The 72,089-nt window shown below is 46.2% G+C and overlaps 1 protein-coding gene across 1 annotated transcript; it reads left to right on the top strand.

Moving 5' to 3' along the window:
- The first annotated feature begins 42,547 nt into the window (after positions 1-42,547).
- LOC116980282 (E3 ubiquitin/ISG15 ligase TRIM25-like) lies at positions 42,548-63,310 on the top strand. The gene is made up of 8 exons (XM_033032349.1): positions 42,548-43,417; positions 46,694-46,789; positions 53,421-53,651; positions 54,836-54,858; positions 55,886-56,008; positions 57,473-57,544; positions 61,824-61,950; positions 63,257-63,310. The coding sequence occupies exons 1-8, from the start codon at positions 42,848-42,850 to the stop codon at positions 63,278-63,280; spliced, it is 1,266 nt and encodes a 421-aa protein (XP_032888240.1). The 5' UTR covers positions 42,548-42,847; the 3' UTR covers positions 63,281-63,310.
- The last annotated feature ends 8,779 nt before the right edge of the window (positions 63,311-72,089 follow it).

The raw sequence follows: 72,089 nt of genomic DNA, 5'->3' as shown, positions 1-72,089 counted from the left end.
TTGGTAAAATTACAAGTTGTGCCTAGTGTGTGTAGGACAGTGCTGGTGTGGGGATCACTGGCCGGCACAGACTCGGTAGAGGAAGGGCCTGTTTCCGTGTTGCATCTTGACAGGCTAAAGTAGGAGCAGGAATAGCTACTTAGACCCATCATCCTGGTGAACTGCCTTCCCATACCAGAGACAATCTGGCATGGACATATGTATTCTGGCATTGAAAATATGATCCGAATTCCATGAAGGTGCGAATGCACAAAGAACTGAAATGTCCTGGACTTTCTCATTCGTCGTCTGAAGAAGGGTCTTAACCTGAAACGTCACCTGTTCCTTGTCTCCAGAGATGCTGCCTGTCCTGCTGATATACTCCATCATTTTGTGTCTATCTTCGGTATAAGCCAGCATCTGCAGCTCTTTCCTGCACATGCAGTTAATTAGTCGGGAGCATAATGTTTCATGGTATTTGGGGTTTCTTAATCTCAATGTTTTCATGAATAATACTACGGTTCACCTTTTTATTACAGCACCTCACAGCGAAAGTGTCATACCATGAATCTGTCCAATATTGCCTCCATTGTCCAGAAGAACTTCAACGAATATCAGAAGTACCAGACAACTATATTGAACATGCTAAGTAAGGCAATTCAGCCCCTTAACCTGATCCACTCACTCTCTCCGGCTGTGAATGTACATGTCTGTGATGTGTTGCACCTGCAAATAACTACATTTATTTACCAAAGCTTTAAAATGAATGGTTTAGTTTAGTTTAGAGATACAGCGCGGAAACAAGATTGAGTACGCGCGGACCAGCATCCCCACACACTAACACTATCCTACACACACTAGGGACAATTTACAATGATACCGAAGCTAATTAATATACAAACCTGTACGTCTTTGGACTGTGGGAGGAAACCGGAGGTCGCGGAGGAAATCCCATGCAGATCACGGGGAGAACGTACAAACTCCGTACAGACAGCACCCGTAGACAACATCGAACCCGGGTCCCTGGTGCCATAAGGCAGCGACTCTACCTCAGCACCACCATGCCACCTCCTAGTTCCATGTTACCTTCAAGAACACCAGTTCCATGTTATCCCACTTTCTCATCCACTCCCTGCACACTAGGGGAAATTTTACAGAGGGACAATTAGCCTACAAATCTGTATGTCTTTCCGATGGGGGAGGAAACCGGAGATCACGGAGAAAACCCATGCAGGTCACCGGGAGAATGTACATACTCCATACAAACAGCACCCAACGTCAGGATCAAACCCGGGTCTCTGGCGCTGTGAGGTAGCTACCCCCGATAGCCATGTGTTATTTTCAGCTTGTATTTTGTCCTAACTCACTGATGGCAGAGTGGAGATAAATTTATTTTGTGTTTTTGTTTTTCAGGACGATCCTGCTGAATAACCCGATCTCAGACTAAGGCGACTTCCTTCAAAAGATGATCATGGAGAAACTGTATCAGCGTTGAAACTCACTAAAAACACTTTGCATTCAAGGCACTGAACAACAAGCCTCATATTTGTGTCAATTGTTTTTCTTCATCAATGGGAAGCATGAAGTTCGGGAGGTTTACTCATTCTGAAGATAGACCCAAAGTGCTGGAGGAACTCAGCGGGTCAGGCAGCATCTCTGGAGAAAAATGATGGGTGACGTTTCGAGTCGGGGCCCTTCTTCAAACTGAAAGTTGGGGGTGGGAGGTGAGGGGAGCGGGTGTGGGGGCGGGGATGAAGAGATGGAGATGAGAAAAGACTCCTTTCTCTCCAGAGATGCTGCATGACCCGCTGAGTTCCACCAGCACTCTAAGTCTATCTTTGGCATAAACCAGCATCTGCAGTTCCTTGTTTCTGCATTTACTCATTCCCATGTGTTTGAGTATTGATGGACACAAAGTGTTGGAGTAACTCAGTGGGCCAGGCAGTGTCTCTGGAGACAAAGAATAGGTGACGTTGCGGGTCAGGACCCTTCTTTCATACCGCTAGTTTAGTTTAGAGATACAGACTCAGACTGAAGAAGTGTTCCGACCTGAAACATCACCTATTGCTTTTCCCAGAGACGCTGCCTGACCTGCTGAGTTACTCCAGCACTTTGTGTCTAACTTTGGTATCAACCAGCATCTGCTGTTCCTTCCTACACATTTTGTTTGACCATTATGTTCTGATATGTCAATTTAGTGAAATTGAGGGTAAACACAGTCCAATCAGAGGGATTAATCATTCATAGTGTGGGTATAATAATCTTGGATATAAAAGGTTTTTGACATTGGTTTCAGGTGGAAGGTTTGTGGGTCATTGGTGAGGGAGCTTTTGTGGTCATCTACGTGTGGAGCCACAGGAGATGGTGTCAATGAGGCTGCCAGAGGAGGTTGGTGAGGCAATTACCACAACAGATAAAAGTGTTGATTGGTTATTTCCTACTAATTGTAGTGCTTGTTAGTAGTTGCTCCACCTAATATGCGATTCATATTACTAAGAGCTTGCCTACGCCATTCAGTATGCTAGGAACTGTAATGTCCTGTAATGACCAATGCTGTAAGTGAACTTTAATAAACATGTGTTTTATCTTGATGTGTGTTCGACTCGACTCATTATATAATGTCTTACCTACTACATTCACGTTTATCGGGTTTTGTTTTTTTTATATTTGTTTTATGTGCCACTTATCTGTATTATGGCAAACTCGTCTCGCCGTCCTAGTCAATAGACAATAGGTGCAGGAGTAGGCCATTTGGCCCTTCGAGCCAGCACCGCCATTCAATGTGATCATGGCTGATCATCCCCAATCAGTACCCCGTTCCTGCCCCCTCCCCTTATCCCCTGACTCCGCTATCTTTAAGAGCCCTATCTAGCTCTCTCTTGAAAGCATCCAGAGAACCTGCCTCCACTGCCCTCTGAGGCAGAGAATTCCAGACTCACCACTCTCTGTGAGAAAAAGTTTCCTCGTCTACGTTCTAAATGGCTTACTCCTTATTCTTAAATTGTGGCCCCTGGTTCTGGACCCCCAACATCGGGAACATGTTTCCTGCCTCTAGCGTGTCCAAGCCCTTAACAATCTTATATGTTTCAATGTGATCACCTCTCATTCTTCTAAACTCCAGGGTGTACAAGCCCAACTGCTCCATTCTCTCAGCATATGACAGTCCCGCCATCCCGGGAATTAACCTTGTAAACCTACACTGCACTCCCTCAATAACAAGAATGTCCTTCCTCCAATTAGTGGACCGAAACTGCACACAATACTCCAGGTGTGCTCTCAGTAGGGCTCTCTACAACTGCAGAAATACCTCTTTGCTCCTATATTTGATTCCTCTTATTATTAAGGCAAACATGCCATTCGCTTTTTTCACTGCCTGCTGTACCTGCATGTTTACTTTCATAGACTGATGTACAAGGACCCCCAGATCCCGTTGTACTCCCCTTTTCCCAACTTGACGCCATTTAGATAGTAATCTGCCTTCCTGTTTTTGCTACCAAAGTGGATAACCTCACATTTATCCGCATTAAACTTTATCTGCCCACTCCCCCAACCTGTCCAAGTCACCCTGCATTCAAGTTCAAGTGAGTTTATTGTCATGTGTCCCTGTATAGGACAATGAAATTCTTGCTTTGCTTAAGCACACAGAAAATAGTAGGCATTTACTACAAAATAGATAAATGTGTCCATATACCGTGATATAAATATATACACACATGAATAAACTGGTAGTGCAAATAACAGAAAGTGGTTGCTAATAATCAGAGTTTTGTCCGAGCCAGGTTTAATAGCCTGATGGCTGAGGGGAAGTAGCTATTCCTGAACCTGGTTGTTGCAGTCTTCAGGCTCCTGTACCTTCTACCTGAAGGTAGCAGGGAGATGAGTGTGTGGCCAGGATGGTGTGGGTCTTTGATGATACTGCCAGCCTTTTTGAGGCAGCGACTGCGATAAATCCCCTCGATGGAAGGAAGGTCAGAGCCGATGATGGACTGGGCAGTGTTTACTACTTTTTGTAGTCTTTTCCTCTCCAAGGCGCTCAAATTGCCGAACCAAGCCACGATGCAACCGGTCAGCGTGCTCTCGACTGTGCACCTGTAGAAGTTAGAGAGAGTCTTCCTTGACAATCCGACTCTCCGTAATCTTCTCAGGAAGTAGAGGCGCTGATGAGCTTATTCTCATAGCATCCTCCTCACAGTTCACACTGCCACGCAGCTTTGTGTCATCTGCAAATTTGCTAATGTTACTTTGAATCCCTTCATCCAAATCATTGATGTATATTGTAAATAGCTGCGGTCCCAGCACCGAGCCTTGCGGTACCCCACTAGTCACTGCCTGCCATTCTGAAAGGGACCCGTTAATCCCTACTCTTTGTTTCCTGTCTGCCAACCACTAACCACTTCTCTATCCATGTCAGCACTTTACCCCCAATACCATGTGCCATAATTTTGCCCACTAATCTCCTATGTGGGACCTTATCAAATGCTTTCTGAAAGTCCAGGTACACTACATCCACTGGCTCTCCCTTGTCCATTTTCCTAGTTACATCTTCAAAAAATTCCAGAAGATTAATCAAGCATTAATCAAGCCTTCATAAATCCATGCTGACTCGGACCGATCCTGTTACTGCTATCCAAATGTGCGGCTATCTCATCTTTTATAATTGACTCCAGCATCTTCCCCACCACCGATGTCAGGTTAACTGGTCTATAATTGCCCGTTTTCTATCTCCCGCCTTTCTTAAAAAGTGGGATAACATTAGCTACCCTCTAATCCACAGGAACTGATCCTGAGTCTATAGAACATTGGAAAATTATCACCAATGCATCCACGATTTCAAGAGCCACTTCCTTAAGTACCCTGGGATGCAGACCATCAGGCCCTGGGGATTTATCAGCCTTCAGTCCCATCAGTCTAACCAACACCATTTCCTGCCTAATGTGGAGTTCCTTCAGTTCCTCTGTCACCCCAGATCCTCTGGCCACTACTATATCAGGAAGATTGTTTGTGTCCTCCTTGGTCCTCTGATCTTTGACTCTGACATTGCTGAACGCTGGCACCTTTTCGAGTGCCACGACTCACTAAGTACGAATCGTTCATCGCAACGATCCTCCAGATGTACGTCTGTGCTTCTGTGTTACTTAACCTAGCTGGCCCAGAGGCAATGATATATGCAGACAGTTTCACATTTGAGCCTGCTGTTTTAGATGCGAATGGACAGATCCAAATGCCTGCAGAGACGATTGATGACCCTGCTGTCCTACTTGCAAAATTCAGACAGTTGTGTGACCTCCCCTCGAACTACATTATCGAACGTACCAAGTTTTATGCTCGTATGCAACAGATTGATGAGCCGATAGAATGTTTTATTAGTGACTTGAAACACATGGCTGCACTCTGCCAATTTCATGACTTGTGCGATGAACTCATTCTTAACAAGATTGTTGGAGATATGCTTAACAACAAGTTCAGAGATGAATTGCACCGTAACACTGACCTGACCTTAATCAAGCCGAGGAAGCCTGTTGGATTGCTGAGATATCATCTTCTCACTCTATGTCTGTGATCTCTGGCCAGCGTTCACATATCTCTGGCCTCGGTCACGCTTCGGGCCTACGGGGGATATGTTCTACACCCGCTTGGACAGACTAATTTAAAATGCACCATCGCAGCCTCATACCCTAAAGTTTTATATCGTCAAGGGGGATTCTGAGACTCTGCTCGGTATCAATGCATGCCACGATCTAGGCCTAGTATACTTTGGCCGCGCTGTCCATCAACTCTTTCTCGCTGAGGACCCCACTCAGCAAATACTCTCTCAATACAGAGAACTATTTAACGGCGAGCTTGGCAAATTGCCCCTCAAGTACCACATTGCCATTGATCTCAACGTCACTCTTCTGGTTCGAGCACCACATAGTGTTCCGCATGCCATGCGTGACAGAGGAGACAATGAATTCAAGCGGATGATCTCCATGGATGTCATTGTTGAAGTTACTGACCCATCTGACTGGGTTTCCACCATGGTGGTCGCAACAAAGAAAAACAAGGAGGAGATCCGTATCTGCATAAATCCCAGAGATCTCAACGCTGCTATCAAACGCCCGCCCTACCCTATGCGAACAGTAGAGGAAGTTGCTGCTCAAATAGGCAACGCACCAGCGTTCTCCGTTCTGGATGCCAAAAGCTAGTTTTGGCAGATTCCGTTGGACCCAGACTCGTCCTACCTTATTACGTTCGGCATCCCCTTCGGCCGCTACAAATTCCTGAGAATGCCCTTTGGCATCAACTCTGCCAGCGAAGATTTCCAGCGCGTGATGGAACAATTGTTTGCTGAGTATCCATGCGCCATCATTGCTGATGATATTCTCGTCTACGGGCGCGACTTGGCTGAACATGATGCTAATCTGAAGAAAGTACTGGATCGTGCCAAAGACATTCAGCTCAAACTCAATCCCCTGAAGTGCAAGTTTTGAGTCCCGGAAGTTACCTACGTCAGACATGTCTTCACAAGTGATTGTCTCAAACCAGACCCATCAAAAACTGCAACTGTCAACAAGATGCCGGTTCTTACTGACGTGCAAGTCTACAAAGGTTCCTTGGATTGGTCAACTACCTGGGGAGATGTATTCCCAACCTCAGCGACATATCTGCCCCCCTGCGGGAACTGACACACAAAGACGCTGCATGGTCCTGGTATCCGCAACACCAAAGAGCTTTTGATACCCTCAAGTTGCAGCTGGCTAGCGCACCTACACTCGCATACTTTGCTTTGGAGTTACCTGTAACGCTCACAATGCGTCTCAGTACGGACTTGGCGCTGCTTGTCTGCAGACCACTACCGATGGCGAGTGCAAATCTTTTTCTTATGCCTCTCGCACACTGACACTGAACAACGTTACGCCCAGATTGAAAAACAAAAATGCTAGCAGTGGTTTTCGCCTGCACAAAATTCAAGGAATTTATTTTTAGAAAGTCTGTGACTATAGACAGACCACCAGCCGCTGATCACTATTTTGAATAAACCCATTCACGCTGCACCGGCCCGTTTACAACGGATGATGATGCAGCTGCAGCGGTTTGATTTAAACATTGTCTATAAAAAAGGCAAGGACATGCACATAGCTGATACGCTCTCAAGGACCCCGCTCAAAACCAGCTCTCTGAACAGGACCAGTTCTCAGTAATGAAGATATCGTATGTTCCTACTGATTGCTTAAGCAGCCTGGCAGAGCACACGGCTGCTGATGAGACTTTACAATTGCAGCGTGGCTGGCCGGATAAATAACACAACACCCCGCTCGCAATCCGCCCATACTTCCTGGTTCGCGACGAACTGGTGTTACAGGACGAGATTATAGTCAAGGGCCACAAGGCAGTTGTCCCAGCTGTACTCCGGAACAAGTACTTCGACGCCATCCACAGGGGCCACCCAGGCGTTGAAGTACATACAACGGGCACAAAGTATGTTTTACTGGCCTGGTATGACCAAGTACAAACATGACGGAACATTGCAAGGAATCCCATACTGGGTACCCAGCCCAGTGACTGATGTCTCGCCAAACCCGTGCTTCTCTGCCTGTGTCCCAGCAGATTTTGCAGCCACAAGTTCATTCTCCCTCTGCGGTCCAGCAACAACTATAATTCGAAAGCGATACACAAAAATGTTTTTTCGGCAAATCCAGTAAGCCACTTAAACCTCTCACCAATGGACAGGTGGTTCGCCTCCAGACCAACAAGGGCTATGGCCATCTGTGTCACATCCTCAGCCCTGCCAAAGAAACACGCTCCTACCTGGTTGACACGGACGGAGCCATTTACAGAAGCAACTGTTAACATCTCTTTCCAGTGAAGGAACCTCGTCCTGCGACTCCACATCCAGATGTTTCGCGTTTGTATACCCTTCCACTACCGGACCTGCTGTTCCACTATCAGAGACCGTTCCCCCCCGGCCTCCACGCGGCGTTTGGGGCCTAGCTCATCTATCTCAACACCTCCGCTCCCCGGTCACATCCCCAGTTCCCTCACTAGTAACTTCTCCGGTGAAGGAAGAAGCGGATTTGTACCGCACATGTGCTGGACAGGTTAGCAGGCCACCCAGTAGATACGGTAATTTTGTGTAACTATCTATACTTCCTCATATGCATTATTAACGTTCCGGTTCCTATATTGTTTAGCCACCATGTTCCCACGTATCTACGTTTTATTTTGTTTCCACAAGGAAAGATGTAGTGCTTGGTAGTAGTTGCTCTGCCTAATATGCGATTCATATTACCTACGCCATTCAGTATTAGTAGCTGTTAGAAACTGTAATGTCCTGCAGACCGATGCTGTAAGTGAACTTTAATAAACATGTGTTGTATCTTGATGTGTGTTCGACTCATTACAAAAAGACACTTGGAGACGGGTTGAAGGGATACAAAAGCAATGGTGCTCATTTTGGAAAATGTAAAAGTCATTCGGGCAGGTACATGGATAGGAAATGTTTAGAAAGATATGGACCAAATATGGGCAATTCCTCTGAGTTACTTTGTGTCTTTTTCTGTATACCAGTGTTAAAGTTCGAAATCTTAAAGCAGACAACACCAAAAGGGTTAAAGGCATATCAAGCCAATCTTTAATCGATCGTCACGAGTGGCGGGAATTACAAAAAGCACAAACGTTGCTCAGTCTGTCCCCGGGTTCCACTCACTCGAACAAAGAGGAATTAGTGCAGTTATACATTTTTCTTATCAGTAAAACACTCCGTCTGAATATGGCACGATTGAAATATTCTATAGCCTTTCAGAATATAGGAAAAGCTGGGTCCAAACCAGGCTCCTCCAATAACAAGTTATTGCTTATCTCTGCAACGTCAGCTATACTTTTTCAATCTTGACTTTTTTATGGCCTAGAAAGAAGCACATTAGTTCTGCAGGATTTAATCTTAATTTTTTTATTAAAAAGACAACCTGTCCTCCATATTGTGTTCCATATAATTTGCAAAGTCATTCAGACTTGGCACAGAGTAATTCTAATATATTATCTGTAAGGTCAGCCGCTCCATGCTGAGAGAATGCTTGTACACTCTGGAGTTCAGAAGGATGAGAGGAGATCTTATTGAAACATATAACATTGTTAAGCGTTTGGACACGCTAGCGGCAGGAAACATGTTCCCGATGTTGGGGGAGTCCAGAACCAATGGCCACAGTTTAAGAATAAGTGGTAAGCCATTTAGAATGGAGACGAGGAAACACTTTTTCTCAGAGTTGTGAGTCTGAAATTCTCTGCCTCAGAGGGCGGTGGAGATCGGTTCTCTGGATACTTTCAAGAGAGAGCTAAATAGAGCTCTTAAAGATAGCGGAGTCAGGGGATGTGGGGAGAAGGCAGGAACAGGATACTGATTGGGGATGATCAGCCATGATCACATTGAGTGGTGGTGCTGGCTCAAAGGGCCGAATGGCCAACTCCTGCACCTATTGTCTATTATTAAAACTTGACCCGAGTCATTCTTTTTGTTCTACTGGACCAAGTTTCTGAATTAGAAGAACAACTCCATTTTGTAAACTATATTAGATTTGATGTTTAACGCTTTCACCAGCATATACAGTTCCCTCGTCCGTACCACTCTCACCAATTTCTAAAGATGCACCATAGAAAGCATTTTATCAGGATGCATCACAGCTTGGTTTGGGAACAGCTCCATCCAAGTTCGCAATAAATTGCAGCGAATTGTGGACACAGCCCAGGCCATCACTTGATGGGCCGAATGGCCTAATTCTACTCTTTTTCTTTACGACCTTATGACGTGACAATAAACTAAACTAGCTAACTAATTAACCTTCGTGCTGTGGACAACTGGGACCCTATTAGATGGGGCGCCTTGGTCGGCAGGGACTAATTGGGCTGTGGGGCCTGTTTCTGTGCTGTATGACTCCACCATTAAGTTATGGAGGTTTGTGCAAGAGTATGTAAGCTGACATTCCTGTCCACTGCTGATGAAATACAACCCTGCCAGCAATGTTAAATATTGATTGAAGCTCTATCTTTTCCAAAATGAGCATGGAATACAGGAACATCAAAGCTGAACCTTCTTAAGTTTGATCCCTTCGCTAAAATAAAAAGCGTTAAAGTCCTACAGCACGGAAACAGGCCTTTGGCTCAACTGGACAATACTGCCCAAGAGGTTGGGAAAGCTAGAACTTTATTCCTTGAAGCGCAAGAGGCTGAGGGGTGATCTTATAGGGTGGGAGGCGCGACTCACATCGCAGCGGCCTCTGCAGTCCGTCTTTCTTTTTTAAATTTTTTGTCTCGTTTGAATGTAGTTTTTTTTTTTTTAAACTGGGTATGTGTGTGGGGGGCGGAGGGTGGGGAAACTTTTAAAATCTTTCCCCTGCACGGAGAACCCAACCTTTTCTCTGTCGGGTCTCCGTTGTCGTTGGGGCCTAGCACTGTGGAGCGGCCTCCAACCGGAACGACCTGGGGCTCCAGTCGTGGAGCTGTGGACTTACCCACCATCGCGGAGCTGGCCGAGTTCGGAGCGGGAGGAGCTGTGGTGGCGAGCTGCTGCGGCCCGACCCTGGAGGTTCGGAGGCTCCAACCGCCGGCCCGATGGACGGTGAAACAGGGAGCCCGCGGGTCCATGCTGGGAGACCGCTTTTCGGGGCTTCCGCAACGGCGACTTCTCCCGCCCGAGTTGCGGGGTTGAGGATGACCTGGAGTGAGGCCTTACATCGCCAGGCGCGGCTTTAAATGGCCGCGGGATTTGTTAGCGCACGCCGGGGGCTCCAACACCAAGACCCGGAGCAGGGCCGTGCATCACCCGGCGCGGCTTTATAGTTGCCGCGGGACTTATTTACCATCGCCCGCTGGGGGCTTTGACTCTGACATCGGGAGGAGAACGAGGAGTGCAGGGGAGAGATAAGACTTTGCCTTCCATCACAGTGAGGAGGAGATTCACTGTGATGGATGTTCGTGTAAATTGTGTCGTGTCTTGGTTCTTCTTGTGTGTATGACTGCAGAAACCAAATTTCGTTTGAACCTCTGGGTTCAAATGACAACAAATAAATTATATTGTATTGTATTACAGAGGTTTATAAATTCATGGGGGTTAATAGATAAGGTGAATGCATAGAATCTTCTACCTACAGTGCGAGAATCAAGAGCCCATCTAAACTAGTCCCATTTGGCTGTGATGCCCCATATTCATCTAAACCAGGGGTGTCAAACACATTTTAGGTCACGGGCCGGATTAGGCAAAATGAAACTTCATGCGGGCTGGATCAGTTGTGCACAAGCGAACATACGCGCTCGTGCTCCCACAGCTTTCGTTGCCTTTGTTTTTTCAACCTGCTCTCATGTATCTGGCTCTGCTATAACTACAAAGTGTTTCACTTTACAAATTTTGTTTCTTATGAACAAAATTGCCTAGCAAGCATTACTTTTATGATTGGTATTAACTTACAGTTGTAGGCTACAAGAAAGTTGTGATGAGAGAAAAAACAATGCTATTTTGGCTAAGATTGGTGTGTGGTCTGGGGAGGGGGGCTGTCTGTTCTGGGGAGGTGTCTGGTCTGGGGGAAGGGCTGTCTAGTCTGGGGAGGTGTCTGGTCTGGGGGAGGGGCTGTCTGGTCTGCGGGAGGGGATGTGTAATCTGGCGAGAGGGGGATGTCTGGTCTGGGGGGGGGGGGGGAGGTGGTGTCTGGTCCGGGGGGTGGTGGTGTCTGGTCTGGGGGGAGGGGGATGTCTAGTCTGGGGGGAGGGGGATATCTAGTCTGGGGGGGAGGGGGATGTCTAGTCTGGGGGGAGAGGGATGTCTAGTCTGGGGGGAGGGAGGTGTCTAGTCTGGGGGGAGGGGGATGTCTAGTCTGGGGAGAGGGGGTGTCTAGTCTGGGGGAGGGGGTGTCTAGTCTGGGGGGAGAGGGATGTCTAGTCTGGGGGGAGGGGGTGTCTAGTCTGGGGGGAGAGGGATGTCTAGTCTGGGGGGAGGGAGGTGCCTAGTCTGGGGGGAGGGGGATGTCTAGTCTGGGGAGAGGGGGTGTCTAGTCTGGGGGGAGAGGGATGTCTAGTCTGGGGGGAGGGAGGTGTCTAGTCTGGGGGGAGTGGGATGTCTAGTCTGGGGAGAGGGGGTGTTTAGTCTGGGGGGAGGGGGGTGTCTAGTCTGGGGGGAGGGGGATGTCTAGTCTGGGGGGAGGGGGTGTCTAGTCTGGGGGGAGAGGGATGTCTAGTCTGGGGGGAGGGGGTGTCTAGTCTGGGGGGAGAGGGATGTCTAGTCTGGGGGGAGGGAGGTGTCTAGTCTGGGGGGAGGGGGATGTCTAGTCTGGGGAGAGGGGGTGTCTAGTCTGGGGGGAGGGGTGTCTGGAATGGGGGGAGGGGGTGTCTAGTCTGGGGGGAGGCGGTGTTTAGTCTGGGGGAGGGGCATGTCTAATCCGGGGGTGAGGGGATGTCTGGAGAGGTGTCTGGAATGGGGAAGGGGGGTGTCTGGAATGGGGGTGTCTGGTCTGGGGAAGGGGGGTGTCTGGAATGGGGGGGAGGGGGTGTCTGGAATGGGGGGGAGGGGGTGTCTGGTCTGAAGCAAAGATTATCGAGCTCCTCTAGTATCTTTGGTCTGAAGGGCGGCGCGTCGGGTGGTCGCCAAACTCAGGCGATGTCTCACCTGCCGGCAGGTGGTGTCCGGGCCCGGAGGGGACACTGCGCTCCGCCCTGAGGGTGGGGAGCGGCCGCTGTCTGTCAGCGCCATCAGTGAGGATACAGGCCGGCAGCCGCCGATGGCGATGATGAATGAGCCGGGCGCCGGGAGCGTCCCCATGGTGACGCGTGGGGGGGAGGGGCCGCGCGACCAACCACCGGCGAGATTCAAATCCAAACCGCGGCGGCGCGCTCCTCCCAACGCCGCGCGCACGCGCAGTGGTCCCGGCCCGCGGGGAGCGCGCATGCGCAGTGGTTGCCGCCCCGGGACCGCTCGAGACGCCGCCGCCGCCCGCATCAAGTGAACGGTTTAATTATTTGTCAAATGTCCAATCTCACCTCTGTACAGATACATAGTGGATAATGTTCGTCAAGAAACTTTTGCTTCCACAAATCATCCCACGGGCCGGATTGGACCCATTCACGGGCCGGTAGTTTAATACCCCTGATCTAAACATTTCTAACCATGCACATGCACAAGTTTCGGTTGAGGTTGTTATAGTAGCAATGTTACAAAATTTTGAGATTTTAAAAATCAAGTCTGTAATTTATCCCATCAGATAAAGCATAAAAATAAGTTTAATTTGACACCTAATTCACTTTCATATCTCAAGTATTTAAAAAGTTATGGCCATTTTCATACTGGGAAATGAGCATCTTGTTCCCTATTGATTTTCTATGGACATAACAAAAAAGCTGTGATCGTGAACAGTCAAAAGCCCATAACTTTCTTAAAAATTAAGAGAACTGAATGAAATTTTCAGTTATCATAGATTGAAGCATTCTGAAACAAATATAAAATAATCTTACTTGGATTACCTGAAATTAAAGCATATAATTAGTTAGTTACCTAATTGTAGCTAATTTCAGACTTCAATTACTAGATCTAAACATCTATCCATTTCTTAATAAATGATTAACATTTTTAAATAGCCTAAATGTCCAAATAATATTCACAAATAATTCACAATAAAACATGATTTTTAAATCTCATTTACATTAATTTATAGGCCAAATGGAAGGAATTTAGTGTTTAATTGCTGTAAATAAATGCCCATTTAAATCAGCTTTCCAGTGGGTCCCTGTGGAGCGCGCTGGTTTAGAACGTTCACATTGCGGTAGATTTGTGCCCCAAATGCCCAGAAAAATACTGCGGTATATAATGGGGCCAAATTGAGCTACTCGCAATATTAAACTTTGTATAAAGGGATCTTTAGAAGCCCTTTTTAATGTAAAAATATACAACCTAACTTCAGTTGTTTGCTTTATGAGACCCTGCGGTTGCTGGCGGTCGCGGGTTTAGAGATTGATTTTTAAACTACTATAACTATTATTCAAGGCCTTTAAACCTAACAATAGCTTTTGCGACGGGGTCTTCCAGCGATTTTTCGTTAATAATTAACTAGGCTGAACATTTTCGATTGGAACAGCTTAGAGAAAATCGCGTTTTAAACCCGCCCCCTCTAAACGGCGCCAAAATCGCGCACACGGGCAGCGACAGATTTTCAACGACGCTTCAGGTAGGCTTTGCAACATGTTGTTCAAAAGGGAACTGCAGATGCTGGAATATCGAAGGTACACAAAATTGCTGGAGGAACTCAGCGGGTGCAGCAGCATCTATGGAGCGAAGGAAATAGGCGACGTTTCGGGCCGAAACCCTTCTTCAGACTGATAGGGGGTGGGGAAAGAAAGAAGGACAAAGGGAGGAGGAGGAGGAGCCCGAGGGCGGGCGGATGGGAGGAGACAGCTAGAGGGTGAAGGAAGGGGAGGGGGGGAGGGGACAGCACGGGCTAGCCAAATTGGGAGAATTCAATGTTGATGCCAAGGGGACGCAAGGACCCCAGACGGAATATGAGGTGCTGTTCCTCCAATTTCCGCTGTTGCTCACTCTGGCAATGGAGGAGACCCAGGACAGAGAGGTCGGATTGGGAATGGGAGGGGGAGTTGAAGTGCTGAGCCACCGGGAGGTCAGGTAGGTTATTGCGGACTGAGCGGAGGTGTTCGGCGAAACGGTCGCCCAACCTACGCTTGGTCTCACCGATGTAAATCAGCTGACATCTAGAGCAGCGGATGCAGTAGATGAGGTTGGAGGAGATACAGGTGAACCTTTGTCGCACCTGGAACGACTGCTTGGGACCTTGAATGGAGTCGAGGGGGGAGGTGAAGGGACAGGTGTTGCATTTCTTGCGGTTGCAACGGAAAGTGCCCGGGGAGGGGGTGGTGCGGGAGGGAAGTGAAGAATTGACGAGGGAGTTGCGGAGGGAGCGGTCTTTGCGGAAGGCAGACATGGGGGGAGATGGGAAGATGTGGCGAGTGGTGGGGTCACTTGGAGGTGGCGGAAATGGCGGAGGATTATGTGTTGTATTTGCCGGCTGGTGGGGTGAAAGGTGAGGACCAGAGGGACTCTGCCCTTGTTGCGTGTGCGGGGATGGGGAGAGAGAGCAGTGTTACGGGGTATGGATGAGACCCTGGTGTGAGCCTCATCTATGGTGGCGGAGGGGAATCCCCGTTCCCTGAAGAACGAGGACATTTCCGATGCCCTGGTATGAAATGTCTCATCCTGGGAACAGATGCGGCGTAGGCGGAGGAATTGGGAGTAGGGGATGGAGTCTTTGCAGGGGGCAGGGTGGGAAGACGTGTAGTCCAGATAGCCATGTGAGTCAGTGGGTTTATAATGTATGTCGGTCAGGAGTCTGTCCCCTGCGATGGAGATGGTGAGGTCAAGGAATGGTAGGGAAGTGTCTGAAATCGTCCAGGTGTATTGGAGTGCCGGATGGAAGTTGGTGGTGAAGTGGATGAAGTCAGTCAGTTGTGTGTGGGTGCAGGAGGTGGCACCAAAGCAGTCGTCAATGTAGCGGAGGTAGAGGTCGGGGATGGGGCCCTGGTACGCATTGAACAAGGATTGTTCAACGTACCCGACAAAGAGGCAGGCGTAGCTGGGGCCCATGCGTGTGCCCATAGCTACGCCTTGTGTTTGGAGGAAATGGGAGGAGTCAAATGTAAAGTTATTGAGGGTGAGGACCAACTCCGCTAAGCGGAGGAGAGTGTCAGTGGCTGGGTATAGGTTGCTCCTCTGGTCGAGGAAGAACCGGAGGGCTCTGAGGCCATCCTGGTGGGGGATGGAGGTGTAGAGTGACCGGACATCCATGGTGAAGATGAGGGGGTGAGGGCCCAGAGAGTGGAATGCGTGGAGGCGGCGGAGAGTGTCTGAGGTGTCTAGAACATAGGTGGGGAGGGATTTGACCAAGGGGGATAGGATGGAGTCAAGGTATGTGGAGATGAGTTCGGTGGGGCACGAACACGCAGAGACAATGGGTCTGCCGGGAGAGCCGGGTTTGTGGATTTTGGGGAGAAGGTAAAAACGGGCCGTGCGGGGCTGGGGAACGATGAGTTTGGAGGCTTGGTCAGGTAGGGCGTGGGAATTGATGAAGTCGGTGATGGTGCTAGAAATGGTGGCCTGGTGCTCGTCAGTGGGGTCATGGTCCAAGGGTAAGTAGGAGGAGGTGTCCGAGAGTTGGCGCGTGGCCTCAGCTTTGTAGAGATCGACGCGCCAGACTACCACGGCACCTCCCTTGTCGGCTGGTTTGATGACCCAGTCTGGGTTTGTGCGGAGTGATTCGATGGCAGTGCGTTCAGAGGGGGAAAGATTGGAGTGAGAAAGGGGAGTGGAGAAGTTGAGGCGGTTGACGTCGCGGCGGCAGTTCTGAATGAAGAGTTCCAGAGCCGGGACTTTCTGAGGGGGGTTCCACGAGGAGGGGGTGCGTTGGAGACGGGAAAAGGGGTCATCATTAGGGGGCGAGGACTCCTTCCCATGGAAGTGCGCTGTGAGGCGGAGACGACGGTAGAAGCTCTCCAAGTCATGGTGGGCGCGGAACTCATTGAGATGGGGACGGAGGGGGACAAAGGTGAGACCTCTGCTGAGGACAGACCGTTGGGTGGGGGAGAGGGGGAGGTCGGGGGGGATGGTGAACACCCGGCAGGGGTGGGAGTTGGGGCCAGAGGAAGGCAGGTGGGTAGACTGGGGACGGGGCGATGTGTGGGGGGGGGGTTGTGGGTGTTGGAGGGGTGGTGGGTGGTCAGGGGGTGGTGGGTGGTCAGGGGGTGGGGGGGAGAGAGGGCTGTAAGGTGGGTGGGGAAGAGCGGGTGTGACATGGTTGGGGGGGGATGGGGGAGGGTCAGTGGAGCAGCCACTGAGGTTAGCACGGCTGGGCAGACGGGCGCTAGGACCCGGTGGAATTAAATCGAGGAGAGTGGGAGTAAGCAGCGTGAAGGCTGCAGGCCCAGTGCAGAGTCCAGGCTCCAGGTAAGGCGACGGCTGTGGGTTGCTGGAGGGGGGTGGAGTGGCGCGGGTCAACGGACCCGATGGTCGGAGTCCAGTGGTGGTTGAGTCGGGGTCCGCGGGCGATGCGTGGGTGGTCCCGGTGGGCGGATGGTCGGCGGGTCGGCGGCGAGATGAATCGGGTGCGTAGCGGCGGCCATGTTGAGATGCAACATACCTAGTTATAGCACCTGCATTAACTATCTCCTCTGGCAGCTTGTTCCATCGCCCAATGGGTGAAAAAGCTGCCCCTCAGGTTCCTATTAAATGATAGAAACATAGACAATAGATGCAGGAGTCGGCCATTCGTCCCTTCGAGCCTGCACCGCCATTCAATGTGATCATGGATGATCATCCAAAATCAGAGCTAAATCTAATGGGCCTGTCCCACTGTACGAGCTAATTCAAGAGTTCTCCCGAGTTTCAGCCCGATTCGAACTCGGAGATTTACGGTAATAGCCGCTCGTGGGTACTAGGGGCTCTCGTGGACATTTTTCAACCTGTTGAAAAATCTTCACCAGTCTTCATGAGCTTACCGCATTTCACGATTACCTGCCGTTAGCGATACGAGCCGCTAAAAGACGTCCCGAGCTCCGACGTACCCACAACGTACATTGTACATGCTTACCACAAGTTTGATTTTTTTAACCTCTGGAGAGCTCTTGAATTAGCTCGTACAGTGGGACATCCCTGTGAGGAAAGAGTTAATAGACATGGTTGATTTAGACTAGGGATAGAAAAAATATAACTTAGAAAGAAATAAGGTGTCAGCAGAAGCCAGACTGCTAGTAGCAGCAATGTTACAATATTTTGAGATTTAAAAAATCAAGTCTGCAATTTATCCCATCAGATAAAGCATAAAAATAAGTTTAATTTGACACCTAATTCACTTTCATATCTCAAGTATTTAAAAAGTTATGGCCATTTTCATACTCGGAAATTAGCATCTTGTTCCCTATTGATTTGCTATGGACATAGCAAAAAAGCTGTGATCGTGGACAGTCAAAAGCCCATAACTTTCTTAAAAATTAAGAGAACTGAATGAAATTTTCAGTTATCATAGATTGAAGCATTCTGAAACAAATATAAAATAATCTTACTTGGATGACCTGAAATTAAAGCATATAATTAGTTAGTTACCTAATTGTAGCTAATTTCAAACTTCAATTACTAGATCTAAACATCTATCCATTTCTTAATAAATGATTAACATTTTTAAATAGCCTAAGTGTCCAAATAATATTCACAAATAATTCACAGTAAAACATGATTTTTATATCTCATTTACATTAATTTATAGGTCAAATGGAAGGAATTTAGTGTTTAATTGCTGTAAATTAAAGTCCATTTAAATCAGCTTTCGAATGGGATCCTGTGAACGCGCTGGTTTAGAACGTTCACATTGCGGTAGATTTGTACCCTCAAATGCCCAGAAAAATACTGCGGGATATAATGGGCCCAAAATTAGCTACTCGCAATATTAAACTTTGTATAAAGGGATCTTAAGAAGCCCTTTTTAATGTAAAAATAAACAGCCTACCTTCCGTTTTCCCCTGTATGAGATCCGGCCGGTTGCCGGCGGTCGGGGGTTTAGAGGTTAATTTTTAACCTGCTATAACAATTTAATAAAGCCCTTAAAACTAATAATAGCTCAAGCGAGGGAATCTTCCAGCGATTTTTCGTTAATAATTAACTAGGCTGAAAAACCTCGATTTGAACAGCCTAGGGAAAATCGCGTTTTAAACCCGCCCCCCTCTAAATGGCGCCAAAATCGCGCACACGGGCTGGGACAGATTTTCAGCGACGCTTCAGGTACGTTTTGCAACATACCTACTAGTAGAATAGAAAGTAACGATATGAAGAACAGAGAGAAATTCTAGATAAAAAGTAGCAAGATAAATACTTCAGTATGAGTTTTAAGGGAAGTAAGGCAGAGTTGAAAAGGGCAAGGGGTTAAAAACAACTACGCATGCCTAATGAACTTGCATGAATATGTACACACACCTACTATGACAAGATGCCTAATTTAAATGCACATGCGATGCTTGATAGGGGAGGTGTCTTTGACGTTGGGTGGGCGTTCCCGGACGTTCTCGTGGGAATCAGGGCTTTATGTTATGATTGGAAGAAGCTCAATGGGGAGGGATGAGGGTGTGACAATAGTAAAATGAAATGTATAAAGATAGAAGACATCCCGATCCTCTGTGTGCCTCTAGGGGACAGCAGAGGAGAGGCACCTATTCTGCAGAATATGAACTTAATAAAAAAACTTCTTTGCCTGACTTTGTCTCTAAAGCGTTTGTGATTTTGAATCTCACACCTTTGGGGGCTCGATTCCGGGATTTAATTACTCCGGCCAGCTGACGGGAGTAGACGGACGAAGGGAAGGTGCACCCCGCTGAGTTCAGCGGTCTCAGACTCCTTGCTTGCCGTCAGTAGGTTTGAGCGAGTGATGCCCGGACCAAACAGAGACTCGGCAAAGAAGTGAGAGTGGTTAGAGATCGCGAAAATCGAGTGATTCTGTGCATAGACCCCGATAAGAAACTTTGACTATTATAGTATTACCTGGGCAATTTGATAATAGATCGGAGAGGAATTCCGATCGAGAGAATGGGAAATGTAAATGAAAAACCTGAAAGGGAGGGGAAAGGCCGTAAGCCAAATCCCCGCATTCTGCCCAATAGTCCATTGGGGCGAATACTGAACCGCTGGGGGGCAGGAAATACCCAGGGGTTGGAGAAGACAACAATGATAAGGTATTGTTATTTTGAATGGCCAAAACACCCGATAAAAGGAGCTTCGGTCTGGTGGCCAGAGGATGGGTCAGATGAGGATTGGGTACAGCAGGCATTGAATGTATATGTGAAAAATAAACCCAATCCAATGATAGAAGAAACCATGTATGCCGCGGTATGGGAAACGGGATGTAATCTGTTGAAATTAAAAGAAGAGGTTGAACAGTCAAATTCCTCTGCACCCTCATGGAATTTACTGGAGAACCTAGCTCCTCCCTATGTACATCAATTACCCGAAGTAGCGCCGCCAATTCAACCCCCGCCCCCACTCGTGGCGACGGGAGTGGAAGAGGTGACACCCGGGTCCGCTCTGGTGGTAAAGAGAAAGGTCAGGGTAAAACAAGAATTTAATGATGATGTTACTGACAGTGATGACATCGACAGTGACCTACCGGACCCCAGGAGTGAGAAAGAAAAGGGAATAAAGAGACAGGAGGCGGTCGGGGTAGATGAATTAAATCCCCCGTCACCAGGAGAGGGAGTCAGAAGGTCAGACAGAGTAAAAAGAAGATCGGTAAAAATTAGACCCCTAAGAGAGGTACCCATGGGAGGACCCCAAGGGGGAATGGGGTTTGTTAATGTCCCCTTAACTAGTACTGAAGTGAGGAATTTCAAGAAAGAAATGAAAAGCCTCCTAGGGGATCCTTTAGGTCTGGCAGAGCAGTTACGTCAATTCCTTGGGCCAAACACTTATACATGGGAGGAGTTGATGGCCATTATGGGGAATCTCTTCACATCAGAGGAGAGGCAAATGATTAGGGCAGCAGCAATGAAAAAGTGGGAACAGGAGAACCCTCCAGGGCAGCAGAATGCGGCGGCAGCAGATAAATTCCCAGTACAAGAGCCAGATTGGGACAAGGGAACAGCAGCAGGACGAGGGAATATGAAGGACCTGCGGGATATAATTATAAAAGGGATAAGAGAGGCAGTACCCAAAGGACAGAATTTCGAACGAGCATTTGAGAATGGACAGCAGAAAGATGAGGCCCTGACAGTGTTCCTTCAAAGACTCAGGAAGAACATGCAACAGTATTCCGGAATAGACCCGGACTCAGGGGCAGGACAACAATTGCTTAGGGCCAATTTCGTGACCAAATCCTGGTCTGATATGAGGAAGAAATTAGAAAAGATGGATGACTGGAATGAGAAACCACTACCTCAGTTGCTTACAGAGGCCCAGAAAGTGTACGTGCGGAGAGATGAGATAAAACAGAAGGGGAAGGCACTGATTATGATGCAGGCTGTAAAGCGAGTGGTAGATGTTAAGGAACAGGTAGGTACAGGATGGAGAGGGAATTACTCCCGAGGTAGAGGTAGAGGAGGATATGGCAGAAGAGAGGGAGAAGGATACGGCAGAAGAGAGGGAGAAGGATATGGTAGAAGAGTGGGAGAAGGATACGGCAGGGGTCGGGAAGAGACAAATACGGAACCACGTTGGAGGATGGGACCTATAAGATGTTATTATTGTTACAAAGGGAATGCCCTGTGCTTGTAGCAGAGTTCCGCACGTAAAGTATGATGGAAAATGAATAGGGGGGTCAGGGGTTCCCGTCCCTGGGGTTAGGGGGCTACAGAAGGGAACCTCTGGTAAATTTAAAGATAGGACCCCAGGGAGTGAATATGGTGTTTATGGTAGATTCAGGAGCGGAACGATCAAGTTTAATCAAAGTACCCGCAGGTATGGAGGCAGTACAAGGGAGAATAAAAATTACCGGGGTTGGGGGAACTGTGATGGTAGCTCCCGAGATAGGAGGAGTAAATGTAAGGTATGAACACCGGGAGGCAGTAGAGGACCTGATCTTAGTCCCTCAGGCTGGTGTAAATTTAATGGGCAGGGATTTACAAATACAATTGGGAATGGGTACAGCACCGATAGAAGGAAGAATAGTGGTTCAGCTGTATGCTCTAAGAGAGGAGGATGAGCAAAGAATTAATGATCAAGTATGGGCCAAGGAAGGAAACAGAGGAGGTTTGCAAATACCCCCTCTTCAAATGGCATTAAAAGATGGTGCAGACATAGTACGAGTAAGACAGTACCCCATTTCGACCGAGGGACGAAAAGGCTTACAACCAATCATTGAGAATTTATTAGAGGACGGGTTATTGGAACCATGTATGTCCCCCTACAATACTCCGATCCTACCAGTCAGAAAGACCGACGGGACGTTTAGACTCGTACAGGACTTGAGGGAACTGAACAAGGTGGTCCAAGCCCGACACCCGGTAGTGCCTAACCCTTACACCATCATGGGACGGATACCCCCAAGCCACAAATGGTTTAGTGTGGTAGATTTAAAGGATGCCTTCTGGAGCTGTCCGCTGGCAACAGAGAGTAGAGACTTATTCGCCTTTGAGTGGGAAAACCTAAAAACCGGGCGAAAGCAACAATTCCGGTGGGCGGTGCTCCCTCAAGGTTTTACAGAATCACCAAATTTATTCGGCCAAATTTTAGAGCAGGTATTGGAGGATTTCCCAGGTCACGGGGAAACGCAACTATTACAGTATGTGGATGACCTCCTTTTGTCAGGAGAGAGAGAAGAGGAAGTAAGGGACGCCACAATAAGCCTGTTAAACTTCTTGGGAAGGAAGGGGTTAAGAGTGTCCCGTAACAAGCTTCAATTTGTGAAACAAGAGGTAAAATATCTGGGACATCTGATAAGTGGAGGAAAGAGACGAATAAACCCCGAAAGGATAGCTGGGATCACGGGAGTACCACTACCAAAGAATAAGAAAGAGATCCGAAAATTCCTGGGATTGATAGGATACTGTCGACTGTGGATAGATGATTACTCCAGACAAGTGAAATTCCTGTATGATAAATTGGGAGAAGAAAAAGACAAAGTTCAGTGGACCCCAGAACAGGAGGTGGAATTTGGGAAATTAAAGAACAGTTTGATTACTGCTCCCGTGTTGGCTCTGCCCTCAGTAGAACAACCTTTCCACCTGTTTGTAAATTCAGACAAGGGAGTGGCACTAGGGGTACTCACCCAGAAAAGAGGGGGAAATCGACAGCCAGTGGCCTTCCTCTCGAAAATATTAGATCCAGTCTCCAGGGGATGGCCGGGATGCATACAAGCGGTAGCAGCTACCGCAACATTGGTGGAAGAGAGTAGGAAATTAACCTTTGGAGGCACTCTGGTTGTTTCTACCCCACACACAGTAAGAACCATACTCACTCAGAAATCCAACAGATGGTTAACAGACTCTAGACTTTTAAAGTATGAGGCCATCCTGATGGAAAAAGACGATTTGATGATCATTACGGATAAGAACCTTAACCCGTCCCAATTCATGTATCCAGCAGAGAAACAGGGTGACGAGGAAGAGGGCCCAGTACACTGCTGTAGTGAAATAATAGATTTACAGACAAAAAGTAGAGAAGACTTAGAAGAGCAACCTCTGGCTGAGGGCAGCCGGTGGTTCATAGATGGATCCTCCAGGTGCATAGATGGAAAAAGACATAGTGGGTACGGTATAGTGAACGGGGAAACTATGGAGGAAATTGAAAGCGGCAGGCTGCCTGGTAGTTGGTCAGCTCAATCTTGTGAATTATATGCATTAATGAGAGCTTTAGAATTATTGGAGGGGAAGGAAGGAACAGTATATACCGATTCAAAATACGCTTTTGGAGTAGTACACACCTTTGGGAAGATCTGGAAAGAGCGAGGAATGATAACAACTCGAGGGAAAGAATTAGCGCATGAGCAATTGGTAGGACAGACACTGGAAGCCTTGCAAAAACCAGAACGAATAGCCATAGCACATGTGGCAGGGCATCAGAAGGGTAACACCCTGGAGGTCAGAGGAAATAGGGCAGTGGATGAGGCTGCAAAAAGAGCAGCCACAGAACAGATGGTAGAAATGAAGTCACTAATACCTTTAAGGGAACCAGAGGAAAAGATACCTATCTTTAGTGAGAAAGAACAGGAAAACATGAAAGAAATGGGGGCTCAGCGTACTTCAAATGGGAAATGGTGGACACCAAATGGAAAGCAGCTATTGAACAAAGAAATAATGAGGGAGTTATTAGGGAGATTACATGGACAAAGCCATTGGGGAACACAAGCCCTCTGTGACACCCTCCTCAGAACCTACGCTTGCTGTGGGATGTTTACCATGCCCAAACAAGTCATAAGGGGCTGTGTAATATGTCAGCGAATTAATAAGAAAATCATGAGAGCAGTCCCAGGAGGAGGACAACCATTAGCAGTTAGGCCCTTCCAAAGAATACAGATAGATTTTACCGAGCTGCCCCGGGTACGAACATGGAAGTACCTGTTAGTGGTAGTGGACCATTTCACCAGATGGGTAGAGGCATTCCCCACGGCAACTGCCACCTCACAGGCGGTAGCCAAGATATTATTAGAACACATTATACCCAGATATGGGATTGTGGAAACAATAGACTCAGATAGAGGGACCCATTTTGCCTCCAAAACACATGAAATGATATGTGAAGCACTGGGAATAGAATGGAAATTGCATACACCATGGCATCCCCAGAGCTCAGGAAAGGTGGAAAGAATGAATGGCACCTTAAAGACCCAAATCACCAAGTTGATAGAGGAAACGAGACTCCCCTGGACTAAGTGCCTCCCGATAGCCCTGTTGAGAATCCGAACGGCACCTCGAAAAGACATAGGGATATCACCATATGAAATGTTATTCGGGCTCCCATACTTAGGGAAGATAGAAGGAGTCCCAACAATACAAGGGAACGATGTGTTCCTGAGGAACTATTTACTGGCAGTGTCCCAATCTCTTGCAGAACTAAAAATTAAAGGATTGCTGGCCCAGAGCCCACCACTGGACTTCCCGATTCACTCAGTCAAGGCTGGAGACTGGGTATTAATAAAAACGTGGAAAGAAGAAAAGCTGCAACCTAAGTGGACTGGACCCTACCTGGTGTTACTAATCACCGAGACAGCAGTACGAACAAAAGAGAAAGGGTGGACACACGCAAGTCGAGTTAAGGGGCCTGTGGAGGCCCCACCAGACGATATCAGCCCGTGGACTGTGCGCAAAGGAGAGGAACCATTGACTTTAATATTTACCAAGAACCCGCAGGAAAAATGAAGATTTCGTGTTGGTGGGTCGTGTGTTGGGTGGTTACCCAACTTGTAAGTAATGTAACATGCATAAAAATCACAATACCACAGAATAGAAGGTCCACCACCATCCCATTTGATGTATGTAAAGGAAAATGGTGGTGCGGCTATAGAATGTATGTATGCACCCATCCCTGTAAAGATTGGCACGCGGTGTTTACTTCATCAAAATATGGGTGGCATCGGACCACCTATCAAACTGATAGGTGGAGAGTATATCAAAACTCGAACGAGAAATTGCCTGGACGCGTATATGTGCGCATACAGTGTCCAAATACAGGAAAGTGGTAGGTATTGGATATGTGCAGATAAAACAGGGAAGGACGCATGTCTGAAGTTTGAGATAGAAGTGAAGCGAGATGGGAAGATGGGAAGATACGAGGATAGGGGAGAGGTGTTCAAGATAGATGACAGTCAGAATAGGGATCCCGGGGCAACACCAGCACCACCAGTAGTCAGCAATGTCATCAGGGAAAATGAGTCTAAGGATCTGAAGATAATGATAGTAGCAGGAGAAACAGGATTAAGGCAATTGTATGAGAAGGGAATACCAACAGGGGGAAAAGGAGCCAACACCTGGCTTGCCTGGATGATGTACACAGCCAGAAGTATGCAACGAACCAATTGTTACGCCTGAGCCGGAGCTAGGCCTCAGCTGGTCCCAGTACCATTTCCCCTAAATTGGGATAGAACACCTAGGGCTATGACTTGTATACTACAGCTATTCACGAATCCCCTCTTACCAAAGAATGCGATATGCCAGAGTTATCATTACCTATTTCCGACCAGCAACAACAATACGAAGGGCCGAAGGAAAGACCCTCGACCTCCTCCATTTACCATTCCTTTTGGGGAGGAGGGGTTTGAGTGCTATACAAGAAATAACCCAGAGGGACAGGACATGGGGGAGGTGCTCAACTGCAATCAGACGTATAACATAACGGCTGAGGAACAGGGGCCACTGTTCAATAGCTCCTGGCTGAAAAAGCAGATAGTCAGTAGAGCCGATGTCTGGTGGTGGTGCGGGGAGAATACCCTGTGGCCCCGGTTAACGGGGTCATGGACGGGAACCTGTACCCTCATACAACTGATGATGCCCTTCACCATAGCAGTAGAACATGCTGTAGAACTCAATAAAGTAAGCCGACGACAAAAGAGAAAGGTGAAAGGATCATTCGACACACACATCTATATAGATGCGATAGGGGTGCCAAGAGGGGTACCCGATGAATTTAAAGCCAGAAATCAGATAGCTGCGGGCTTTGAGTCCATACTCTTCTGGTGGTCCACAATTAATAAAAATGTGGACTGGATCAACTATTTATACTACAATCAACAACGCTTTATAAATTACACTCGAGATGCAGTTGAAGGATTAGCGGAACAACTGACAGCAACCAGCCAAATGGCCTGGCAAAATCGCATGGCTTTGGACATGCTACTGGCTGAGAAGGGAGGGGTGTGTGTAATGTTTGGCGAACAATGTTGCACACAACACTGCTCCGGATGGGTCAGTGTCAAGAGCCCTAGCAGGTCTCACCTCTCTGTCTATCGAATTGGCTGAGAACTCTGGAGTAGACACCTCCTAGAAACATAGAAACATAGAAAGTAGGTGCGAGAGTAGACCACCAGGTCCGTCGAGCCCGCACCGCCATTCGCTCATGGCTGAACACTAAACAGACACACTTACCCACAAACAGTAGACACAAGACACAGAACACAAGACACTACCCTCCCCTTTATACCGCTATCACCCCTCTCCACCCCAAGAACCGCGTGATCTCCTGGGGGAGGCAAAAAACCGGATAAAAACCCAGGTCCAATTCGGGAAAAAAATCCGGGAAATTCCTCTCCGACCCCAATCCAGGCGATCGACACTTGTCCAGGAGATCACTCAGGTCTTACTATACTAACCATACCTAGGCCCATATCCCTGCCCTCTCCCCGTAGCCCCTTATCCCCTTGGCAGCTAAAAAACCATCTATTTTAGACTTAAATATATTTAACGTTTCTGCTTTCACTGCTCCCTGGGGCAGTGAATTCCATAAATTAACCACCCTCTGGGTGAAGAAGTTCTTCCTCATCTCAGTTTTAAAAGAGCCCCCCCTTATTCTGCGACTATGTCCCCTAGTTCTAGTTTCCCCGATCATTGGGAACATCCTCGGTGCATCCACCCGATCAAGGCCCCTCACGATCTTATATGTTTCAATGAGATCGCCTCTCATTCTTCTAAACTCCAAAGAGTAGAGTTCCAGCCTACTTAACCTTTCCTCATATGTCAATCCCCTCATTGCAGGAATTAATCTTGTAAACCTTCGCTGCACTGCCTCCAGGGCTAGTACATCCTTTCTTAAGTATGGACCCCAGAACTGTACACAGTATTCCAAATGTGGTCTCACTAATACTGTGTACAGCTGCAGCAAGACCTCCGTGTTTTTATACTCAATCCCCCTAGCAATAAAGGCCAAAACTCCATTGGCCTTCCTGATTGCTTGCTGCACCTGCATACTAACTTTTAGTGATTCATGTACTAATACCCCTAGATCCCTTTGCGTTGCATTACAACGCAGCTCCTCCTCATTTAGAAAATAACTTGCCCTATCATTTTTTTTCCCAAAGTGAATGACTTCACATTTATTAGTATTAAATTTCATCTGCCAAGTTGTTGCCCACTCACCTAGCTTATCTATATCCTTTTGCAGACTCTTCCTATCCTCCTCATCCCCTACTTTTCCTCCCATTTTTGTATCGTCCGCAAATTTTGTATATTACACTTGGTTCCCTCCTCCAAATCATTTATATAAATTGTGAACAACTGGGGTCCCAGCACCGACCCTTGCGGAACCCCGCTAGTTACCGGTTGCCATCCCGAGTATGAACCATTTATCCCCACTCTCTGCTTCCTATTTGTTAGCCAATCCTCTACCCATGCTAATATATTACCCCCAATCCCATAATTTTTTATTTTTAGCAATAGTCTCTTATGTGGCACCTTGTCAAAAGCCTTTTGGAAGTCCAAGTATACCACATCCACCGGTTCCCCTTTATCCACCCGGGTTGTTACTTCCTCAAAGAATTCGAGCAGATTCGTTAAACAGGACTTCCCCTTCACAAAACCATGCTGGTTCTGTCCGATGAAGTCATGTTTATCCAAGTGCCCCGTTAGTGTTTCTTTAATAATTGTCTCTAACATTTTACCCACCACCGATGTTAGACTAACCGGTCTATAGTTACCCGCCTTCTGTTTACTTCCTTTTTTAAATATAGGTGTTACATTGGCCATTTTCCAATCCACTGGGACCGTTCCTGCCTCCAGGGAGTTTTGGAAAATTATCACCAATGCATCCACAATCCCCACCGCTATCTCCCTCAAGACCCTTGGATGTAATCCATCAGGCCCAGGGGATTTATCCTCCTTCAGTCTCATTAATTTCCCTAATACCACCTCCTTGGTGATCTTAATAGTATTTAGCTCCTCCATTCCTACCGCCCCCTGTTTATCCAGCGTTGGAATATTTTTTGTGTCTTCTATGGTGAAGACTGATACAAAATACTCGTTTAATGCCTTTGCCATTTCCATGTTCCCCACCAACAACTCTCCAGTCTCACCCTCCAATGGACCAACGATCACCTTAGCCACCCTTTTTCTTTTTATATAGCTATAAAAACTCTTACTATTAGTTTTTATGTTGTTCGCTAAATTCCTTTCATAGTCTATTTTCCCCGTCTTAATTAATCTCTTAGTTATTTTTTGCTGACCTTTAAATGCTTCCCAATCCTCTGCCCTCCCACTATCTCTGGCTACCTTATATGCCCTTGCCTTCAGCCGAATACTATCCTTTATAGTTTTACTGAGCCATGGCTGACTGTTCTTACCCTTACCCCTTTTTTTCTTCATAGGAATAAATTTTTCTTGAAGGTTATACAGTAGATCCTTAAACGTACACCACTGCTCATGTACCGTCTTATTCTTGAGTCTGCTATCCCAGTCAACTTTGATCAGCTCAGTCCTCATACCTTCATAATCCCCCTTATTTAGACTAAGCACCCTAGCCTGAGTTTCAACCTGCTCCCCTTCTATTTGAATATGGAATTCGACCATATTGTGGTCACTTGTTCCCAACGAGTCCCTAACTATGACATTTTTAATTAATCCTGCTTCATTACACAGGACCAGATCCAAGATTGCCTCCCCCCTTGTCGGTTCTGCGACATACTGTTCTAGGAACCCGTCTCTAATACATTCTATAAACTCTTCCTCTAGTCTACCCTGCCCAGTTTGGTTTGCCCAATTAATATGAAAATTGAAGTCCCCCATGATTACAGCAGTTCCCTTTTTACATGCGTCAACTATTTGCAGATTTATGTTCTGACTAACAGCGTCACAGCTATTTGGAGGTCTATAAATTACACCCACTAGTGTTTTTTTCCCCTTGTTATTCTCTATCTGTACCCAAGCTGTTTCACTATCCTGATCCTTCAACGCAATATCCTTCCTCTCTATTGCCGTTATTCCCTCCCTTATTAAAAGGGCCACCCCTCCTCCCTTTCTTTCCTGTCTATCTTTTCTAATTGTCGAGTACCCCTCTATATTTAACTCCCAGTCCTGATCCCCTTGCAGCCATGTCTCCGTAATGGCCACGATATCATAACTATATATACTTAATTGCACCGTTAATTCATTTATCTTATTTCGAATACTCCGTGCATTTAGATAAAGCACTTTCAGATGATTTTTACTACCCTTCCTTTCCGTTTTTGCCCCTTTTACATCTAGAGCTTTATCTTCACACATTCTGGATCCTCCTGTCACATTTTGATTTTCCGCTTCCCCACTGATACCCTGCTCTATTTCCTCTACCCCTGCCGTTATTACCCCCCTTGATACCTCCCCCCCGCTACTTAGTTTAAAGACCTCTCTACTGCCCTAGTTATATGATTTGCCAGGACCCCAGTCCCAGCACCGTTCAGGTGAAGTCCGTCCTTACAGAACAGATCCCCCCTGTCCCAGTACTGGTGCCAGTGGCCCAAGAAACCAAACCCATTTTTCCCACACCAGTCTTTGAGCCACGCATTCAGCTTTTTAATTTTACGTACCCTCGCCGATTTGGCCCGTGGCTCAGGTAGCAATCCGGAGATCAGTACCCTCGAGGTTCTGCTTTTTAATTTATTCCCTAACTGCTCAAACTCCTTCAGCAGATCCTCCTTCCTCGTCCTTCCTATGTCATTGGTCCCCACATGGACCACGACCACTGGATCCTCCCCCTCCCTCTTCAAATTTCTCTCCAGCACCGCAGAGATATCCTTAACCCTAGCACCGGGTAGGCAACACAGCCTTCGGGACATATTCTGCTGGCCGCAGAGAACCTTATCTCCCCCCCGAATAATACTATCCCCTATCACAACGGCATTTCTTCTAACCCCCCCCTCTTGAATGGCCCCCTGATCCACGGTGCTGCAGCCAGGTTGCTCATCCCTCCCACAGCCCCTGATCCCGTCCTCACATTGAGTAAGAGCCTCGGTCATGCTCGTCAGGGACAAGGGCTGTGGCTCCTGCCGCATCTCCTCCTGGTTCCCCCTACCTGCCTCGCTTATGGCCACACCTTCCTTTCCTTGCTCACTAACTACTGAATTAGTTAAACTGGTCGGTGTGACCATCCCCTGGCACAAAACATCCAGGTAATACTCCCCCTCCCTGATGTTCCACAGCGTATGAAGTTGGGTCTCCAGCTCATCAATGCGGAGCTCGAGTTCCGCTAGCCTCAAACACTTACTGCAGCTGTAGGGATCATCTACATCAATGGTGTCGACAAATTTCCACATCTCACAGTATTGGCACATCTCCTGGCCGCCCATCTTGCGCTACGTCACGCCGGAGGCGCACGATGATTACGTTTCCCTACACAATCATGGAGCGCCGCGCCCTGTCCAGAATCAGGCTCCTGGTTACTGACACAAATTACAACCTCCTGGACCGGGTTTCTAGACTCCTGGTTTGGGAAATGGAAGCACATCTTTACATCAGCCCTAACATCAGTGATAGTCATGGTGGGGTTACTGTGTTTGTTCGGATGTTGTATCATTCCCTGCGTACGGGGATTGGCTCAGCGATTGATAGAAACAGCCCTGACAAAGAACAGTGCTGCCACCATAATGGCCTTCAGAACACAGTATGACCAACGAGAGGAGGATAGGGAGGTGAAGAATCTGCTGCTAGCATTAGAAAAGGAGGAGATAGTGTAAATCAAGGGTGCGTAGCAAAAAGAAAAGGATGGATTGTGAGGAAAGAGTTAATAGACATGGTTGATTTAGACTAGGGATAGAAAAAATATAACTTAGAAAGAAATAAGGTGTCAGCAGAAGCCAGACTGCTAGTAGAATAAAAAGTAACGATATAAAGAACAGAGAGAAATTCTAGATAAAAAGTAGCAAGAGAAATACTTCAGTATGAGTTTTAAGGGAAGTAAGGCAGAGTTGAAAAGGGCAAGGGGTTAAAGACAACTACGCATGCCTAATGAACTTGCATGAATATGTACACACACCTACTATGACAAGATGCCTAATTTAAATGCACATGCGATGCATGATAGGGGAGGTGTCTTTGACGTTGGGTGGGCGTTCCCGGACGTTCTCGTGGGAATCAGGGCTTTATGTTATGATTGGAAGAAGCTCAATGGGGAGGGATGAGAATGTGATAATAATGAAATGAAATGTATAAAGATAGAAAGCATCTCCATCTTCGGTGTGCCTCTAGGGGACATCAGTGGAGAGGCACCTATTCTGCAGAATATGAAATTAATAAAAACACTTCTTTGCCTGAATTAGTCTCAAGAGTATTTGTGATTTTGAATCTTATAGCCCCATAACTATTAAATACATCCAGTGTCTTCTGTAGCCCTAAGAGCTACCAGAATGGTGCCTGATTTAGGGGGTATTAACTACAAGGAGAGGTTGACGAGACTTGGATTGTTTCCTCTGGAACGTCGGAAGTTGCTGATTAAAGTATATAATATTATTAGGTATGTTGCAAAACCTACCTTCAGCGGGGCTGCAGATCTGTCCCTGCCCGTGTGCACGATTTTGGCACCGTTGAGAGGGCCGCGGGTTTAAAACGCGATTTTCCCTAGGCTATTCAAATCGAGGTTGTTCAGCCTACTTAGTTGCTGACGAAAAATCGCTGCGAGGTTCATTCGCTGCAGCTATTTTTAAACTTAATTGGTTAATTTAATTGTTATAGTAGGTTAAAAATTATCCTCTAAACCCGCGACCGCCTACAACGGGACAGATCTCATACAGGGGACAACGGAAAGTAGGTTGTTTATTTTTACATTAAAAAGTCTTAAGATCCCTTTATACAAAGTTTTATGTTGCGAGTAGCTAATTTGGGGCCCCATTAAATCCAGCAGTATTTTTCTGGACATATGGGATACAAATCCACCGCAATGGGAACATTCCAAACCAGCGCGTTCCACAGAGTTCCACAGGATCCCATTCGAAAGCTGATTTAAATGGCCATTAATTGACAGCAATTGAACACTAAATTCCTTCCATTTGGCCTATAAATTAATGTAAATGAGATTTAAAAATCATGTTTTATTGTTAATTCTTTGTGAATGTTATTTGGACACTTAGGCTATTTAAAAATGTTAATCTTTTCTTAAGAAATGGATAGATGTTTAGATCTAGTAATTGAAGTTTGGAATTAGCTACAATTGGGTAACTAACTAATTATATGCTTTAATTTCAGGTCATCCAAGTAAGATTGTTTCATATTTATTTCAGAATGCTTCAATCTATAATAACTGAAAATTTCTTTCAGTTCTCTTAATTTTTAATAAAGTTATGGCCATTTCACTGTCCTCGATCACAGCTTTTGTGTTAAGTCAATGGAAAATCAATAGGGAACAAGATGCTAATTTCCGAGTATGAAAATGGCCATAACATTTTTAATACTGAAGATATGAAAGTGAATTAGGTGTCAAATTAAACTTATTTTTGTGCTTTATCTGATGGGACAAATTGCAGACTTGATTTTTTAAATCTCAAAATTTTGTAACGTTGCTAATATTATGAGAGGCATAGATAGGTTAGAAGTCAGAATCTTTTTAAAATGATGCAAATATCAAAAACTGGAGGGCATAGTTTTAAGGTGAGAGGAGCAAAGTCTAAACAAGATGTGTGGGGCAGGTATTTTAATTGGTAGATGCCTGGAACACGCTGCCGGGGGTGGTGGAGGCGGGTAGGAGAGAAACCCGAAGATCCCGTTGGAAACCCACGCGGTCAGATGGAGAACGTTCAAACTCCACACAGATAACACCCGAGTTGAGGCATGAACCTGGGTGTTTGGTGCAGTAATGCAGCAGCTCTACCAACTGTATCACTGGTGCTCTGGTTTCTTCCCACGTCCCATATCTGTGCAGGGTAGTAGATTAATTTGACCCTGGTGTGGAGGTGGGCGGTAGAATCTCAGATGACTTGATGAGACTGTGTGGAGAATTTTCCTCTTTTCCCAAGGCAGTTATATTGTGCCATCATAGAAACATAGATAATAGGTGCAGGAGGAGGCCACTCGGCCCTTCGAGTCAGCAGCGCCATTCATCGTGATTATGACTGATCGTCCCCAATCAATAATCCGTGCCTGCCTTCTGCCCATATCCCTTGATTCCACTATCCGCTAGAGCTCTATCTAACTCTCTCTTAAATCCATTCAGTGATTTGGCCTCCACTGCCTTCTGTGGCAGGGATTTCCACAAATTCACAACTCTGGGTGAAAATGTTTTTTCTCACCTCATTCTTGAATGGCCTGACCCTTTATTCTAGGACTGTGGCCCTTGGTTCTGGACTTGCCCAACATTGGGAACATTTTTCCTGCATCTAGCTTGTCCAGTCCTTTTCTAATTTTATATGTTGCTGTAAGATAGCCCCTCATCCTTCTAAACTCCAGTGAATACAAGCCTAGTCTTTTCAATCTTTCCTTATATGACAGTCCCGACATCCCAGGGATCAATCTAGTGAACCTACGATGCACTACCTCAATCACAAGGATGTCCTTCCTCAAATTAGGAGACCAAAACTGTACTCAATACTCCAGATGTGGTCTTCCCAGAGCCCTATACAACTGCAGAAGAACCTCTTTACTCCTGTACTGAAATCCTCTTGTTATGAAGGCCATCATTCCATTCGCTTTCTTCACTGCCTGCTGTACCTGCACGCAAACTTTCAGTGACTGGTGTACAAGGACACCCAGGTCTCGCTGTACCTTCCCCTTACCTAACCTTACCCCATTGAGATAATAATCTGCCCTTTATTTTTGCAGCCAAAGTGGATAACCTCACATTTATCTATATTATACTGCATCTGCCATGCATCTGCCCACTCACTCAACCTGTCCAGGCCACCCTGCAACCTCCTAACATCCTCTTCACGGTTCACACTGCCACCCAGCTTTGTGTCATCTGCAAACTTGCTAGTGTTGCTCCTAATTCCCTCTTCCAAATCATTAATATATATGGTAAACAGTTGCGGCCCCAACACCGAGCCTTGCGGCACTCCACACGCCACTGCCTGCCATTCTGAAAAGGACCCGTTCACTCCTACTCTTTGCTTCCTGTCTGCCAACCAATTTTCTATCCATGTCAACACCCTACCCCCAATACCATGTGCTCTAATTTTAGTCAGCAGTCTCCCGTGCGGGACCTTATCAAAGGCTTTCTGAAAGTCTAGATACACTAAGTCCACTGGCTCCCCTTCATCCATTTTACCTGTCACATCCTCAAAAAATTCCAGAAGATTAGTCAAGCATGATTTTCCTTTCATAAATCCATGCAAACGGACTAATTCTTTTACTGCTATCCAAATGCCCGATTATTACCTCTTTAATAATTGACTCCAGCATTTTTCCCACCACCGAAGTCAGGCTAACTGGTCTGCAATTCCGCGTTTTCTCTCTCGCTCCTTTCTTGAAAAGTGGGATAACTTTCTTATCTTCCAGTCCACAGGAACTGATCCTAAATCTATTGAACATTGTTTTGATCTCTTCTGTTAAGGGCAGCACGGTGGTGCCGCGGGAGAGTTGCCTCACAGCGCCAGGGACCCGGGTTCGATCTTGATTACAGATTCTGTCAGTATGGAGTTTAAATATTTTCCCCGTGACCTGCGTGGGTTTTCTCCAGGATCTCCGGTTTCCTCCCACACTCCAAAGACATACCGGTTTGTAAGTTAAATTGGTTTGGTATAAAAAATGTTATATGTAGGATAGTGTTAGTGTGCAGGGATCGCTGGTCGGCGTGGTATCGGTGGGCCGACGGGCCTGTTTCCACGCTGTATCTGATTTAAACTAAACTAAACTGACCACCTTATTGGTGAATCCCAGCTGTGTTTCCAGAGTCCCAAAACATCATCTATTCCTTCTCTCCAGAGACACTGCCTGACCCGTTAAGTTATTCCAGCATTTTGTGTCTACCTAAAGAATACAGTAGCATCTGCAGTTCTTCCTACGCAATATGTTTGCTCCACTACAAAATCAGAACGCAGGAACGAGGTACTGATTTTGGATGATCAGCCATGATCATATTGAATGGTGGTGCTGGCTCAAAGGGCCGAATGGCCTACTACTGCACATATTTTCTATGTTTCTATCTCAAGGTACGCCTACTTTGATGTTCTCTCCCCACGTGAGTTCTGCGAACCCCTCTCTCGCTGCTCCCCCTCTGTGATTCCTCCTGCTCTGACCATTTCCTGCCTCCAGATTATCCCCCCCCCCCCTCCCCACCTCAACCTTCAGCCTGATGAAGGATTCCAACCAGTGATGGTAATGGGTAATGGGTTTTAGGAACTAGGGGCACTCTCAGGTCCATGAGGCTGAGTTTGGGAAGGAACGGAGGCGTGAATTATTTTATGTGCTGTCTTACCCATGTAAGAGTACAAGAATGCATTACATGTTTATTGTGTATTTATAATATAGTTTATTGTGTATTACATATCATAGCTGCTTTCTTGCATCTCTCTCTCTCTCTCTCTCTGTTGGCTGCAGCCATCGTCTGCTTCGGTGAGGGAGGTGGTGATTGATCAAAAGGCCTCGCGGAGACTGTGTCTGATTGGCCGCCGAGTGACCAGCACATTATGTGATTGGACACAATGCCCTTGGAGACAGCGGCTAATTGGATGGGAGGAGACCGATTTGTTGATTGGACGGGAATTTTAAGGGAAGCTGGTCGGTGATTGGACGCAATCCCCTTAAAGTCAGTGGTTGTTTGGCCGCCAAATAATAGGGCACAAAAAATTGACAAATAGGAAAACAATAAAATCGGAATTCTGATTAAAATCGGAAGAATCTCATGCTTGATCTGCAGCAAAGATACTCGTATCCGCTCTAGGGTACACAAAAATGCTGGAGAAACTCAGCGGGTGCAGCAGCATTTTGGGCTCTAGTATCTTTGATCTGCAATTCCTTCCTATTGAAGAAGAACCCTGGCCCGAAACAACTTCTAATCCATTCCCTCCACAGATACTGCCTAGCCCGCTGAGTTCCTCCAGCACTCTGTGTTTTTTATTTAACTTGAAGTTGAAGTTAGACATAAACCTAGAGTAATTCAGCGGGACAGGCAGTGACTCTGGAGAGAAGACCCTTCTTCAGACTGAACTGAACTCTCGTCGGTGAGAGTACTTGTGATTGCCTGAAGAAGGGTCTCGAACCGAAACGCCACCCAATCCCCAGAGCCGCCACCCGTCCCGCTGAGTCACCCCAGCCCCCGCGTGTCCACCTTCAACTCCAGAGCCAAACAAAAAACAGAGTGCTGGAGGAGCTCTGCGGGCCAGGTGGCACGTGCGGTGGGAACGGACCAGGAGCTGCCACGGGCCAGGGTTTCCGCCCACCCCCCCCCCCAACATGAAGCAACCGAAGATGCAGCCTTCCCCGCAAAACGCCAAATGATTCCGGGAATGCCGAGGCGAGAGGGTGAGAGAGAGGGAGTGACAGCAAGAGAGATCCAAAGGACGGATTCGGATCCCAACTACGCCTCGCTGAGACCTCGCCAGAAGTTTCAAACCTACGGCCCCCTCCAGTTCGAGCCACGTGGACCAAGATATCACGTTGTAAACAACCACTTTCACTACTTTGACTAGGAGTCCACGTTCTGCCACAGTCCTGCCAGCGGTTTACAGCTGTTTGATATCTACTTCAGGAAGGATCAGACGCCAAGTCTGATGAGGGCCAAGTTCTTAGACAGTCATTATGGAATTGGGAAAAGTTCCAATGAACTGGTGAAAGACGCGCACTGCCCTTACAACGCCACTTTCCTCCACACTCTCCATCTCATGGAGACTGGAAACCAAAGATCCTATAGTGGAGCAAGATAGTCCACTCGACGAAAAAGCCGTAGTGGGGTCATGGGTAAGCTTCAGCACCATTTCCGTAACTGACTTCTGTCTCCGCTCTAGTATCTTTGCTTTGGTCATGGCTTCTTCATGCACAAATCATCTTTTTGTTTCTCAGCTGCAGGTGATCATTTTGAAACTCCTGCCTAATCCTCCTTATTAATTTTGAACATACAAAATATTGTCATTTGGAAGGAGCTCCAGAAAATCCTGCACCCCCTCAAGCCACCCTCCCCCTTCCCTCCGAGACGGACACGGAGCGATCGCCGGCCCACCTTTTTGTTGTTAAACATCTATTTCCTTCGGGCAGGATCAGCCTTAGGAGGTGCGGGGCCCAATTGGGAACAATTGGAGCACCAGGTTCCCAGCCAAGCTCTGTAGAATCATAGAAATATAAATAAAGTCTATTATAGACTATAATGTGTAGATCACCTCTGAAAAGTACATAGTTACAATACCACTTGTTTTAGTGACTGTCAAATGAAAAAAAAGTGATTTATTATTGTGTGGGTGTGTGTGTGTTGTGCGTGTGTTGGTTGTCTGTGCATGCTGTGCGTGTTAGTTGTCTGTGCTATATATGTGTGTGTGTGTGTGTGGGAGGGAATGAGAGAAGGGTGGGAGGGAGAGAAGGAAGGAAGGACAGGAGGGAAGTAGAGAAATGAGGGAGGGAAGGAGAGAAAGAAGTGATGGAGCGAAGGAGAGAAGGGAAAAGAGAGAGGGAGGGAGGGAAGGGAAGGAGAGAAGGGATGGAGGGAAGAAGGGAAGGGAGGGTGGGAAGGGGAGAAGGGAGGGAGAGGGCCGGCGGCGGGAGCGGATGCTGGGGTCCGGGCGGATGGGTGTGAGCTGAGGCCGATGTTTGTAAACGTTGCTCCAACCCCCGGCCCGGCTCTCCCTGTAGTGTTCACCACGTCTCCCCGGGGGGAGAGAGAGGGGTGGAGCCGGGGCTGTGCGTGAAGCACGGCGACTGGAAGGGCGGGAGCGCTGCCCCGAGACCGTGAGCGAACGACCCACCTCCCCCATCTCCATTTACTCCACACATCCCTCACCCCGTCTACCCCTTTGTTCCCCCTCCACCCCTCTACTCTTTCTCCAACCGCCCCACCCCTTCCACTCGGGTTAGATCTACCCGAGCGAGAGTAGATTACTCTAGCGCCGGCCCTGCCTTCGGGTGTTTAAAAAAAATTCCCCTTACCATTTCCGTACTTTTTCGATAGCTGCCATGACCAGTTTGATGTCATCCCTCGCCCTGCTCCTGGTCTCGGCCCGCACCGATCTGCCGGACATGCTCTGTGTGTGTGAGTGTGTTTGTTTGGCGGAGTCTGGGGGGGGAGAAGCGAACGGGCGGACAGATGGACCAAAGCAAGGCATATATTCGCGGTGTCATAATTTCTTACCAAAGTTTTCAAAATAAGGAAAATAAAAGAGAACTTCAGCGGATAGAACAGAAAATAAAATTACTAGAACTGGACAATGCAACTGACCCAACTATAAATAAACATAATAAGATAACTTTATTGAAATATAAAGTTAATAGAATACTATCAGCTAGAGTAATAAGATTATTCCAAATTACAAAACAAGCACACTTCGAATTTGGGGATAAGCCACATAAACTACTTGCGAGGCAACTGAAGCAACGAGAAAAGGAAAAAACTATTACTAAAATTAAATCGGATATGGGTGAGTTTTTAACACTGCCTAAGGATATTAATAAGAGGTTTGCCCAATTTTATCACAATTTATATACATCTAAAATAAATACAGATGTAAGTAAAATTACAAACTTTTTAGATAATTGCAAGCTCCCAAAATTGGATAGTTTAGAACAAGAGCAATTAGGAGCACGGATTACTAATGAAGAAATAAAACAAATAATAAACTCACTGAAAAATGGGAAGACCCCAGGACCAGACGGTTTTAGTAATGAATTTTATAAAAGATTTCATGAGTCAATTGTACCAAGATTATTCAATTTATACACGCAGGCTTATACTGAAAATAAACTACCAGAAACCCTAGCAGAAGCAACAATAACATATACCAAAAAAGATAAAGATTTAGATGAACCGGGTTCTTATAGAGCTATTTCACTTCTAAATACGGATCAGAAAATTTTAGCAAAGATTCTAGCTAGAAGGCTAAATAATTATATTAACAATTTAATAAATACGGATCAAACGGGATTTATACCCAAAAGACAATCATTTAATAATTTGAGAAGGCTTTTCAATATAATGTACTCTCATAATGAGGACAATGAAGATATTTCAGTTGTCACGCTGGATGCAGAGAAGGCATTTGATCAAGTAGAATGGCAGTATTTATACAAGGTACTCCAAAAATTCAATATGGGAGAGAATTTTATTAGATGGGTTAAACTACTTTATGATAGACCTACCGCAAGAATACTAACTAACAATACGCTATCTCCAAAATTTTACTTATCAAGGGGTAATAGGCAAGGGTGTGCCTTATCACCATTGCTATTTGCCCTTATGATAGAACCATTGGCCGAAAGGATTAGAAATCGCCCGAATATTCACGGATATAACACTAAGGACTCAAAGAATAAAATTTCACTATATGCTGATGATATCCTTTTATATATTACTAATACACAAACGAGTATACCCACCTTATTAACACTAATTGAGGAATTCGGCACTTTTTCAGGATATAGAATAAATTGGAATAAAAGCGAAATTATGTCTTTAAAACCACAGGATTCGAGACACTTACTAAAATTCCCCTTCAAAATTGCAACAGAAAAATTCAAGTATCTGGGTATTCAAATTACGAGAAGACACAAATCATTATTTAGTGCCAATTTTATACCACTATTAAATAAACTGAATATGATTAAATTTTGGAAAACGCTTCCGCTCTCATTGATAGGTAGAATTAACGCTATAAAAATGACTTTCTTACCACAATTAATATATTTGTTTCAAGCGATCCCAATATATATTCCAAAATATTTTTTCAAAAAACTAGATTCCACTATCACTAATTTTATATGGGATTACAGAACACATAGAATTCAACGAAAGCATTTGTGCAAATCTAAAGAAGTTGGGGGTTTATCATTACCTAACTTTATGTATTACTACTGGGCAGTGCATATTAAGAACATAATGTACTGGCTGGATAGTTCCACTCAGCAGTTGGAGTGGATAAGAATGGAGAAAGAGGAGTGCTATCCGCACGATATAGGAACGATCCTGCTCTCACCGATAAAATTGAATAGTATAATATATAAGAAGAACCCAATTATTCACAATATAATAAGAATTTGGAAACAAATAAAAGTATCCTTGAAATTAAATAATTTATCAGTACTAACCCCACTATTGAACAACCCCGCATTTAAACCTTCTCTCATCGACAACACATATCAACAATGGGATAGACTGGGGATTAGGAAAGTAGGGGATATGTATGAATTGGGCAAACTGTTATCATTTCAACAATTAAAATTTAAACTGAAGGATAATCAATATTTTAAATATATACAGGTATGTGACTTTATGAAGAAATATACACATAGATTTCAAACTATATTTTTAGACCCTTTAGAAGAAGCAATGAATATTAAGGCTGATTCACAAAAATTAATATCATACTTTTATAATAATATATTAAATAGAGAATCACCCTCAACAGAAGCACTAAGGGAAGATTGGGAACATGAGCTAATGATAAAGATCTCGAAGGATAGATGGGAAAAGTATTTGATGAATACACATAACTGGTCTATTAATGTAAGACATAATTTAATTCAATTCAAATTATTACATAGACTATATTATTCAAAAACGAGGTTGAATAAATTTTATCCAAACGTCTCTCCCAGATGCGATAAATGTTTATTTCAAAACGCTAATATAACACATTCATTTGTAGGATGTACAAAGTTGAATAAATTTTGGAGTGATATATTTGATATATTTACAAAGCTTTTCAAGTCAAGAATAGAACCCAAAATGGAATGGATTATATTTGGAATAATAGGAGAAGACACCAATTTAAATAAAGACCAAAATGTTTTTTTTAATTATGGGTTAATAATTGGAAAGAAATTGATACTTAAATTTTGGAAAAATACAACCATACCAACTGTTAAAATGTGGATTAGGAATATGATGGACATAGCACATCTTGAAGAAATGAGACTCAGATTAATAGATAAATATGACCAATTCTTAAGGAGTTGGTCTCCTTTCATCGACTTTTTGGAATCATGTGATGCAGCGGTACCATAAGGATTGCTGATTTCAGTTCATGACGTGGATAGATCTACATCTCCGAATACAGATTTGAAAAATTATCTTTTAAGGGGCCTTCTCTTCTATTTCTACTTTCCACTTTTAATTTTTTTATTATTTTTTTATTATTCTTTTTATTTTTTATATACACACTCGACTCTCTACCATCTATTTTACCACTTTTCCCCTTTCTATTGTTTTCTTTTTCTTGTCTTGCTTACTTCCTTCTCGTAAGATAAAACTAGAGGTTGTACATAGAATGGATTACGGTATGACATAGTTGGCACCTAAAATTAGGTTCCACTGTACTGTTTTGTACTGTATTAACTTCTAATAAAATAAACAAATAAAAAAAAAAAAAAAAAAAAAAGATGGACCAAAGCAACGATCCTTGAGCCGAATAGGTGACATTTCGGGTCGAGACCCTTCTTCAGAATGACAGTCAAGGGAAAGGGAAAGGGAAACGGGAGATATAGGCATATCTTCCATTCATTTGTTCTTAGTACCGACTATATCTCTTGTTCCCCTTTACCCTGACTGAAGAAGGGTCTTGACCCGAAATGTCACCTATTCCGCTCTATGATCGTTGTTTTTGTCCGTCTGTCCGCGTGTTCGCTCGCCTTTGGATTAAGTAGCGCAGGATAAAGCTGCAAATTCACGCACAGGATGGAAACTTGAAACTGAAAAGTAGGGGAACGCCATCCTCCTGCGTACCCCCCCCCCCCCCATTTCCATCACTGATTCCGCCGCGAAACGTCAACTGTTATTTTCTTCTACAGATGCTGCCTGACCCATTGAGTTACTCATAGAGCCATGGAGTCATACAAAACAGGCCCTTCTGCCCAACTCGCCGACAGCGACAAACATGTCCCATCTATACTAGTCCCACCCGCCTGCGCTTGGCCCTCTGACCTATCCACATACATACCTGTCTAAACGTTTCTTAAATGTTGCAACAGTGCCTGCCTCAAACCCTAGCACTTTGTGTCTATCTTCAGTAAAAACCAGCATCTGCAGTTCCTTCCTCAACCTGCACTCACCAAGCTTGGAGAAAATAGAGTTCCCAAAATGACAAAACTCAGCATTGACTTTGTGGATGTCTACGTGTAACTGTCTGAAGAAGGGTCTTGACCTGAACGGTCACCTATTCCTCCTCTGCAGAGATGCTGCCTGACCTGCTGAGCTACTCCAGCACTTTGTGTCTCTCTTCAATATGTAACTTGGCTGGGCAAGCGCAGAACTCGAGGGGTTAACTTTCAGACAAACATTGAAACTGAAAGTAAGTGATTTCCTGGAATCCACGTTCTTCCTTTCGGACCTTGCTCTGCACTGTTGGGGCGAGGCAGAATGGCGGCTGCAGGCTTGACGGAAGAATTGACCTGTGCGGTGTGTCTGAGCTTGTACCAGGACCCTGTGGCACTGCCCTGCCAGCACAGTTTCTGTGCCAAATGTATCAGCGATGCCTGGGACCATTCAGTGACCAGGTTTGGGGTCAACTGTCCTCAATGTCGCAGAAACTTCAACCCCAGGCCCAGCCTGGAGAAGAACCACACTCTGAGGAACATCGTGGAGATGTACAGCCGGAGCCAGCCCACTGCCCCTGCTGCCCGGCCCAGTCTCGTGATGTGTGAGTACTGTATCGACAGCCCATCCCCGGCTGTGAAGACGTGCCTCAAATGTGAAACCTCCTTCTGCTCCCACCATCTGCAGCCGCATCTGACCAAGCAGATCTACAAGGACCACGGGCTGATCGAGCCCATTGCCGACTTCACCACCAGGCAGTGCCCAACTCATAAGAAGATCATTGAGTTCTACTGCGAGCAGGACGAGGAGTGTGTGTGCATGTCCTGCACTGTCATCGGGAAACACAAATCCCACTCACTACTGACTCTGGAGCAGGCAAAGGTCAAAATCAAGGTGAGCAAAGTTCTTGAGTTGGTGCCTCCAGTAAATGATCCGCCAGACTCATCCTCAGATCTGATGGGACTTTCATAAAGTTTGGAAAGATTGCAAGGGTTGTCTGAGTTTGAAGAAGAGTTTGGTTGGGATTATCGTGTTAGAGGTCGAGCTATAGTCAATCAAGAAGACTCGGACATAGATGTCCTTGCCTCACCCCGTCATTCCCTCCTCCCCTCTCCCATAAGGCAAGAGGAACAGAAGTGTGAAAACGCACACCTCCAGATTCAGGGACAGTTTCTTCCCAGCTGTCATCAGGCAACTGAACCATCCTATCACCAACTAGAGAGTGGTGCTGACTTCCCATCTATCTCATTAGAGACCCTCAGACTATCTTTATTGACTGAACTTTATTCCCTTTAATCTGTATCTGTACACTGTGGACGGCTCGATTGTAATCATGAATAGTCTTTCCGCTGACTGGGTAGCATGCAACAAAAAACATTTGCACTGTATCTCGGTGCACGTGACAATAAACTAAACTAACTTACATAAACTAAACAAAATTAACTAAAATAATTATCCAGATATTCCAGGGATGAGTTGAGTTTCTGGGAGATGGCATCTGTCGTGGCTCTGTTCTGCCAGTTGGTGAATTTAGTGGATCAAGTTTGTTGAGGAGACTGATGTATGATGTGTGCCATGACCAGCCTCTCAAAGCACTTCATGCTGCTGGATGTCAGAGCCACCAAGTGGCAGTCAAAGTATAAATGGTTATTGTGATTTTATTTATGAAAAGCAACACTGGTTCACACTGAAGATAGACACAAAACATCTGACCAAAATGCTCCATCTAAGCTACTTCCATTTGTCCATATTTGCTCCACATCCCTCTAAAACTTTCCTATTCATGAACCTGTCCAGGTGCCCTTTAAAAATTGTTATAGTACCTGTCTCAACGTCCTCCACTGGAAGCTTGTCAATATATACACCATCCTCTGAGTGAAAAGGTTGCCCCTCAGCTTCCTATTCAACCTTTCCCCTCTCACCTTCAACACATATATCTACTAGTTCTTGATTCCACTACACTGTACGTTCACCCTCACACTATCAATTCATGATTTTATACATATCTAGATCACCCCTCAGCCTCCTGCGCTCCAGTAATAAAGTACTAGCCTGCCCAATCTCAAGCCCTGGCAACATCCTCGTAAATCTTCTCTGCAGTTTAATAACATCCTTCCTGTCGCAAAACTAGGTAACCAAAACTGAACAAAATACTTGCAAAGGTAGACAAAAGTGCTGGAGAAACTCAGCGGGTGCAGCAGCATCTATGGAGCGAAGGAAATAGGCAACGTTTCGGGCTGAAACCCTTCTTCAGACTGATGTAGGGTAGGGAGAGGAAAGGAAAAAGGAAGAGGAGGAGCCCGGGCTGAAGGAGAGCTGAGAGGGGGAGGAGACCGCAAAGGCTACCGGAAATTGGAGAACTCAATGTTTATGCCGCTAGGGTGCAGACTGCCCAAGCGGAATATGAGGTGCGGCTCCTCCAATTTCCGCTGGTGCTCACTCTGGCCATGGAGAAGGCTCAGGTTAGAGAAATCGGATTTGGAATGGGAGGGGGAGTTGAAATGCTGAGCCACCGGGAGATCAGGTTGGTTAATGCGGACCGAGCGGAGGTGTTCGACGAAACGATCGCCAAGCCTATGCTTGGTCACACCGATATAGATCAGCTGACATCTACAGCAGCGGATGCAATAGATGAGGTTGGAGAGGATGCAGGTGAACCTCTCTCACACCTGGAACGACTGCTTGGGCCCATGAATGGAATCGAGGGGGGAGGTAAAGCGACAAATGTAGCATCTGTTGCGGTTGCAAGGGAAAGTGCCCGGGGTGGGGGTGGTGCGGGAGGGAAGGGAACAATTGACCAGGGAGTTACGGAGGGAGCGGTCTTTGCGGAAAGCAGTCGGGGGGGGGGGGGGGAGATTGGAAGATGTGGCGAGTGGTGGGCCCTCCCATTCTGAACCCAGGATGAGCAGGTGACGGACCAGCTCCTCATAATGCTGCATGCCAGTAACATCAAGGACCTTGATCCCCGGCCAGGCATCAGCTTGTGGAATGTAGAAAGGATGATGGCAAGGAGGCCTGACATGGGAGAAGACCCAGCTGCAGCATTTGCCTCGGGACCTCACCCTGACAGTGACAAGTCTGATGAAGAGGATGCTCTGCTCGAGTGCGACTCAGATGACAATTAAAGTGACTTTTACATGTATTTGAACAGCTGTCCTTACTTTGCTTTTCATGAAATGGTTTAAATATCAAGCAGAAAAGTTAACACAAGTTCTCACAAATATAATGTTTCTGTTCATATAAAGTTGATATCTTAAATGACCACCTAAACTGTCATGCGGCAACCTAAGCTGCCTAGGTTGCCCGGCTGGCAACAGTGAAAAAAAGTAAAGTGAGTTAAAAGTTAAGAAGAACTCGATCTGGTTTGGCAACAGCTCTGGCCAGGACAGGAGGGCTCTGCAGAGAGTAGTGCGCTCAGCCGAACGCACTATTTGGAACTACACTCCCCCCCCCCCCCCCCCCCCCTGCAGGATGTGCAGATCCAGAGCCAGCAAGATCATGAAGGACCCCTACCACCCCAGCAACGGACTGTTCCAGCTGCTATGGTCAGGCAAGCACCTCCGCTGTCACGCTGTGAAAACAGAGAGGATGAGACGGAGTTTCTTCCCACAGGCCATTAGGACTGTAAACTTATCTCACTGGGGAGTAATTACTGTTGTGTCTTTTTTCCTTTAACTGTAAATACTGGTTCTGTTCTGTTTTGCACAATCCCGCAGGCATTGCCACTCTCATTTCACTGTGCATCTTGAATACGTATGTGACAAATAAAGTTGACTTGACTTGATTTGACCGCTCTCTGGTTGTGGTAGGATAGTTCAGTTGCCTGATAACAGCTGGGAAGAAACTGTGCCCGAATCTGGAGGTTCTTCCACTGTAGCTTTTCACTGTAGTCAAGTCAAGTCAAGTTTATTCGTCACATACACATACGAGATGTGCAGTGAAATTTTCACATATACCTCAGTACATGTGACAATACACTAAACTAAACTGTACGTTTTCACACGTCTGCACCTTGTGCCTGATGGGAGAGGGGAGAAGAGGGAGTGGCCGGGGTGCGACTCATCCTTGATTATGCTGCTGGCCTTGCCGAGGCAGCCTGAAATGTAAATGGAGTCAATATATCTCCTGCTTCTTGTGTCTCTTCCTGAAACATTTCCGCTGTTGTTCCAGGGGAAACTCCAGAGCGAGGTCGGGAATCTTCGTGAACGTCAGGCCGATTGCACAAAGAAACAGCTGAGCCTAAAGCAACAAGAAAGTGAAATAAAGGTAAGAAACGTTACATGTAACTGCACTGGGAGAGGGCCTGTCTCGTAACCAGGGACCTATCTGCTTGAAACAGAGAGATGCCGATTCCCAATTATCTCCATATTATATTTAGGAAAGAACTGCAGATGCTGGTTTACACCAAGCGGTTACTCAGTGGGTCAGGCAGCATCTCTGGAGAAAAGGAATAGGTGACCCATTGGTTCCTAAAGGAGGGTCTCGACCATTCCTTCTCTCCAGAGGTGCTGCCTGCCCCGCTGAGTTACACCAGCATTTTGTGTCTATATTTGCTGTCTGCCCTGCTGAGTTACATCAGCATTTTGTGTCTATGATCCATGTTGAACCATGATCATGAAGGTGTACAATTCATTTCCACAATCCCCTGATCTTTAGTTTTTAGTTTAGTTTAGAGATACACCGTGCAAACTAGCCCATCAGCCCACTGAGTCTGCAACGACCAGCGATCCCCACACATTTACACTATCCTACACACACTAGGGACAATTTACACATACACCAAGCCAACTAACCTACAAACCTGTACGTCTTTGGAATGTAGGACGAACCCGAAGATCTCGGAGAAAAGCCACACAGGTCATGGTGAGAACAAACAAACTCCGAAAAGACAGTACCCATAGACGGGATTAAACCAGAGTCTCCAACTCTGCAAGTTGTAAGGCAGCAACTCTGCCACAGTGCCACCGTGCCGCCTCTTTTTTGTTCTTGAAAGTTAACTTAAAAGAACTGCTCGCAGTGTCATTATGGGGGACACGGTGGCGCAGCGGTACCGTTGCTGCCTTGCAGCACTGATGAAGCTGAATTTTAGTTAAAATATAAGAAGATATTAAAATTGGCTTCTGGGCTAGCTTACAGCTTATATTTAGTCTCAAATTAGTCTTGCCTCAGGTTGCAGTGTGTGGGATAATAAACACCATAACATTGTCTCCCAAGTGACAAGCAGAGAGGAGAAGCTAGAGAGATCTCTTTGAAGTAAGATGCCATAAACCAAATGGCCAATGTTATGGGGGAGGAGGCGAGAAAGGAAGAGAGAAACAGCTAGTCACATCTTTGAAGTAAGATGCCATAAACCAAATGGCCTATGTTTATGAGGGACCAAATGACAGCGAGGAAGCAGCGAAACAGCTAGGGTGATCTCTGTGAAGATAAAATGGCATTATCCAAATAGCCAATGTTTATGAAGGACGAGAGAGGAACAGGGAAGTGGAAAGATAAAATGTCGTAAACCAAATGGCCAATGTTATCTTGTACTATGTAAACAAAGGCCTTTGATGTGATGCATTCTGTGGAAACCTTTTCCTGTACCTCTGACCATGACTAATGCCTGTGAAATGTGCTAAGGGGACAAAAAAACCCTATTTAAGGCAATGTAATTCTGTTGTTCAGAGAAGGTGAACGGAGGACGGTCAAGTGTCTGTAATGGTCACTTGACTGGAGTCCTCCCTCCTTCCATCGGCCGATGTTAAGTAAAGTTTTGAACTGGTCTACCAAACTGTTTGTGTGGTGTCTGTTTATTGAGAAGCGAACCTGGTTTAGTAGTTAAGTAAGCAGCTTTTTCAGCACCAGAGACCCGGGTTCAATCCTGACAATGGGTGCTGTCTGTACGGAGTTTGTACGTTCTCCCTGTGACTGTGTGGTTATCTCCGGGTGCTCCAATTTCCTCCCACGCTCCAAAGACATATAGGCTCCTAAAGCTTCCCCCCCCCCCCCCCAGGTCTAGTTTAGTAAAAACACTGACTCAAGTACTGGACCAACTAATCAAATTTAGAATGAACACAAATTCTCCTATATGATACCTAAATCACGGCGAGTTCAATCTTTGTCTCTGCCTGGCCAAGCCTTTCAGCCTCGTGCAAGCAGATACTGCCCAAAAGGTCACGCGGTCCCAAGCGCCCTTCCAGAAGATCGACACCGATCTAAAATGGGGGCTACCTTTTAAAGATCCACGAACCTTGAGGGGCCGAACTACATAGGGGTGGTTCCCCTTACAATCCAATCATACATATCAATTATATCAATACATTATTGACAGTTCCCCAACCCAATTACAGAGAGCCTTAAACAATGTTTCTTACAGAAGCTTCTGGAAGGAAGCTAGTTAACTGAATAATGCAACATTTACCCTGGAATACAAAACAATTCTGCCAGGGCTTAACACTTTAGCCAATCAACATGCAGCAGGGTAACTGTCTTGCAACATTATTTACATTATTTACAATCCCTTTGCAGCAATCCAATCAAACTCATGCATTCACAATACCTTGGAGTTCCCCTGCAAGATTCTCATACATAAAAATACTTAGACCTTCCTTATCTGAGGGACTGATCTGGGACCTAGACTTCCCTGCACCAGTTAGCATCCTGTGGCTTCTTATGCAGAAATGACAAAAAGGCCTTGTGGATGCATGAATCCTCTGCTTTATTTTGGCCAGGATTTACATAAATTGTTCCTAGTGTGTGCTAGGATAGTGTTAATGTGCGGGTATAGGTGGTGGGTGCGGACTCGGTGGGCTGAAGGGCCTGTTTCTGCGCTGTAGCTCTAAACTAAACTTAACTAAACTAAACTGAAATCATCAACATCCTTTTATTTGTCATCATGCAAAGCAACAATTGTACAGTGCAAAATGAGAAGACGTTTCCCAGGGAATACCAGAGCATCGCACATAAAAACTTAAACATTTCACGCATAAATAAAAACGATAAAAAAAACAATCCAGTTCCTGATAAAAACAGTACGAATAGTTAAAAAAGTGCAGGTAAAAAAAAGCAACATTAAAATACAAGTTAAAAAACCCAGTAATAAAATGTCCAGTGGCCTGAGCCAGTGCCAGAGTTATTACTCGGTGCCAGTTATTAAATTGTCAGTGCAAAAGCAGCAGAATCAGGAGGTGACTGTTTAGCAGCCGCACAGCCTATGGAAGGAGGCTGTTTAGCAGTCTGGTTGTCCGGGCTTTGATACTACGGTATCTCTTTCCTGATGGCAGGAGATCTAGATGTGTGTGGAGGGGGTGCAGTCTGTCCTTTCCTATGCTCAGTGCTTTTTTCAGGCTGCGGCTCTGGAACAGTTCTTGTACCGAGGGTAGCGAGATGCCAATGATCCTCTCTGCTCCCCTCACTACCCTCTGCAGAGACTTCCTGTCTGAGCAGTTACAGTTGGAGTACCACGTGTCCATGCAGTACGTGAGTACAGACTCCACCGTGACCCTATAAAAAGTCCTGAGGATGTTGGTGGGAAGTGAGACCTGTTTGAGTTTCCTCAGGTAGTGCAGTCGCTGATGGGCCCGTTTGACAATCCCAGTGATGTTCCTGGACCAGGTGAGACTGTCTGTGATTTGCACTCTGAGGAACTTTATGCTCTCCACTCTCTCCACTGTGGTGCCACTGATGTTGAGGGGTGTGTGTTTGGGCTGCGACCTCCTGAAGTCGACAATCATCTCCTTTGTTTTGTCTACATTTAATTCTAAATTGTTGTTGCCGCACCAGTCCACTAGTTGTTTCACTTCCTCCCTGTATATTGTTTCATCCTCTCCACTGATGAGTCCCACCACTGTGGTGTCATCTGCGAATTTTATAATCCTGTTGTCCCTGAATCTAGCAGCACAGTCATGTGTGGGCAGTTTGAACAACAGCGGGCTGAGCACACAGCCTTGAGGGGAGCCGGTGCTCAGCGTGATCGAGCCTGAGATGTTCTTGCCAACACGGACTGACTTCGGTCTCTCTGTCAGAAAGTCCAGGATCCAGTGACACAGGGTGGTGTTGAGGCCCAGCAGGGTTAGTTTCTCCACAAGTCTCTGTGGGATGATGGTGTTAAAGGCTGAGCTGAAGTAAATGTACAGGATTCTGGCGTAGGTGTTTTTGTTTTCCAGATGAGTGAGTACTGTGTGCAGCGTAGTAGAGATGGCATCTCAGGGCTATCGCTTAACTTTTTTTCCCTGTTGCCAGCCGGGCAACCTTGGCAGCTTTTTAGGTTGCCAAATGACAGTTTAGGTGGTCATTTAAGATGGCTTGCATGACGCGTGCGATAATGTGCTCGGACGAAGTGCGTAGTTACCAGTCGGAATTATACTCAATGAAGCATTCACATATTATTTCTGCTTCAAATAAAGTCACAAACTAAACATTCACCAATCAAGACATGATATATCCCACAATGACATGCAGTGAAATTATAAGACAGTATCTCAACTCTTTTTACACATTGCAATTAATGCAATTTCTATTAGTTCTTTCCACTTCCAAACAAAAATGTGGTTGGATTATTCAGCGTATGATCAACCTGTGTCAATAAATCCTTGGACCATGGTAACATATATGCGTACGTATAGTTGTGAATGTTGCTCATTAAATAACAGTACTGATACTCCATATTAAGAGCATTGATTTGCTGTTAAAATGAATTCTGTAATAACGTGTCAACGGTAGCAGTGACAATCGAACACTGCGGTTTTAATGTTTCACGTGTTCACAATATAATGAATCCATCTTTACGGATTAAAACAAATAATAACATTGGGAATTAAAACACATTTGATTGCATTCCGTTATCAAACATAGTCAATGTTCGCTCTGAAGACATGTCCAGGACAATAGGATCAGGGAGGGGGGTGTGTGTGAATCAGTGCGGGGTGGGTAGATGGCGGGGGGAGGGGGGATTAGAAGGCAGTCGGTGCAGAATGGATGGATTGAGGAAGGTGAATTAGTACGTGTTGGTTGGAGTAGGTAAAATTGTGAGGGGAGAGCACGGGGGATGTCAGTGGTGTTGAACGGGGGGGTTCAGTACGGGATGGATGGGGGTAGACAAAAGTGCTGGAGAAACTCAGCGGGTGAGGCAGCATCTATGGAGCGAAGGAAATAGGCAACGTTTCGGGTCGAGACCCTTCTTCAGACTGTTCCCCCCCATTCTTCTTGAATGGGAGGATCAGTACTGGATGGATGGGGGGGGGGAGAGATCAGCGCAGGATGAATGGGAGGGGGGGGGGGGGGGGTCAGTACTGTGGATCGGAGGGTCTGTGCAGGATGAATGGGATCACTACAGGATGAATGAGGGGAAGGTGCAGGGTAAATGGAGGGTGGGTCAGTACGGGATGAATGCATGGATTAGTACAGGATGGATGGAGGAGAAGTGCAGGATGGATGGGAAAGGGGTAAGTACAGGGTGAATTGGGAAACCAGTGTAGGATGGATGGGGGGGGGAGTTAGCAGGAGAATTAATGCGAGGTGGATAGGGTGATCAGCGCAGGATGAATAGATTGGGGGGGGGGGAGATGGGGAGGGGAGCACAGGGGATGTCAGTGAGGACTGAATAGAGGCGGGAATGGGGATCAGTGCGGGATGGAGAGGAGACGTCCCAGGATAAGGGGGGGGGGGGGGGTGGAGGGGGCGTACAAGAGAGAGAGAGAGAGAGAGAGAGAGAGAAGGGGGGCGAGGTGGGGAGGAAGTAGGGTCAGCGCTCCTCGGACAACATCGCCCCGCTGCCTTGGCCGTTGGGAACTCCTCGCCACCGCCTCCCTCCTCCGCCAGCCAAGGTGCGGGGCCGAGCGGTGCAGCTCAAAGATCCTATAGCTATTTATTTTATTATTTATTTCGAATACCTATAGTATCTTTGGTGCTGCTGCTTCAGAAGTGTGGGAGCGAATGACTGGTCCCGCACAGCCGCTCCATCTCCTCCTCCTCCTGCTTGCAAACCCGTTAACGGCGATAACCGCTTTAAAAAATAACCCTCCCGCACGCCGAGTCCTCCCCCTCCCTCCCTCCTCCCGGTCTTGGCGTGCGGGTTTTTTTTTAAAGCGCCGTTAGCGGGTTTGCAAGCCTTATCAGGGCGGGCGGGGGGTGGGAGGAGGAGGAGATGGGGCCGCTGCTGCCGCTGTTCTGGGCCCGTCATTCGCTGCGATCCTTCCTCACCCTGCACCTAGTATCTTTCCCACGCAATGCAGCCGTCACCACCGACACAAAACATTGCGTTCCTTTTCTCCAGAGATGCTGCCTGACCCGCGGAGTTACTCCAGTTTTTTATGTCTTTCTTCGGTACAAACCAGTAACTGGTTGCCAAACCGGGCAAAATGGCACGGTGTTTAGGTTGCCCGGCGGCGCTTTGAGTGGTCTGTGGCACCTGGGCATCCATTAATTTCGAGCCCTGCATCTTCTGTAGAACGTTTGGGGCGATAGGCGAACTGAAGGGGGTCTAATGATGAGGGGAGGCTGGCAGTAATGTGAGGTTTAACCAGGCGTTCAAAGCACTTAATTATTATGGGGGTTAGGGCGACAGGGCGGTAATCATTTAGGCAGGCCACAACTGATTTCTTTGCTATTGGGATTATTGTGGAACTTTTGAGGCATGTGGGGACAATGGCTTGACTAAGTGAGATGTTGAAGATGTCTGTTAGCACATCTGCTAACTCATCCACACATTCCTTGAGCACCCGTCCTGGGATGTTGTCGGGTCCAACTGCTTTCCACGGGTTGACCTTGGACAGGGTTCTCCGTGTGTCCATTGAGTCTATGATCAGGACTGGCTGGTCAGTTTGTGAGCAGGGGCTGGCTCTCCCCTTGGGTGTGGTGTTAGCTGCATCAAAACGTGCAAAGAAAAAACAAATGTTTGTGTTGGTTTAATTTTCAGAGAGACATCAAGGAGATGAAGAAAAAACTGTCGACTGAGTTCTCCGGATGGAGGAAGCAATTGGAAGAAGATGAGAAGACTGTACTGAAGATGATCGATGATGAGGAACACCGAGTGCTCTCCCGCATCAAGAGCGAATCTGACTCGTTGGTAGAAAATATGAATAATCTTCAACTAATGGACAAGGAATGCCAAGACCATGATCAGAAGGATGCTCTCTCCTTTATTCAGGTACTGGTCCAAGCACACAGTCACTGCAGTATATTCCTCCCACATTACAATCGTGTACAGGCTTGTAGGTTAATTGGCTTGGTATAAATGTACATTGTCTCTAGTGTGTGTAGGATAGTGCTAGTGTACGGGGTGGGCGCTGGACAGCACGGACTTGGTGGGCCGAAGGGTCTGTTTTCACGCTTTATCTCTAAAGTCTCTATTTTAAAATTTGTATCAGTTCTTATATAAAAGCCATAAGGGGTTAAATGATTACTGAAAAATTGCCCTACTGAGGAAATTAGACTTTGTCTCTGGAACTGATGCACTACAATGCTGAGAACTATATTCTGCACTCTGTATCTTCCCCTTTGCTCTGCCTATTGTATTTGAGTTTGACTTGATTTTATCTATGGATGGTGTATCTGAGCTGTTCAGATAGCATGCAGTACAAAGCTTTTCACTGTACCTCGTTACACGTGACAATAATAAACCTCAATCGAACCGTCGTGTGTTGCTATAAGTGGTGGAAGCTGTGGGGAGTTGATGAAAATATGTGGAGAATAAAATGTATTTAGTGTAAATGAGTGCTTGACAGTCAATGGGCTGAAGGACCTGCATAATTGTGATTCTTCACTGAAGCAAATGCACTCTTGGTGCACTCTTCATAAGATCATAAGACATAGAAGCAGAATATGGCCATTCGGCCCATTATGACCGTACCGTTATTTAATCATGGCTGATCCATTTTCCCTTCTCACCTCCATTCTCCTGCCTTTTCCCCGCGACGTTTGATGCCCAAGAATCTATCAATCTCTGCTTTAAAAATACCCAATGACTTGGCCTCCACAGCCGTCTGTGGCAATTAATTCCACAGATTCACCACCCTCTGTCCAACAAAACTCCTTTTATTGTGAGGCTGTGCCCTCTGGTCTTCGACTCTTCCACTACTGGAAACATTTCTCTACATCCACTCTATCCAGGCCGTTCATTATTCAGAAGGTTTATATTTCTATTTATTCTAAGGTTTATTGATTACTACGGTGTCAGGGGTTATGGGGCGAAGGCAGGAGAATGGGGTTGAGAGGGAATGATTGAATGGCGTAGTAGACGTGATGGGCCAATTGGCTTAATTCTGCCCCTGTAATCTATGAACTATTTTAATTTAAATATGTATTGACCGCTTTTTTTACTTTTATTAACAGGACGTGAAGCAACTCCTTGCGAGGTAAGTCCGAAGTGAACAAGACTTGGTCCCATTGGGAATATACATTAAACGGGAAAGGAATTCATGGAAGGAGACTGGTTGAAGCATGGAATCCTGTTGGTAACATTGTTAACCTCCTTGACGGAAGGGGTGGCATGGTGGCTCAGCGGTAGAGTTGCTGCCTTACAATGCCAGAGACCCGGGTTTGAACTTGCCTACGGGTGCTGTCTGTACGGAGTTTGTACTTTCTCCCCGTGACCTGCATGGGTATTTTCTGTGAACTTCGGTTTCCTCCGAAACTCCAAAGATGTCCAGGTTTGTAGGTTAATTGGCTTGGTGTAAATGTAAAATGTCCCTAATGTGGGCGGGGTAGTGTTAATGTGCGGGGATCGCTAGTCGGCGTGGACTCGGTGGGCCAAAGGGCTGGTTTCCGCACTCAGTTCACTAAACTCAAACTCGTCATATCACTTCGGCCCTTCGAGCCAGCACCGCCATTCAATGTGATCATGGCTGATCATCCCCAATCAGTACCCTGTTCCTGCCTTCTCCCCATATCCCCTGACTTCGCTATCTTTCAGAGCCCTATCAAGCGCTCTCTGGAATCTATCCAGAGAACCGGCCTCCACCACCCTCTGAGGCAGAGAATTCCACAGATTCACCACTCGCTGTGAGAAAAAGTGTTTCCTCATCTCCGTTCTAAATGGCTTACTCCTTATTCTTAAACTGTGGCCCCTGGTTCTGTACTCCCCCAACATCGGGAACATGTTTCCTGCCTCTAGCGTGTCCAAGCCCTTAAAAATCTTATATGTTTCAATGAGAATCCTCTCATCCTTCTAAACCCCAGAGTGTACAAGCCCAGCTGCTCCATTCTCTCAGCATATGACAGTCCCGCCATCCCGGGAATTAGTCTCCTCCACCATTCAATCATGGCTGATCTGTCTTTCTCTCTCAACCCTTCTCCCCATAACCTCTGATACCCATACTAATCAACTGTTTTCTGAAAGTCACTGCATGGAAGAGTTAATTTGGTTTCTATCTATGGTTTTAGCTGCTCACAGTTTGGCAATATCACACTGTCCCCAAACGTCGCTTCGTATGTAAACTACATGGATTCATCCTACGTGGGATCAAATCCATACTACAACCAGACTGACATGAGTGAGACAGAGATGTGAGTATTATCACAAATCATGCCATGGTCCTTAAGGATGTCACGACTGGGGGGGTGGAGTTGGAATCATGGGAGGTTGGTCTTGGAGGGGCGGATATCCGCTCCTCAAACTGCGAAGCATCCTGGACAATACAGCTCACGCCCTCCGTGACAGATTGGTCAACCTGAGGAGCACCTTCAGCAACAGACTGGTTCCACCAAGATGCAGCTCAGAACGCTACAGGAGATCCTTCTTCCCTGTGGTTATCAAACTGTACAATTCCTTCCCCCTTCTGTGTGGAGTAGACTGACTCCCCTCCCGCCCCCCCTTCCCCCACCACCATCCCAATTTTTGCACATCCCCAATCTTTTCCACTCGTCACTTTAATTTCATGTTTCATGTATTTTGTGTTTTAATGACTTGGCAGATCAGTCTGCCTCTTTAAATAAAGTTCTATCGTATCGTAGAAAGTACGAAACGCTGCGAAAACTGCTGTCATTAACCAGGAAATAAAGGATTTACATGGATGTTGCTGGGACTCGAGGGTCTGAGGTTGAGTAGGCTGGGACGTTATTTTTTGGAGCGCAGGAGGATGAGGGATGATCTTATAGGAATCTTGTAAAAAATCATGAAAGGAATAGATCAGGTGGACGCAGAGGAGGGGAATCGAGAACAAGAGGACATAGGTTATGGTGACAAGGTAAAATATATAATAGGAAACTGTGGGGCAACTTTTCACTCAGTGGGTGGTGGATGTATGGAACGAGTGGGCAAGGGAGTTAGTTGAGGCAGGTATAATAACAATAAAGGACACTTGGACGTGTACATGGATAGGTCAGGTTTAGAGGGCTAAACGCAGGCAGGTGGGACCAGTGGGGATGGGGCATCTTGGTCGGCATGGGTAAGTTGGACCAAAGGGCTGTTTCCGTGCTGTATGACTCCATGACTTGTCCTATGACTCAGGAACTCATTGAGTCGGGCAGCATCTGTGGAGGCAAACACAGAAGCAAGAGTGTCGAGGGGAGATCTTCTTCTTTTTGCACAGCCTAAAGTTGTAGGTCATGGGTAGACCTGTTTGTAATGTTCGTGCACGCCGGGTTGATTGCATTAGTCGAAACAGGGTGAACCACGTGAAGGTTGCAAACTCCCACCCCCAGGGGAAGATGGTCAGTATAGAGGTGATGGGGTGGGGTACACCAGGGAAGCAGCTGATTAGGGGAAACACTATAACTTATGAACCTATGAATAAAGTCCTCGCCTGCTCAATCTCCCCCTATAGCTCAGGCCCTCAAGTCCTGGCAACATTCTCGTAAATCTTCTCTGCTCTCTCATTGAATTTTAGCAAAAAGGTTGAGAGTCGGAAATTTAAAATTAATGTGATGAAGGGTTTACAGCGAGTTAAAAACTTTGATTTCTGTAACCCACTGTCTGTGAAAATTTTCATATTCATTCTAACTAACTCTTTTCATTCTTTTGTATTTCAGGTACAATTGGACCTACAATTGTGGTAAAATAGGCTCTTTGAATCAAAGTCAATCCTTTCAACCTGTTGCTAGGTACTGTGAATGCTTTGTTTTTGTGTACAAAGTGCACAATAGAATTGTCACATGCAGTGCATTCGTAAAGTATTCAGACCCCTTCACTTTTTCCACATTTTGTTATGTTACGGCCTTATTTTAAAATGGATTAAATTATTTTTTTTATCATCAATCTACACACAATACCCCAGAATGAAGAAGCGAAAACAGGTGTTTAGTGAATATTTACAAATTAAAAAGAAATAACTGAAATATATTTACATAAGTATTCAGACCCTTTGCTATGACACTCACAATTGAGCTCAGGTTCTTCCTGTTTCCATTGATTATCTTTGAGATGTTTCTACAAGTTGATTGGAGTCCACCAGTGGTAAATTAAATTGATTGGACATGATTTGGAAAGGCACACACCTGTCTATATAAGGTCCCACAGTTGACAGTACATGTCAGAGCAAAATACCAAGCCATGAAGAAGAAGGAATTGTCAGTAGACCTCTGAGACAGGATTGTGTCGAGACACAGATCTGGGGAAGGGTATAAAACAATTTCTGCAGCATTGCAGGTCACGAAGAGCACAGTGGCCTCAGTCATTCTTAAATGGAAGAACTTTGGAACAACCAGGACTCTTCATAGACTGGCCGCCCAGCCAAACTGAGCAAGGGGAGAAGGGCCTTGGTCAGGGAGGTGACCAAGATCACATTGTTTTATACCCTTTCCCATATCAGCCATGATCACATTGAATGGCGGTGCTGGCTCAAAGGGCTGAATGGCCTACTCCTGCACCTATTGTTTATTCTCACTCTGACAGAGCTCCAGAGTTCCGTCAAAAGATGGCGGACTGCAGGAGTGGGGCGCCGTTGTGTATGGCAGCTCTCCCTGCAGTCCGCCCTGTCACCCTTTTTTATCTTTAGTCCTGTCAAAAAACAAATGTTAGTTGGAGGTCTTTTATGTGGTGGGTGGGGGAGGGGAAGGGGGAAACTTTATTTCTTAGTCCCTACTTGGTCGGAGAGGCAGCTTCCCTCCGAGCTGCTTCTTCGCCCCTTCCTCGCGGCCTACCATAGAAACTGGAGCGGCGTTTCCTGTCGGGACCGGCCGGGACTACAGCTTCGGCGGCGGCACAAAGCTGGGATACCATGGGTCGCCGTGCGGTAAGCTGCGGAGTGCGGTGACCGCCGCTCCAACATCGAGGAGCTGTGGCTGCGGAGCTAGATATAAAACACCGCGGAGCCTGGGGTCCTGGGATCTGGGATCGCCAGAGTCGGAGCTCCAACCCACGCGGCCTGAGGACTACGGGTGCCGCAGTCTCTGGGGAGGGAGCGGCCGCTCCAGACATTTTCCAAGCCGCTGAGGAGTGTTTACCTGACGCCGGAGTCCAGCTTTCCGGCAAAGAGGGCCTGAAAACATTGGACTGGCTGCGGAGGTCACAAATAGGCCCCGACCTCGAGTGATTCACAGAAGACTTAACTTTTTGTTGCCTTTCCCCACAGTGGAAAATTTTGATTCTGTTGTGGGGGGACGTTCTTGTTGAATTCTATAATGTGTTGTGTCATTTTTCTGATTTTTAATTTTTCTATGGATGTACGGAAACTTTATTTCTTGTATTATTTATTTTATGTAAAGCACTTTGGTTTCAATGCGAGTTGATTTAAACGTGCTATATAAATAAAATGTACTTACTCCAGAAGGACAACTATATCTGCAGCACTCCACCAATCAAGCCTTTATTGTAGAGTGGCCGGACAGAAGCCACTCCTCAGTAAAAGGCACATGACAGCCCGCTTAGAGTTTGCCAAAAGGCCAGAAAAAACATGATTCTCTGGTCTGATGAAACCAAGATTGAACTCTTTGGCCTGAATGCCAAGCGTCACGTCTGGAGGAAACCAGGCACCGCTCATCATCTGGCCAATACCATACCTACGGTGAAGCATGTTGGTGGCAGCATCAAGCTGTGGGGATGTTTTTCAGCGGCAGGAACTGGGGGACTAGTCAGGATCGAGGGAAAGATGAACGGAGCAAAGTACAGAGAGATTCTTGATAAAAACCTGCTCCATAGCGTTCTGGACCTGTTCACCTTCCAACAGGACAATGACCCTAAGCACACAGCCAAGACAACGCAGGAGTGGCTTCGTGACAAGTCTGTGAATGTCCTTGAGTGGCCCGGCCAGAGCCCGGACTTGAATCCGATTGAACATCTCTGGAGGGACCTGAAAATAGCTGTGCATTGACGCTCCCCATCCAACCTGACAGAGCTTGAGAGGATCTGCAGAGAAGAATGGGAGAAATTACCCAAATACAGGTGTGCCAAGCTTGTAGCGTCATACCCAAGAAGACTTGAGGCTGTAATTGCTGCCAAAGGTGCCTCAACAAAGTACTGAGTAAAGGGTGTGGCGGTCTCTGGGTGATGGGCCACGCACTGTACATAACCTTCAGCTCTTCGTGTTCAAGAAGGTACACAAAAATGCTGGAGAAACTCAGCGAGTGCAGCAGCATCTATGGAGCGAAGGAGATAGGTAACGTTTCGGGCCGAAACCCTTCTTCAGAATCTTTGTCAGAATTTTGTCTAACTTCGCTTTTTTATTATGGGATATTATGTGTAGATTGACGATAAAAAAAGAATTTAATCCATTTTAGAATAAGACTATAACGTAACAAAATGTGGAAAAAGTGAAGGGGTCTGAATACTTTCTGAGTGCACTGTAGGTGCTGACAAAGTTACAAAAGAGTGCTCATCCCATTCTCCGTCCACAACACGAGTCCCTCTTTGTTCTCTCCGCGGCTTCCCCACGTCGGGTCCCTCTTTATCCACCTCGGCCCCCACTCGCTCCGACATCGAGGGCAGATACTCTGAGCACTCACTCCGTGCCGGTTTCCCCATAAGCCGCGGCGCCCGGTGTAACGAGTCCTCCTCCGTCATCAGAATCCAGGAGTGTCCCGGCCTGCTGGGAGAGCCAGGTACGAACGTGAAGCGCACATCTTCACTTTGGAGATATTGCACAGAAACAGGCCAATTTTGGGCCCCATATCTGAGGAAGGATGTGCTGACTCTGGAGAGGGTCCAGAGGTGGTTTACAAAAATGATCCCAGGAATGAGCGGGTTAACAAACGATGAGCGTTAGTCGGCACTGGGCCTGTACTCACTGGAGTTTAGAAGGATGAGGGGGTACCTCATTGAAACTTACCGAATGGTGAAAGGCCTGGATAGACTGGATGTGGTGAGGATGTTTCCACCAGTGGGAGAGTCTAGGACCAGAGGTCACAGCCTCAGAATTAAAGGATGTTCCTTTAAGAAGGAGATGAGGAGGAATTTCTTTAGTCAGAGGGTGGTGAATCTATGGAATTCATTGCCACAGAAGGCTGTGGAGGCCACGTCAGTGGATATTTTTAAGGCAGAGATAGGTAGATTCTTGATTAGTTCGGGTTTCAATAGACAATAGGTGCAGAGTAGGCCATTTGGCCCTTCGAGCCAGCACCGCCATTCAATGTGATCATGGCTGATCATCCCCAATCAGTACCCTGTTGCTGCCGTCTCCCCATATCCCCTGACTCCGCTATCTTTAAGAGCCCTATCTAGCTCTCTCTTGAAAGCATCCAGAAAACCGGCCTCCACCGCCCTCTGAGGCAGAGAATTTCACAGCCTCACAACTCTGAGAAAAAGTGTTTCCTCGTCTCCGTTCTAAATGGCTTAGTCCTTATTCTTAAGGAGTTTCAGGGGTTATGGGGAGAAGGCAGGAGAATGGTGTTAGGAGGGAGAGATAGATCAGTCATAATTGAATGGTGTAGTAGACTTAATGGGCCGAATGGCCTAATTCTGCTCCTAGTAGTAATGAACATGAAGATTGCCCCCGGGAAATCTCCAGTCACCAGAAAAACAATATAGATTTTACAGATGGTAACAGTGTTGTATTAATCATTGTAATTTAGTTTAGTTTAGTTTAGAGATACAGCGCGGGGACAGACCCTTCAGCCCACCAAGTCTGCACCGACCAGTGATCCCTGCACATTAACGCTATGCTGCACACACTAGCGACAATTTACAATTATACCAAGCCAATTAACCTGCAAACCTACACGTCTTTGGAGTGTGGGAGGAAACCGGAGCACACAAAGAAAACCCATGCAGTCACGGGGAGAACGTACAAACTCCGTACAGACAGCACCCGTAGTCGGGATCTACCCCGCACCTCTGGCGCTGTGAGGCAGCAACTCCACCGCTGCACCACCGTGCCTCCCGAAATTGTAATTATTTGAAGCTTCTGGATGGAAATTAATAAAACCACTGTTCACATTTTCATTATAGAAACACGACATCTCAGGGTATCCGCGTGGACCGGTCCACCATCAGGGCTTCTATCCAAATGAAGATGAACGGATATCAAAAGTACCAAAGAAGCATCCTGGAAACTATCAATGGAAAATCTCCTCAGGTACACGAGTTACAAGTGCTGATCCATGCCTCTGCACGGGATTAATGCAACTAATGGTGCCTCGTCTGCCTTTGCGTGTGGAATATTACAACTTTTGTCAGGGTGTAGTTCAGGTTTGCTGTACAAATCTTACCAGATGAGTGAAGAGAGAAAAAAAAAAAAGACAGAGTGCTGGAGTAACTCGGCGGGTCAGGAGAACATCGGCGGTCTCTGGAGAACATGGATAGGTGACTTCTTGTGGCCCAACCTCAAACAAACACACACACACGTACACTCAAAAACACACACGCACGCACACACACACACACACACACACACGTGTACACACTCAAAAACACACGCACACACGTGTACACACTCAAAAACACACGCACACACGAACACAGTCACACGCGTCAAGCGATGCAGAGAATTATTCAAGAAGTTCAAAACTTTATTTGCAAAGGGTTTCTGAAGAAGGGTTTTGGCCCGAAACGTTGCCTATCTCCTTCGCTCCATAGATGCTGCTGCACCTACTGAGTTTCTCCAGCATTTTTGTCTACCTTTATTTGCAAATCAAGGCTGGGACACTCAAAGAGTACATCACTTGAGAGCCCACTTAGACAAAGAGCTGCCCCTTCTTATGGCATGTTCCACCCCCCCTGGTGCAATTCCATACCCAATCACTTGCAGACATTCCCTTATCGATAACCAATCACTTGCATCCAGTTTTTCCCCTCCTTCCCCAGTTATTTTACATTCCGTAATCATTATTTAAACCACATTGACTTCTCCTTTCTTGGGCCCCCTTATCTCTTACAGCTAGGGTATGATACAGAATTACAAAGGTCATATATCTATTACGCCAAATGCTGCGATAGAAGAACCCAAACGCCTACAACACAGTTTATATAAACAAAACCCAGAAAGGCAAACACATATGGCTTATCTCAACATGTACAAGCTAATCCAAACATGCAGAACAAAAGCTAAATTCAAAGTTTAAAATACAAAGAATAATAGTTAAGTATCTCAAGTATTACAAACATTAATGATATAAAAAATATAAAGATACAATATGGATTTCTGTACTCCCACATAAACTCCCATAATACTCACACATTGACACACACAGATACACACACAGGTATAAGGGTGATTCTTCAGTAAGTGTCTACTTTGAAGTTTCTGGAAACCCGATTATGAAACTTAAATGTTTACAACTTTGGATGTTGTTTCACATAGATGAACATCTCTACTATGGGAAAAATATGTTTGGCACAATCTTTTAGAGAATTTAATTTATTTTTTCCTCTTCTTTTTCCAGGTTACCGATTGGATGAACTTATAGAAACATATATAGAAACATAGAATATAGATGCAGGAGTAGGCCATTCGGTCCTTCGAGCCAGCACCGCCATTCATTGTGATCATGGTTGATCGTCCCCAATCAATAACCCGTGCCTGCCTTCTCCCCATATCCCTCGACTCCACTACCCCCGAGAGCTCTATCCAACTCTCTTAAATCCATCCAGTGATTTGCCCTCTGTGGCAGAGAATTCCACAAATTCACAACTCTCTGGGTGAAAAGGTTTTTTCTCACCTCAGTCTTAAATGGCCTCCCCTTTATTCTAAGACTGTGTCGACTCGCCCAACATTGGAAACGTTTTTCCTGCATCTAGCTTGTCCAGTCCTTTTATAATTTTATATGTTTCTATAAGATCCTTGCCCCTCATCCTTCTAAACTCCAGTGAATACAAGCCTAGTGTTTCAATCTTTCCTCATATACTGTCCCGCCAGCCCAGGGATCAATCTAGTGAACCTACGCTGCACTGCCTCAATCACAAGGATGTCCTTCCTCAAATTAAGAGACCAAAATTGTACACAATACTCCAGATGTGGTCTCACCAGAGCCCTATACAACTGCAGAAGAACCTCTTTACTCCTATACTGAAATCCTCTTGTTATGAAGGCCAACATTCCATTAGCTTTCTTCACTGACTGCTGTACCTGCACGCCAACTTTCAGTGACCGGTGTACAAGGACACCCAGGTCTCGCTGTACCTCCCCCTTACCTAACCCCATTGAGATAATACTCTGCCCCCTTGTTTTTTCCACCAAAGTGGATAACCTCACATTTATCTATATTCTACTGCATCTGCCACACATCTGCCCACTCACTCAACCTGTCCAGGTCACCCTGCAACCTCCTAACATCCTCTTCACAGTTCACACTGCCACTCAGCTTTGTGTCATCCGCAAACTTGCTAGTGCTGCTCATAATTCTCTCTTCCAAATCATTAATATATATGGTAAACAGTTGCGGCCCCAACACCGAGCCTTGCGGCACTCCACTCTCCACTGCCTGCCATTCTGAAAAGTGTTTTTCATAAATCCATGTTGACTTGGACTAATCCTTTTACTGCTATCCAAATGCCCCATTATTACCTCTTTAATAATTGACTCCAGCATCCTTCCCACCACCAAAGTCAGGCTAACTAGTCTGTAATTCCCTGTTTTCTCTCTCGCTCCTTTCTTGAAAAGTGGGATAACATTAGCTATCCTCCAATCCACAGGAACTGATCCTGAATCTATTGAACATTGGAAAATGATCACCAATGCATCCACTATTTCTAGAGCCACCTCCCTGAGGACCCTGGGATGCAGACCATCAGGCCCAGGGGATTTATCATCCTTCAGTCCCATTAGCCTACCCAATACTATTTCTCGCTTAATGAAAATTTATTTCAGTTCCTCTACCCCCTTAGATCCTCTGTCCTCCAGTACATCTGTGAGATTGTTTGTGTCTTCCTTAGTGAAGACAGATCCGAAGTACCTATTCAACTCTTCTGCCATTTCCTTGTTCCCCATAATAATTTCACCCGTGTCTGCCTTCAAGGGACCCACATTTGACTTTGCTATTCTTTTTCCCCTTAACATATCTAAAGAAGCTTTTACTGTCCTTTATATTCCTGGCCAGCTTCCCCTCGTACTTCATCTTTTCAGCCTGTATTGCCCGTTTTGTTTCCTTCTGTTGTCATATGAAAGTTTCCCAATCCTCTGGCTACTCTTTGCTGTGTTATACATCTTTTCTTTTAGTTTTATTCTATCCCTAACTTCTCTTGTCAGCCACGGTTGCCTCCTACTCCCCTTAGAATCTTTCTTCCTATTTGGAATGAAATGATCCTGCGTCTTCCGGATTATGCCCAGAAATTCCTGCCTTTGCTGTTCCACCATCATTCCTGCTAGGATCCCTTTCCAGTCTAGCTTGGACAGCTCCCCTCTCATGCCTTCATAGTCCCCTTTGTTCAACTGCATCACTGACACTTCCGATTTAACCTTCTCCTGCTCAAATTGCAGATTAAAACTAATCATATTATGATCACTACCTCCAAGCGGTTCCTTTACCTTGAGTTCCCTTATCATATCTGGTTCATTGGACAACTCTAAATCCTGAATTGCCTTTTCTCTGGTCGGCTCCATTACCAGCTGCTCTAAGGATCCATCTCGGAGGCATTCTACAAACTCCCTTTCTTGGGGTCCTGAACCAACCTGATTTTCCCAGTCTACCTGCATATTGAAACCCCCCCTCACCACAGTGGCATTACCTTTGTTACATGGCAGTTTTAACTCCTGCTGCAACTTACACCCTACATCCGGGCTACTATTTGGGGGTCTGTAGATAACACCAATTAGTGTCTTCTTGCCTTAGCAATTCCTCAACTCAATCCACAGTGACTCTACCTCGTCAGTCCCTATGTCTCCCCTCGCAAGGGACTGAATTCCCTCTCACCAGCAGAGCTACCCCCCCCCCCCCCCTCCCCCCCTCCTCTGCCCACCTGCCTGTCCTTTCTATAGGATGTATAACCCTGAATATTGTTCCCAGGCCCGATCCTCCTACAGCCACGTCTCAGTAATTCCCACAATGTCATATCTACCAACCTCTAACTGAGCCTCAAGCTCATTTACTTTACTTCTTATACTTCGCGCATTCCTTACGCATCTCACCTTTCACATCGATCCTTATTACGCTTGGCCATACTCTCCTATCCCTTTGTGAGCTTTCTTTCCTGTTAATTCTGGGGTCATTAACTATCCCTTTACTCCCTTTCCCTTTAACTCCATCCTTGACTATCCCATTTGACACCCCACCCCCCTATTCAGTTTAAAACCACCCATGTAGCAGTGGCAAACCTGCCTGCCAGAATGCCAGTCCCCCACCTGTTAAAGTGCAATCCATCCCTTTTGTACAGTTCCCCTTTACCCCAAAACAGATCCCAGTGGTCTAAGAATTTAAATCCCTGCCCCCTGCACCAGTTCCTCAGCCACACATTCAGGTCCCGTATCTCCCTGTTCCTGCTCTCGCCAGCACGAGGAACTGGAAGCAAACCGGAGATAACCACCCTGGAGGTCCTGCTTTTCAACACTTTTCCGAGCTCTCTAAAGTCACGCTTCAGAATATTCATCCCCTTCTTTCCGACATAGTTTGTGCCGACATGCACTACCACTTCCAGCTGTTCACCTTCGCCCTTGAGGATTTTCTGCACTCTGTCCGTGACATCCTGGATCCTGGCACCAGGAAGGCAGCACACCATCCTCGAATCCCATCTGTTGCCGCAGAAACCCCTGTCCGTACCTCTCACAATGGAGTCTCCAACTACAATGGGGTTGCCTGACGTTGGCCTCTTTGGTTTTGGCTCAACAGCCCTATTTGCTTCGCAAGCCAGTCCGCCGCTCAGTGTAAAAACGTCTTCTGTCCCGACAGCTTCTAAGTGGGTGAACCTGTTCACAAGAGGTACAACACCCAGGGACCTTTGCATTCCACATTTCCTTCCCTGTCTCACCGTCACCTACCTTCTCTCTTCCAGTACCTTTAGGTAACAATCTTACTGTAGGACTTGTCGAGGAACGACTCAGTACCTCCGACGAACCCGAGGTCATCCACTTGCTTCTCCAATTCCCCAACACAGTCCTTCAGGAGCTGTACCTGGATGCACTTCTCACATTTGTAGCAGCCAGAGGCACCAGCAGTGTCCTTGACCTCCCACATACTGCAAGCATCACACTGAATCAGCTTGCCTGACATCTTCTCCCTCTCCAGCGTTTGGTGTGGCATCCTCCCTCAGCCTCCTCGCCAAAGACTCTCAGCTGAAGACTCACACCTTTCTCACAGGGCACTTCCCTCGACAGGGCCACACCCAGACAGGACCGCACCCCTTGAGCAAGTCTTGCTTGTATCAGATGCTAAATTGCCTAATTGTCTAATTTACCAATCTAATTATTCAGCCAATCTCCACATTCACTTCTAACCTTCCTTCCTCTGATAAGCTTGGAACTGTTTTTTATCCAGCCTGCCCTCAAAGTGCTGTTTGCCCTCTTTTAAAACCTGCACTCAAGACTCACCAAGTCCAGCCAACAGTCCTTCTCACTGCTGCTTTGTCCAGCCTCCTCGCCCCCAGTGAACTCTCGAGCCAAAGATTCACACTTTACTCACAAGGCCATTCCCTCACTGCCGCTCCCCTAGAGCAGCCTTGCTTTTATTGACTGATAAATTGCCTGATTTACCAATTTACAAACCAAATTCCTCAGTTTTAAACTGTTTTTCCCCAGTGACTAACTCACCTTTCCCATGGGTTTCAGCCAATAAGCTCTTCTCCCTCTGCTTCTCTTTGTTGCTGCTTGTCCAAGATCCACATAAGCACTGTCCTCTGCTCATGAAATACAACCCTGCCAGCAAATGTTAAATCAGATATTGAAGCTCTATTCCAAAATGAGCAGAGAAGACTCTCCCGACGCCGGAGCAACATCACCCGGCGAGAACGGCCTGGAACATCGGGCCTCCGTAGAGGCAACTGTGGAGGCCTCAATAGGCCCGACTATGGGTGAACTGGGGTTGGAGACTGGACTTTGTGCCTTCCCTCATAATGGGAACCATTGTGGGGGGATGTTCTTTATGTTTAAATCTCTTATTAATGTTATGTCTGTATTCCTTCTTTATGTGCTGCAAAATGGCAAGAAGCATTTCACTTCACTACACCTAGGTGTATGTGAATGTGACCAATAAAATACAGTGACCAATAAAATACCTTTGATACAGGAACTTCAAAGCAGAGCCCTGGAGTACTTCCTTGAGATTGATCTCTTCGCTAAAATAAAAAGTGTTAAAGCATCATACAGCACGGAAACAGTCCTTTGGCCCAGTGATTCCCAACCTGGGGCCATAACCATGGCAAATTTCAGGGGGGCCACGGAAATTTTTTGGGATTTAGGGGGCCACAGGTTCAATGAAGGGGGCCACAGGGCTACCACCCTGTTGCCTCCTAAATTTCAGTTCTAATAAATTTAAATCTATGTAGTTGAAATATTTTTGATGTTTGTGGAATAAAATAAAAGAGAATATATGTGCAATTAATAGACACTGATATTTTTATGGAAGATATAATATTGAAGTACTTTTTTTCCACTAATAATGTCGGGGGGGGGGGGGGGGGGGGGGGCACAGACAAATTAAAAGATCCCAAGGGGGCCATGAGCTAAAAAAGGTTGGGAACCACTGCTTTGGCCCAACTGGACAATACTGACCAAGAGGTTGGGCGAGCTAGAACTTTATTCCTTGGAGCGCAAGAGGCTGAGGGGTGATCTTACAGAGGTGTATAGATTCATGGGGGGAATAGATAAGGTGATTGCACAGAATCTTCTACCTACGGTGGGAGAATCAAGAACCCATCTTGTTTCCATATAATGTTATAGCACCTGCCTTAACTATCTCCTCTGGCAGCATGTTCCATCATCCAATGGGTGAAAAAACTGTCCCTCAGGTTCTTATTAAATCTTAGAAACATAGAAAATAGGTGCAGGAGTTGGCCCCTCGGCCCTTCGAGCCAGCTCATTCAATATGATCATCCAAAATCAGTATCCCGTTCCTGCTTTTTCCCCACATCCCTTGATTCTGTTAACCCTATGAGCTAAATCTCATGCTCTCTTGAAATCATCCAATGAATTGGCCTCCACTGCCTTCTGTGGCAGAGAAATCTTTCCCCTCTTAACTTAAACCTATGTCCTCTGGTTCTTGATACCCCTTCCCTGGGTAAAAGATTTTGTGCATTCCCCCATGAATTTATACACCTCTGTAAAATCGCCCCTCAGCTTCAGGGAGTGCAACATAGGTTTACAAGGTTAATTCCTGGGATGGCGGGACTGTCATATGCTGAGAGAATGGAGTGGCTCGGCTTGTATACTGGAGTTTAGAAGGATGAGAGGGAATCTTATTGAAACATATAAGATTACTAAGAGTTTGCACACGCTAGAGGCAGGAAACATGTTCCCGATGTTGGGGGAGTCCAGAACCAGGGGCCACACACAGTTTAAGAATAAGGGGTAAGCCATTTAGAATGGAGATGAGGAAACACTTTTTCACACAGAGTTGTGAATGCCGGTTGTCTGGATACTTTCAAGAGAGAGCTAGATAGGGTTCTTAAAGATAGCGGAGTCAGGGGATATGGGGAGAAGGCAGGAACGGGGTACTGATTGGGGATGATCAGCCATGGTCACATTGAATGGTCGTGCTGGCTCGAAGGGCCGAATGGCCTCCTCCTGCACCTATTGTCTATTGTCCTGCACTCTGAGGAATCAAGCCTGTCCAATCTTGCCCTATAGCAAACAACTTTGCAACTCTTTTAGATGCTTCATGAGAATGATATCTCAGTGCAGTTTGGATGTGATATTCCCCTTGTAAAGAAGCATGACCAGGCTTGGAAAAATGGGAAATTGGTGGTGGGGTGATGGAAATCGAGAGTGGAAGATATTGAGATTGAAATGCAACTTCTACTACTGGGATTGTCCCTTTTTCTTCCTCTTTCGTGTCCATCAAATGTTGACCTCGCTGTCATCGTCCGTCCGGAAAAAGGACGCAAGCTTCCGGCGATAAGCAGTGGGAGCCATCACTTGCCGCAATAGATGATAGAAACATAGAACATAGGTGCAGGAGTAGAGGCCATTTGGCCCTTCGAGCCTGCACCGCCATTCAATATGATCATGGCTGATCATCCAACTCAGTATCCCGTACCTGCCTTCTCTCCATACCCCCTGATCCCTTTAGCCACATCTAACTCCCTATTAAATATAGTCAATAAACTGGCCTCAACTACCTTCTGTGGCAGAGAATTCCACAGATTCACCACCATGATGATGGTGGTAGCAGAATTAACTCAGGATACTCCCAGTTTCCAGCCCCGTGATGTGGATGCTTCTGCTTTGGGACCACCATTAAGAAGCATTTGAAAGTAAGAGAGAGAAAGGAGTTTACAGAAATTCAGAGATCTAAACTGAATAACAACAGGCAGGTTACTTATTCATGACACTGTGTACAACCTTCACATTAATGAACATATATTAATCTTTTTTTTTCTTTCAAAAATAAAGGAATTTCATTTCTGGCTGATTTTTTGTAACAATATATTTTTTAGAGTTGCAGCATAGAAACAGGCCCTTCAGCACAACTGAGTCCACACCAACGACCCATTCGCTAGTTTCGAGTTACCACTTTTGTTTTCGACTCCCCGACACACCAGGGGCATTTTACAGAAGCCAATTAACCTACAAACCACGCACGTCTTTGGGATGTGGGAGGAAACCAGAGCAAAACAGGGAGAACGTGCAAACTCCACACAGACAGCACCTGAATAATCAGAGAATCGGACGTCTCTGATACTGTGAGGCAATAGTAAATGGGGAATTAGGGGAGTGCACCAGTAAATGGGGAATTAGGGGAGGGCACCTGTAAATGGGGAATTAGGGGAGGGCACCTGTAAATGGGGAATTAGGGGAGGGCACCTGTAAATGGGGAATTAGGGGAGGGCACCTGTAAATGGGGAATTAGGGGAGGGCACCTGTAAATGGGGAATTAGGGGAGGGCCCCAGTAAATGGGACTGCATTGAGGATTATGCTTTCTTCGGTACATCTGTAGAAGTTTGTAAGGATCATCTAAGACATTCCTCACACTCAGGAAGCAGAGCCATTGTTGTGTTTCTGTCTTAACACTCAAACATTTCCACATCCACACTATTGATACTGACTGAGGCATGTACTGTGTCTGTCTTCTCTCTGTCTTCTCTATCTTTTCTGTCTCGTCTTGCTCTCACTCTCTCTGTCTCTAGCTCACTCTCTGTCTACCTCTCGCTCTGTCTGTCTCATTCTCGCTCTCTCTCGCTCTTTGTCCATCTCTCTCTCGCTCTGTCTCTCTCTCTCACTTTTTCTCGCTCTCTCTTTCTCTCACACACTCTTTTTCTCTCCCTGTTTTTCTGTCTCTCTTTTGGAATTGAATTGAATTGAATACGTTATTGTTACATGTGACAAGTCGCAGTGAAATTCTTTGCTTGCCATAGTGCCACGGTATGCAAATAATCGCTACATAAAGGGCGCTGACAAAGTTACAAAGTGTCCGCGCCGGGTCCGCCTTTCTTCAGTGAAGAAGGCGAATGGTATGTTAGCATTCATAGCAAAAGGATTTGAGTATAGGAGCAGGGAGGTTCTACTGCAGTTGTACAGGGTCTTGGTGAGACCACACCTGGAGTATTGCGTACAGTTTTGGTCTCCTAATCTGAGGAAAGACATAGAGGGAGTACAGAGAAGGTTCACCAGACTGATTCCTGGGATGGCAGGACTTTCATATGAAGAAAGACTGGATAGACTCGGCTTGTACTTGCTAGAATTTAGAAGATTGAGGGGGGATCTTATAGAAACTTACAAAATTCTTAAGGGGTTGGACAGGCTAGATGCAGGAAGATTGTTCCCGATGTTGGGGAAGTCCAGGACAAGGGGTCGCAGTTTACGGATAAAGGGGAAATCTTTTAGGACCGAGATGAGGAAAACATTTTTCACACAGAGAGTGGTGAATCTCTGGAATTCTCTGCCACAGAAGGTAGTTGAGGCCACAGTTCATTGGCTATATTTGAGAGGGAGTTAGATGTGGCCCTTGTGGCTAAAGGGATCAGGGGGTATGGAGAGAAGGCAGGTACAGGATACTGAGTTGGATGATCCGTGTCCTAATACCTTGCATTAAATCCACTGCTGTAGAGTCGTGGCACGAGCTGCCTTGGCCACCAGGTGGCAGCAGATACCAGCTTTCCCCACTTCACAAAAGTGATATTCCCAAGCTATT

This window comes from Amblyraja radiata, chromosome 14 (assembly GCF_010909765.2).
Source record: "Amblyraja radiata isolate CabotCenter1 chromosome 14, sAmbRad1.1.pri, whole genome shotgun sequence".
Taxonomy (NCBI): domain Eukaryota; kingdom Metazoa; phylum Chordata; class Chondrichthyes; order Rajiformes; family Rajidae; genus Amblyraja; species Amblyraja radiata.
Note: the sequence above shows the minus strand (reverse complement) of the source record. Positions and strands in the feature narration are given on the sequence as shown.

Bases quoted from the DNA above. Each gene is read 5' to 3' on its own strand.
- LOC116980282 (XM_033032349.1), top strand. From the start codon at position 42,848: ATGGCGGCTGCAGGCTTGACGGAAGAATTGACCTGTGCGGTGTGTCTG. The intron at 56,009-57,472 runs GTGAGTATTATC...TTTGTATTTCAG, and splicing joins GACATGAGTGAGACAGAGAT to GTACAATTGGACCTACAATT. The intron at 61,951-63,256 runs GTACACGAGTTA...TTCTTTTTCCAG, and splicing joins TCAATGGAAAATCTCCTCAG to GTTACCGATTGGATGAACTT.